The sequence below is a fragment of the Anthonomus grandis genome, chromosome 10 (genome assembly GCF_022605725.1).
Source record: "Anthonomus grandis grandis chromosome 10, icAntGran1.3, whole genome shotgun sequence".
NCBI lineage: Eukaryota > Metazoa > Arthropoda > Insecta > Coleoptera > Curculionidae > Anthonomus > Anthonomus grandis.
The window spans coordinates 21,959,670-22,011,632 of record NC_065555.1 but is presented as its reverse complement, the minus strand read 5'-3'; the positions used below and the strand labels follow the sequence as shown (position 1 = coordinate 22,011,632).

At 29.1% G+C, this 51,963-nt stretch overlaps 4 non-coding genes across 4 annotated transcripts; all 4 read right to left on the bottom strand.

Moving 5' to 3' along the window:
- Positions 1 to 21,390: 21,390 nt before the first annotated feature.
- On the bottom strand, positions 21,391 to 21,511 carry LOC126741800 (5S ribosomal RNA). Its single transcript, XR_007662366.1, has one exon. It is a non-coding gene; the product is annotated as a 5S ribosomal RNA (ribosomal RNA).
- A 212-nt stretch (positions 21,512 to 21,723) lies between these two features.
- Positions 21,724 to 21,841, bottom strand: LOC126741798 (5S ribosomal RNA). Its single transcript, XR_007662364.1, has one exon. It is a non-coding gene; the product is annotated as a 5S ribosomal RNA (ribosomal RNA).
- A 201-nt stretch (positions 21,842 to 22,042) lies between these two features.
- On the bottom strand, positions 22,043 to 22,160 carry LOC126741797 (5S ribosomal RNA). The gene has a single exon (XR_007662363.1). It is a non-coding gene; the product is annotated as a 5S ribosomal RNA (ribosomal RNA).
- Positions 22,161 to 43,294: 21,134 nt separating this feature from the next.
- LOC126741796 (5S ribosomal RNA) lies at positions 43,295 to 43,412 on the bottom strand. Its single transcript, XR_007662362.1, has one exon. It is a non-coding gene; the product is annotated as a 5S ribosomal RNA (ribosomal RNA).
- Positions 43,413 to 51,963: the final 8,551 nt, after the last annotated feature.

Here is a 51,963-nt window from a genome sequence, read left to right as displayed (position 1 = left end):
CTATGTAAATGATTTGAGTTTATTAAAACTGCAGTGCAAAGTGGTTCAGTTTGCTGATGATACCACCATTTTATGGAACCATAGAGATTCTGATAATGTTAGAGCCCAGGTTTTTAAGGATCTTAAAATTTTATCGGAGTGGTGTGCTGCAAACAGGCTTGTATTTAATGTGGGCAAAACCTTTATTATGGGATTTAAGTGTGACGTTCAGGGCCTTATGTTTAGTGAAAACTCCCCCTTGCAAAACAAAGAAAGCTGTAAGTTCCTTGGTATTACCATTGATGGTCGCCTTCGCTTCGAAGATCATATCCTAAATCTTGCATCAAAATTATCCTCTGGATGCTTTGCAGTAAGAATGGCGGGGCATGAGCTGGGAGGGGTAGTTGCACGTTCAGTGTACTTTTCTCTTATTGAGTCCCACCTTCGTTATGGCTTGCCTTTTTGGGGTTTAAGCAACAAGGGATTATTAAACATAATTTTTGTGATTCAAAAAAAGGCAAGATACCTATGTTCCGCTGGGTTAAGAGATTCTTATAAACCTCTCTTTATATCTCAAAAAATCCTAACTCTTTTTTCTCTTTTTATCTTAGAAACAGCTACTCCATAGAGTAATTAAAAGTATGTAGTTATTTAATATTCATTTCTCTATGAGCTACTCTTATTCATAAATGTCCTAAACCTCCCTCTAACACTGGTCATATGACTCGCCAGGTTAACGATTTTCCCTTACCAATCCCTACATCCTCCCTCACCAAGAACTCACTTATTTAGCAAAAAAATTTACAACCATGTTCCTCTATGTATCAGACAAATTTTAGAAGTTAAGAGATTCAAAAAGGAATTAAAATCACTTTTATTATCCAGGGCATATTATAGCCTTGACGATTTTTTTAATGATACCTTTTAACCTGTGCTCTGACATCATTTTAGTGTTTTAGTTTTGTTTCCTGTTAAATAATTTAATTTACTTCTTCTAAATTCTGTTTTATTGACAGCTTTACTTATTTTTTAATGAAATTTATCAAAAAGATGCTTTTTTTTCTCAATCTGTTTTGTTATGATTAATTTTGGTAATGTGTGTAAATTTTATGGTAAAGTGTTTTAGATGTTATGTTTGTTTGAAATTTGAAATTTAAAGTGAATTTGGCATTTTTTAGTTTTTAGGATGCTTGTACACAAGATTTTGTTGTCTTACGTAATATAGCACATTTTCTTTCTTTCTATTTTAAAGAAAAATAATTGAACAGCAAAAATTATAAAAGAATGTTTACTCCGCGATCAAAAGCTGAATGTTGCCATACCGGGTTTCACTCGTTGCCCGGCGAGCGAAGCGACGGTGGCGTTATTCTGGGGGGGGAAAATTTGTGGTTCGCGTTTTGCATGAAATATTGACAACACGGCCAATCCTCGTGGATCTCGTCCTCGAGGTCCGATGGAGACGGAGAATGATTAATTTGATGTATGTAGGTGCAAGACCCGGAGAAAATAAAATAAACATTAGTAATTTTGTTTATCAATTCAGTATGTTTACAAGCTCGGGCTACTCCTCTTAAGAGGCCGTAATGTAAACATTTGTGTGTTTTGCCACTATTTTTTTTTTGCTTGCTCTTTACGGCTGTTTTGACTTAGCAGGAACATTTAATATTATTTCGAACACCCGTATCATTAATCAGGAAAAGAAATAAAAGATATGATTAACTGTGTCATCTTTGATATCTTAGTACCAACGTGACATCAAAATAATAAGTCATGTTTCTTGTGCCAGCTTTGATATCTTAGTACCAATGTGACATTAAACAAAAATGTTAGATTTCTTGTGTCATCTTTGATATCTCAGTACCAACGTGACATTTAACTTAACATTAATAAATATATCAAATTTTAACAAATTATGACAAACAACCAGTGTGACAATCAATGTGACATCATAAAAATGTGCCAACTTTGACAACTTAATTTAACCAGTCAATAAAATATTTATCATACCACACAGACTTATAGCCAATGGCTAATCCTCATAAGTAGCATTATCATCGTCGCCATTAATCCATGGCTTCACAGAGTTCGGGAAACCATTCCTTGGACCAAATCTTAAGATGCTCAGCCGCTGCCGTCGTGTCTCGTAGCAGTGATGAGACACCCTTTAACAGGTACCTTCCCTGTGATTTTTCGCCAACAATTTCGTAAGGTCCCTTGCAGGGTGGAGAAAGCTTGTGACGCTCGTTAGCTGTTCTTTTGAGGACCACTACATGATCGATTTTAAATGTTGGTAGCGCCTTTTTGTTGCCAGATTCTTGTTTCTCGGCATTCGTTGCAAGAGCTCTAGCTGCTCGCTCTCTTAAAATTTTCCTGTTGAGGGGAACTTGGTTGATTGCCAGATCATTCAGAAGGGCCGCAACTACTGGGACAGCTGTCTCTCGACCAAGTAATACTTGCAATGGGCTAAATCCGGTGGATTTCTGTTTCGTGGTGTTAACAACCAACTGAATTTTCCATATCTTTTCACTCCAAGAACTGGGATTATTTCGACATTCTATGCGCAACATATCTGCAATGGTTGACATATACCGTTCAACCTGTCCATTTGCACGATGTACGTGTGGTGTTATTAGATGGAAGTTAATTCTCCATTCCTCGAGAAATTGTTTACTTGCGCCATTAAAGAATGTACCATTATCTGTGATTAGCCTCTTAGGTGTCCCGAACAGCGAGATGGTCTTAACTAAATTTTCTCTAAATAGTGCTGAGGTTATTTCAATATTTGGTATTAATAAGCAGAACTTTGAGAAGGTATCTATTAAAACAAATATATATCGAAAATTATTTGATGACTTAAGAGGTCCAAAATAATCGCAATGTATCGTCTCAAACGGGGTATTTCCTTTAGGTATTGAGTGTAGAGGAACGTGAGTAAGTAAACAAGGTTGTTTCTGTATTAAGCAGGTTAAACATCTTTTACAGTATTTATTTACAAAATTTCTCATTTTTGGAAACCAACAATTTTGAGACAGTAACTCAAAAGTTTTCTCAGCCCCTACATGACAGTTTTCATCATGGTAAAGCTGTAATAATGGTAGACGATAGGCAGATGGCACTAAAAACCGCTGTATTGAAGATCCATCGGGGTTATTTACGACTTTATATAAGTGCTCCCCATGAATTTTATATAATTTTTCATCTAATTCCCCTCTTTTAACGCGTTCAATTAAGTCTTTAGTTTGCTCATCTGCCCGTTGCGCCACTGCGAGCCATGAGTGTTTTTGATCTATAACTAATGCAATTCTAGGTATATTGCGACTCAGATAATCCGCGTGTGCCATGTTAGTACCTTTTCTATAACAAATTTCAAAGTCGAAGTCTTGCATGTAAATCCACCACCGAGCGACTCGGGGGTTAAGATCTTTTTTTGAAAAAGTTCCTTTTAGAGCATTGCAATCAGTAACTATAGTAAACTTTATGCCTATTAAATAATGCCTAAAATGTTTTAACGAGTTAACAACGGCCAGAGTTTCCAACTCGTATGAATGAGATTTACATTCATACCCTTGAGTTAAACGGCTAAAATATGCAATAGGTTTAAGGTTATTATCATGTTTTTGAAATAATACTGCACCATAGCCAATGTGACTGGCATCTGTGTGTAGCTCCATATGTAAATTTGGATTAAATAAACATAACACAGGATAAGTTGACAACAAAGCGATAAGTCCAAGACGAATTTCCTCTCTTTCGTCGGTCCACTCAAAGACAACCTCGTTTTTCAACAAATCTGAAATAGGCTTTACTTTTCGAGAATAATCTTTAATAAATTTTCGGAAATACCCAGTTAACCCTAGGAACTGGCGCACCTCTTTTTGCGTGGTAGGAGCACTAGTGTTTAGTAGTGCATCGACTTTATAGGGACTCGGTTGTACACCTTTTTCGGAAATTAAACGACCTAAATACTCGATTTGTGTTTGAAGAAATTTGCACTTTTTAAAATTTAAAATTTATTTAAAAACCACTTTTTTGTAATAACTCAAATGTTTGCTGTAAAATACAAAAATGATCGTTTAAATCAGATGAAGGAATGAGGACGTCATCAAGATATACTAACACCAGGCCGGAGGTAAGAAGAGGATAAAGTGCCTTATTAATTGCCCTTTGGTAAACAGCTGGAGCGTTGGCTAGACCGAATGGCATTTTTAAATATTCGAACTGAGAGTCGGGAGTGACAAATGCCGTTTTCTCTATGGACTCCTTTTCAATAGGGATTTGATGAAATCCACTTGCCATATCCAATGAAGTAAACCATTTATGACCTTGAAGCCTATCAATTTGGTCATCTATCCTCGGCAAAGGGTACCTATCCTTTACAGTAATTCGATTTAGTGATCGAAAGTCTACACACATTCGAAAAGACCGGTCTTTCTATGTAACCAATAGGATAGGACTTGCATATGGAGAGCATGAAGGCTGAATTATGTTTTTTGAAGCAATTCATCAGTTATCTCCCGAACCTTTTGTCTTTCTGTTCCATATCCGTTGTTTATTTACATTACACCGCATAGCTGTATTATCATTTGTTACCTTTTTTTGCCAGCTCGAAACCGACGGCATTTACGGCATTTATTGTATCTCCCAGTCAGTCGAAAATATACTCTCATAAATTAAGGTTGTGTATTATTTCAAATTAAATACATACACATCATTGGCGCAGTCGATCTTACGGACCTAAATTGTTAAAAGTAGTCGGTGAAAATGTCATCTTTTCTCGGAAATTTAAGTACGTTTGATCCGGAAAAGTCGGATTACGCGATATTTTCCGAGCGGCTAAAACAGTTTTTCGTGGCAAATGGTATAACGGAGGACCATAAAATGCGTGCGACTCTTCTAAATACATTAAATGAAGATTGTTACGTGTTGTTACGAAATTTGTGTGTACCGAAAACGCCACCGGAAATGAAATTCCAGGATTTGGATAAATTGTTATTAAAGCATTTTGCTCCAGTGCGGTCCTATTTTTCGGAGAGAAGTAAATTTTACTCTGCTCAAAGAGAGCCCGGTGAAAAAGTGTGTGATTGGGCAGCTCGTGTGAAAAATTTAGTGAGTAATTGCGGATTTGAGGCTACAATAACTCTCAGTACGCTAATGAGAGATATTTTTGTGATCGGTATTAATGACGTGCGTTTTTCCGATCGCTTGTTTGAAGAAAATGCCATCAGTAGGGACTGTACGTTTCAGTTTATGGAAAAATTGCTTTGGCAAAGGAGTCTGCGGTCGCTGATCATGAAAAGCGCGCATCCAAGGAATCTCAGGCCCCGATTAAAACAGAACTAGAGGAAATATATTATAATCAAAATCCAGGTACCTCTCGTCAAAATCGGGGTAAGTCAAAATCTAAATATACTTTTAAAAGAGACCACCAAGAAAAAGGGGCTCTACCAAAATGTTCGGTGTGTGGGCGTGCAAATCACGTTTTTTCTAACTGTGCTTATCGTAGCTGTTTCTGTCACAAATGTGGAATCAAAGGCCATTTGGCACCTATGTGCAAGAAGGTATCAGGTCATAATTTTTTGCAAGAAAACCTTTTGCAAGACTCATCTGATGAGAATGACGAGATGTGCTTTAACATTAAGAGTAATTCTTTATCATATTATAATAAGTTGCGTTATAATTCTGAAGGTAACGAAAGGCCTATAATTATTAAGCTATTAATTGACGGCTTACAATTTGATTTTGAAATTGATTCTGGATTTGCTCATGCAGCTATTTCTGAAAATTTGTATAAACATTATTTTACAAAATATGATTTGATTTGTAATGATCTGTCTCTTAAAGATTATGTGGGTGTATCATTTAACCCCTTAGGTTATCTTAACCTAAATATTATCTATGACGATAACAATTACATTTTAAAAACATATGTCATTAAAAATGGAGGACCTCCATTAATAGGGCGTAACGGCTTAAAAATGTTGAACATTGGTTTATGTAAAATAGATAGTAACAATAGTAATAGGTTGTTATACGTAAATTCGGAGACCAAGCTTCAATATTTATTAAAACATTTTGGTCAAATTTTTGATGGTACTCTGGGCACTTTCAACAAGTTTAAAGTAACCCTTAAGTTAAAGGAAAATGCTATTCCGCGATTTTTTAAACCACGTCCTGTTCCAATCGCGCTTAAGCCAAAAATTGACGAAGAATTAGATCGTTTAATTAAAAATAAGGTATTAATTCCGACAGAATTTTTCAAATGGGCCACCCCTATTGTTCCCATATTGAAGAAAAATGGTGGTCTAAGAATTTGTGGAGATTTTAAGGTAACCTTGAATCCACAACTGGAATTTCAACAGTTTCCGCTTCCGCGAATAGAATATTTATTTAGTCGGCTGGAAGGGGGTTTAAAATTTTCAAAAATCGATTTGTCAGAGGCATACCAGCAAATTCTTCTGGATGAAAATTCTACAGAGTTGGTGACAATCTCTACACATAGAGGTTTATTTTTTTATCAGAGGCTACCCTTTGGCATTCATTGTGCACCCTCCATATTTCAAGTTATTATGGAACAACTATTTAACGGTATACCGGGCGTTATAGCGTTTCTTGATGATATTTTAATAACGGGAAAAAATGACCTTGAACATTTAGAGAGGTTAGAACGGGTTTTTACAAAATTAAGTGAATGCGGCCTTAAAGTAAAAAAAAAACAAATGCAGCTTTATGCAAGACTCCTTGACGTACATGGGCCATCGAATCGATAAATTTGGGCTACATAAAACCCAAGAAAGAGTAGAAGCCGTCATTAAAACTAAAAATCCTTCAAATATTACAGAACTGAAATCATTTTTAGGGGGGGTAAATTATTATGTTAAATTTTTACCAAATGCATCAACAATACTCTTCCCCTTATATAATTTGTTAAAAAAAAACGTTCCTTGGGAATGGAGTACAGAATGTCAAAATAGTTTTACTAAAATCAAGAAAATGTTAATTTCTCCATCGGTTCTGGCTCATTTTGATCCCAAAATACCCATTAAACTCTTGGTGGATGCTAGCAGTGTAGAGCTTGGAGCGATTATTAGTCATTTTTATCCAGACGGTTCTGAGAGGCCAATTGCTTTTGCTTCCAGATTATTAAGTAAAAGCGAATTAGGTTTTTCACAAATTGAGAAGGAGGCTCTAGCCATCATTTTTGGAGTAAAAAAATTTTTTCAATTTTTGTATGGGACAAAATTTACCTTGTATACCGATCACAAGCCCCTTTTAGCCATTTTTGGAGATAAAAAGGGGCTACCGGTTTTTGCAGCTAATCGCCTACAAAGGTGGGCGTATATTTTATCATCATTTAACTTTGAAATTAAATACGTCAACACAAAAAATAATTACTCGGATTTTTTATCTCGACTATGAACTAGTGTTGAAAATAGTCACTATTATTATAATAGTAGTTCCATTGTGTTTTCATCAAGTGACAATGATAAAGTGTCATATTTAAATTATATTCAAAATTCCGATTTTCCAGTAAATTTTTTGAAAATTAAAGAGCAAACTGGTAAAGATCCAATCCTTAGCAAAGTTTTTTTTATGTTAAAAATGGCTGGCCTAAAACTTGTCCTTCTGTAGACCTTAAGCCATTTTTTATAAGAAAAAACGAAGTATCTATTGAACACGGTTGTTTAATGTGGGGGTATCGTTTAATTGTACCTTCAAGTTTTCAAACGAGTATTTTGGAAGAGCTACACTTAACCCACATTGGCATTGTCAAAATGAAGGCTTTGGCTCGCTCATACGTATGGTGGCCAAAAATCGACGAGGCTATAGAAAATATTGCTCGGCGATGTAAAATTTGTTCAATGTATGCGGATAAGTCACCTAAGCCTTCTTTGATAATGTGGGATTGCCCTCAAAATGCCTGGACTCGTTTGCATGTAGATTTTTTTGGCCCATTGTTTAATAAAACATTTTTAGTTGTTGAAGACGCCACATCCAAATGGTTGGAATGTTTTATTGTGCAAAATATGTCTTCTTCTAAAACAATACAAATTCTAAGGAAGTTATTTTCTCAGTTTGGATTGCCCAAAGAAATAGCTACAGATAATGCACAAACTTTTATGTCTGTTGAATTTAGTTCTTTTCTAGAGAGTTTGGGTATTATCCACAAGACGGGTGCTCCTTTTCATCCAGAGACTAATGGATTGGCGGAGTCCGGTGTTAAAATTTTAAAAAGAGCGCTTATTAAAGGTTACAAAGATCATAAAACTGATCTGCAACTTATTTTAGATACGTTTCTTTTTCAATATCGCAATACGCCTCAAACAACCACTCAAGAATGTCCATCCAAAATTATTTTTGGTCGCTCTTTACGCACTAGATTTGACTTATTGCTTCCTTCCACCGAAAATGTAGTTAAAAATAAACAGCATAAAATGGAGAAAAATTTTAAAAAGGTTCGAGACATATCATTTTGTATTGGAGAAAAAGTGTGGGCTCAAGATTATCGTCCAAATGCAGACAAAAGTAGGTGGTGTCAAGGGGTTGTTCAAGATATTCTTGGTCGAAGAACTTACGTAATAGAGGTAGATGATGGAATAAAATGGAAGAGGCACCTCAGTCAGTTAAAAAAAAATTATGTAACATTTCAGCCTGAACATAATAAGACAAATACAACCATAATTCCAAGATCTACCTCGATTGATAATAATAGTTTTAGCTCTAGTGAAGATGAAGTGGTGGTTTTATCAGATAGTGATAAATCTGATTTAGAAAGTGATTCGGGTACACGTGTGTTGCGTAGACGTAGCAAAATTAAAATGCCGGATCGTTTGCAAGTGTCTTAGTTTAGAAGACAGTTAGGTTTGATGTTTGACTGGTTGATTTTTTTTTCTTTTTGTTATTGGGGGAGGGTGTTCCATATCCGTTGTTTATTTACATTACACCGCATAGCTGTATTATCATTTGTTACCTTTTTTTGTCGGCTCGAAACCGACGGCATTTACGGCATTTATTGTATCTCCCAGTCAGTCGAAAATATACTCTCATAAATTAAGGTTGTGTATTATTTCAAATTAAATACATACACATCACTTTCAAAATATAAAAGGCGATAAGGACGATACCTTATTGGAACGTCAGTTTCTAAACGAATTTTTAATTCACCAGTTAAAACTGTTGAACAGGAAACAACGGTGGTAAAAAGTGAACGAAATTTAAAAATTAATTCCTTAAGCTCTTTAGGACTAACGTCTAATAAATGATTTTAAATAGAATCAGATCTAGTTATTTGCCTAAGCAAAGCTGGTTCCCTGCGAGATAACATCATTTGTCCGCATGGTTCACGCCTAAGAGTAATAAATTCTTTATCTAATATATCGGTGCCAACTATTAATGGGGGTCATTCATACTCGAGATAACATAAAAATCTGACTCAATTGTTAGATCTGGGAACTCAACTAATAATGTCACTTTTTCAGTAATTTTAACCTCTGAGTTTACTGTTTTTGCGGGCACAAAACAAATACGTGGTTGCAACTGTAATTTGTTAATCAAAACATTACTAATAAGCGATAACTGCGATCCCGTATCTATTAAGGCGTCAGCAGGAATTCCTCCGACAATAACTGTCACACAATCCGAACAATTTGTTGACGATACAAATTTAATCGACTTTTTTCCTCGACCCTGACTACGTTGTTTTGCAAAACAGTTATTCTCGGAACGCTCTACCTTTTTACAGAACCCACAATTCTCAACTTTATTTATTTTTCTTAGCGGTTCGTCTTTGGCTATTGAAGTCTGAGGTAATTGAGAAGAAAAACAACCTCGCTTTAAGTGGCCGCGGCGCCCGCAACCATAACAACGCTTATCAGGCGTTCTTTCAAGTTGACGAGGGCCACCTAAACTTTTTGAAAGCTCACGATTAATATGACTACGTTTAGTGTTATTTGGAATTCTGCCCGAGTCATCAAATTCACATAACAAAGAAATTAATTCTAAATCATTCTCATCCCGCACCCTTTCATACTCAATACCCCTGGAAATTATGCTAACAAGCTCAATATCAGTAAAGTTTTTATTTAAACGGTGCAAATACGAAAGCTTGGTTCTTGCATAACTGGCATAAGATGGAAAATTATTAGACTTACATTCAGCTGCCTTCTCAAACCTCATTCCAAAATCAATCCTTCTTGGAAAAGAACACCTTAATTCGATACTAAAGCTAGACCATCGTCTGTCAGGAACCTTCCATTGTTTAAACCATTGGAATGCTTCTCCCACAAGATAAGGTGGAATTCGGTGCATCGTTTCATAGTCATCCCAGCCATACATTTCTCGTGCCCTTTCCACATCGGTGATCCAGTCTCGGACATCATCTTCTTTAGGATCAAACGTAGAGAGTTTGATCTCTTCAGATCTTCTACCGAAGTGAAAGTTCCCCTGGGGTTCGTCCGAAGGGGTAGATGTTTTCAACCGAGTAACCACTGAAGATGCCACTTGTTGCATTGAATCCATGTACCGCCGCATGGAATCTAGTACCCCGTCCAAAACTCCATAAGTTGACGCGTTTGGCTCGACTTGAACAGGAGGTGGATCCTGTCTTCGCGAACGGCCCGAACTTGCACTTTTTTTCATTTTTAAATTATTAATAAGCACTCAAAGTCCTCTTCCTTATCCCACTTCTGATATTAGAAATAGGAAAATGTAAATAATCACAAATGACGATTTAACTACAAAAATCCAATTTAATTTAAAGAAAAATAATTGAACAGCAAAAATTATAAAAGAATGTTTTTACGCCGCGATCAAAAGCTGAATGTTGCCATACCGGGTTTCACTCGTTGCCCGGCGAGCGAAGCGACGGTAGCGCTATTCTGGTGGTCAAGACGGGAAATTTTGTGGTTCGCGTTTTACATGAAATATTGACAACAATATATAAATTATATTTTTTTGTAATTAACTTAAATAAAATAATTTGAGTTATCTGCACAAAATAATAATTTATGAAGTGTAAATGTGTATCAGGGCCTCAGGGCGAAAATTCCCATTATTGATTGGCTGGTGCTGGTCTACAGGTGTACTCTGGTGTAATAATCGCAAAGCAAAGCGGGGAATCACCGGCCGCATATTTGTAAACGACGTCCATGATCGCGATTCGGTTAGTTATGTACACAATCATGCCACCCTATATATCATATTTGCTTATGTATATGCTTACTCAGTTATATTGTATTTCACGCTTTATTTGCATTATTTAGTCTATATAATCACTTGTAATATTAAGTTAAGGGAATCTTCGTTCTTGCTTAGAGTACACTGTATCGCGGCTTGTCAAAATAAAAGTTTTTTAAAACGTTATTAACGTGACAGAAAACATAACTGGCGCAGTCGGTAGGATCAGGGCAGTTTTCGATTGAGATTTGCACGTCATCGAGACGATCAATCGTAAAAACGTGAGTTTTAACTCTTCGGTCCTGATACGAACGTGGAAGCTGAGATCAAACCTTATCAGAATCGTTCTGAGACGAGGGATCAGTGGAAACACCATTTGGCAGCACGACCACAGCACCTTAGCAACGCGGGGATTCATCTGATTGGAAAAAGGTAAGTGCCAATTTCCTTTCAAACCCTTTCCCTTACTTTGGATTGAGCGAGTGGAAAGTTAGTTTTAAGATTATTGTTATTTTAAAAATTTTTATTGAAACACATATTTGAAAAACTTATTTTGAATTTATCTTTATCAATTGAATATTATTGAAATTACCATTGAACTTTCTTTTGAGCAAATCCTATTGGAATATACTCTCTCTTTATCGTAAAGGAAGAAAGATTCAAATAATTAGTAGTAAAATTAATTTTAGAATTGAGTTTATGTTATTTAATTAATAACATTATTTTTATTTTACTCTATGAGTGAACCAAACGTTGACGCATTAGCTGAAGAATTTTTCAGAACTCTCAAATTACAACAACAAAATTCGCATTTAGAAACAATCACTGAACAATCCGAGTTATCTAACACAATGACTACTACAAGATCAAATTCTATAAATTACACTCTTTTAAAAATGTATGTTGATACAATTCACCCTTACAATGGTGATTCTAATACCCTTAACAATTTCATTTCTGCCGCAGATTTTCTATTTGAAACATATGATAACCAAGAAGATCCTATTTTAAAAAATTACCTTATTAGAACTATTAGAATGAAATTAATTGACCGTGCACTAATATTAGTAGGTTGCCGCATGGAATTATTATCCTGGGCACATATTAGAACTGCTTTATTAGATTGTTTTGGCGATAAGCGTAGTATAGAATGCCTTGAACAAGATTTCTTTGTAGCTATCCCAAATAAGAATGAACAACCATTAGATTTTGCAAAAAGACTACAAGTATTGCGCAGTGCTTTAGCTCAAAAAATTAATAGTTTTGATGATAATTTTATGACAGCTGAAACAAAACTTATTCATCTTAGACAATATGATACTATATGTTTAAGAACATTTATAAGAGGATTAAACAACCCCTTACAAAGTATTATTCGATTAAAAAACCCCGATTGCATAGAAACCGCAATGACAATGATATCAGAGGAAGAAAACTTCCATTATACAAAAAATTTATACAAACCATTTATACCAATAAACCATAACAAACAACCAACATTAATGCACAAACCACCAGCATATTCACAGAATAACTCGCAACACAAAAATCATAATAATAATATACAATATCCAAATCAAAATAATTTTAGAACCCCAAATAATAATTTTTATCAACATAACTATAGACAGAATTTTATTCCACCTAGTTATCAGAATTTAAATCAAAATTCAAATTTCCCACGAGGTCCAGTTCCAATACAACCTAGACCAATGCCTCAGAGACCTCTTCCAACCAATCGACAAGTTTTCGGTACCCCAAAGAATGTTTTCAAACCCACAGGTCGAACACCCCTTGATAAACCTGAGCCAATGTCAACCAGAACATCTTACACAATGCCAACAAATTCTAACATTCACCCCAATAATCATTTTAAGCCATCCGGCCCAAGAAATTTCATTTCGCAAGAACTTTTCCAAATGGAAAATAAAAATCTAGAAGAAAATGTCACAACCAATTACCACCCCAGTGAAGATAATGATGATTATTATGGAAATAATACTGAAAATCCTTATCAGTTAAATTCTTACCAAACAAATAGAAATGACCCCTGTACATTAACAGATTACAACGATTTTGAATATGAACCAGAATATTCTTATGATGAGAATACATTCCCTATTCCAGACCAACAAATAGAAAATGAAAATTTTCCTATTACCAACCCTTCGAAAACCCTAACATAACATACGAAGTAAATACACAAGTCACTAATAGCCTCCCTTATATCGAAATTCAAAACCCACCAATTAAACTGTTAATAGATACTGGCTGTTATCCATCAATATTACGACCCTCCATAGCTGAAAAATATTTTCCTGACAAAATATATCAATTTTCATCGATATTAAAAACCGGAGTTGGAGAAAAAGAAGTTCTCTACAAAGCCAATATTCCAGCTTTTGCAGAACTGCAAACAAACGATTCGATTGATTTTATACTCTATGATTTTCATAACTATTATGACGGTTTTTTGGGCCTTCGAGAATTAACTAAATTTATGTTTAACATTGACCTATATCATAAAAGGCTGATAAAGTCAGACGGTATTACAACCTTGTCATTCAGATATCGCGAGCCTGACTCAACATTTAAAATCACAGTCAACGCCCACGAAATTCTAAGCACAAAGGTACCCGTGACAACACATGATACTATTGACATAATTATACCTGAAGGAACAATAAATGACTCTTTATATATACCAGAAACGCTCTGCACAGCAGAAAATGGTTTTGCACGTGTTGATATTCAGAATAACACAGATGAAAATATTACTGTTGAATTAATGAGTCCAATTGACTGTAAAATTTTACCAGATTATCATAAAGATAATTTCGAATTTTTTCATTTAGACAATTTAATTAATTCAAACCCAGAAATATCTCATAATAACTACACTACATCTAATAAGAATCTCGATATTACCCAATTTATAAGACATGATCATCTTAATAAAGAGGAAAAGTCAAAAGTTTTTAAATTAATCAGAGAATTCTCAGACATTTTTCATAAAGAAACTGAAAAACTATCATTTACAAACAAAATCAAACACGAAATTAAAACACATGATGAAATCCCAATACACTCAAAATCATACAGATACCCTTTCATACACAAGGAAGAAGTCCAAAAGCAAATCAACAAAATGCTGAAAGATGGAATTATAAGACCCAGCCAAAGCCCATGGAGTAGTCCAATATGGATAGTAAGTAAAAAACCTGACGCAAGTGGAAAACAAAAATGGCGAATTGTCAATGACTACAGAGGAGTCAACTCTAAAACAATTGATGACAGATACCCTCTGCCAAACATCAATGATATACTAGACAAACTAGGAAGGTGTACATACTTTTCCACAATTGATTTATCATCAGGATTCTACCAAATAGAAATGGCACCAAACTCTATTGAGAAAACAGCGTTCACAGTGGAAAATGGCCATTATGAATACGTAAGAATGCCATTCGAATTAAAAAACGCACCAGCCACCTTTTAGAGAATCATGGACAATGTACTGAAAGATATTCAAGGAAAAACCTGTTTAGTCTACATGGATGACATTATTGTCTTTTCAGCAAGCCTAGAGCACCTAAAAAACTTGCACCATGTTTTCCAAAGATTACGAACAGCAAGATTGAAAATTCAACTTGATAAATCTGAATTCCTAAGAACAGAAGTTGAATTCCTGGGACATGTGATAACAAAAGACGGAGTTAAGCCGAACCCTAGAAAAATAGAAGCGATCCAGAAATTCCCGATCCCGAGAACACCAAAAGAAATAAAATCATTCCTAGGACTCTTAGGTTACTACAGACGCTTTATAAACGGATTTGCGAAATTAACAAAACATTTGCTGTCGCACTGGAGAAGAGCACCAGGACTAAGACAGGCAAAAAAGTTTATAACCACTTCTAGAAAAGGAGCTGAACAGCTCCTAGACATGAACAGATCAGACATCAGAACAGCAGTCGGACTCCTAACGGTCCCCGGGAGTCGGACTCCCCGGTCATTGCCCAGTGAAATATCACCTAAAGGCAATAGGTATAACAGAGGACGACCAATGTAGATTCTGCAGCAATGCCACAGAAACAGCAGAACACCTGCTCTGTGAATGCCCGACCCAACTCTGCAAGAGGCTCAAGTACCTGGAAGGGGTACAACCAACACCTTCACGAAATGCCTAAAGAAAGGAGCAGTAATAAAACACACCCCTGAATACATACAAGCCTTTGAAACATGTAAAAATTTGCTATGTAACGATCCTATACTACAATACCCAGACTTTAGAAAACCCTTGGTTTTAACCACAGATGCCTCAAATATAGCAATAGGAGCCATATTAAGTCAAGGAAAAAATAGGACAAGATCTTCCAATTGCATATGCATCTAGAACGTTAAACCAAGCTGAATGTAATTATTCGACCATAGAAAAGGAACTTTTAGCCATAGTATGGGCTACAAAACATTTCAGACCTTATCTATTTGGCAGAAAATTTATAATCGTCACAGACCATAAACCCCTGCAATACCTCTTCAACCTAAAAGAGCCCAACTCTAGATTGGTACGATGGAGACTAAAATTGGAAGAATTCGACTATGAAGTCCAATACAAAAAAGGAACCCAGAATACAAATGCTGATGCTCTATCCAGAATAGAGATTAACATGATGGAAAATGATTCTATACTTGGAAGCCCTGGAGACATCACTGAAGAAACTGATCAATACATTGCAAATGAAAACGCTACTTTAGATGATTTTAGATCAATTACCAGATCTATTTAACCCTGCTTTAGACCTAGAACCAAAATCGAATAAAATCAAAATTCTTTCTGATATACAAATATTACCCCCTCGTGACCAACGTCCACAAAATGGAGATACAATTCACTCAGCAATAGATGACCCAATATTAAATATACCTATACCAGAAAATTGTTTAAATACTTACAATCATCAAGTTCTAATTACCCACAATACAAATAAACAATATTGTGCCTTTAAAACAAAACATTTTGAGAACAAAATTAGATATCACTTAACTTTGACTAGCAACTATGTAAACGAAATCGTATACTTTTTCCGAGAATATATCGATCCTAAAGTTGTACACTGCATGTATATTCAACAATCTGAAATTGACAATTTAGGAAATAAAATAGGAGTAATCTTATCCAAAACATTTAAACATAACTCTTACAAATTAGTAATCTCCAATACATTCTTAAACGATATAGTAAATGTAGAAATGCAAACGAATTTAATAAAGAACCATCACGAGAAAACTTGCCACCGAGGTATTAATGAATGTATGATGTCACTGAAAAAATTATATTACTGGCCCAATATGAAATTAGACCTCACACAGTATATAAACAATTGTGACATATGTCAACAAGCCAAGTATGACCGCCATCCTCCAAAAATAGAATTTTCATTAACACCTACACCTCGAGAACCTCTAGAATCCATCCACATGGACACTTTCCAAATTTCTAACGTAAAGTTCCTAACTATAATAGATGTTTTTTCACGTTACGCTCAAGCTTACCCCTTAGAACCTAGTTGCAACGCAATTACAGTTCTAGATAATTTAGCAATTTTATAAGTCATCATGGACTACCTCATCAGATTACCTGTGATAATGGCACAGAATTTAAAACTTCCCTATTAATTGATTTTTGTAAACTTCACAAAATAAAAATTCATTTCACTACTACCGGAAATTCAAATAGCAATAGTCCTATCGAAAGAGTCCATTCAACCTTAATTGATCACATTAGAGTTTTAAAACTTAAATTCCCAAATGCGACAATGAAACAACTAATGATTTATGCGATTACAGGTTACAACCTCTCTGTCCATAGTGTTACTAAACAAAAACCCTTTGATGTCTTAAATGGACGTCCAAACGCTTTAGACCCTTTTGACCTTACAGATGAGATCATATTAAATAAATATGTTAATGATCGTAAAGACCGATTAAAAATTATCTATGACGAAATCTATAATCAATCTCTTAATACTAAATTACGTTTAAATGAAAAACAAAATAAAAATAGAGAAGCCCCTATAGATATCCCATCAGGATCAAAAATCTATGTAACAGATAAATCCGCTTCGAGAACTAAAGATAAAGCGCGTAAGAAAATAGAATACGTTCAAGAAGATATCGGCAATAAAATCATTACTAAAAACAAGAAAGTTGTACATAAATCTATGATACAAAAACCTAAGAAACACTTTCTTTTCCCTAGAAATAATGAACCTCCTGACACTTCAGAAGAGCTTCGCAGTTCTCCTACAAGTATTATCGACAACAGTGATAGCGACTAATCCTATCATAACCCCAATCAAATCCCCTTTATTCCCATTTCATTTAGGAAATGCGAGAATCATTGAAAGGAAACATACTTTCCTCCATTATGTAGAAATTAAACCATTAGTTATAGAGCTTACTAAACTAGAAGAAAATTTTAGAATTTTAATTGCTGCTTGTAATGAAACAAATATAATTAACGCTTTGCTTTTACACCATATTAACACATTAGATATGCTTAAACATGCTAGCTACTTTATTAATGAAATTAAAACTAAACTTAATAATATTAAACCGCATAGCCGTGAAAAACGAGGCTTAGTAAATATATTAGGTAAAACGTCAAAATGGCTTTTTGGTACATTAGACTCCGATGATGGAGAAAGATATGACAAAGCAATTGAAGAATTACGCTATAGTCAAAATACATATAAAAAAGAAATAAATATGGAAATTTCATTAACAAAAGATCTAATTAATAGTTACAATAACACTATATATACACTAAGTAAAAATCAAAACTCTTTAAAAAATCATGTTGACCTTTTCAAAAAGCAAATGAATAAAACAATTAATGATCTTTCTAGATCTTTCTATATATTTAAAACTTCAAAATACTATAAGTCAACTAATTATAAATTGCCAGAGTTTTATTACTTTTCTAGATAATTTAGAAGATGCGATAATGTTTGCTAAACTCAATACCTTACATAGTACCGTAGTTTCAGCTATCCAACTAGAACAAATAATTTTAAATTTAACTACCCTTTATGGTGAGGAAAGACTAATATCATTTAGCGACTTAAATTATTATTATCAATTAACAGGACTTCAAGTAAGTTTTTCAAATGATAAAATAATTTTTGCTATTCATTTTCCTATATTTATAAAAGAAACTTTCGAACTTTTCCACCTGTTTGCTATTCCAACAAACCAAACCATTATAATTCCCAAACTTCCTTACCTTATAATTGGCACTGATCTACACCAATATCAAGAAGAGGCCTGCCCATTGATTGAAGACCTATACGTCTGTCAAAATGCCCTAGGACCCCAAGTGGATGACTGTACTACGTCCCTCATAAGAAAAGCAGAAAATCTAAACTGCAAGCTGCTTAAAGTTAACGGAACTACCCCTATTATCCATCCCATAAATCAGCAATACGTTTTAGCTATTCCTGCTAGCACCAAAATAAAAGCACAACAAATGTGCGAAAACAAACAAATATTCTTTATTGATACACCTAGTTTAATAGAAATACCATATAAATGCGGAATAAGCTTGCTAGGATCACAATTCTGGAATCAAGAGGATATCCTGAGATCCAACCCTTTTCATCTACCGGATGTAACATTTAATGACTTGTAAATGCAGCTGCCAGAGGAAACAATCCAACTAGATTCAATCGACTTCAACCACATCAGATCATTAGCAGAACGCTCCAATATCTTGAAACCCCTTCCAGAAGAAGAAGAAAGAATTCACCCTGCAGCCTGGAGCTTTAGTATAACTCTTGGAACCATACTAGCCATATGCTGTATAGTCTTCGCTATCTACACACTTATCCAAAAGAAAAGGTCTACCGAAGAGGAACTAGAACTTCAAGACAAAGAAGAAGTTGAAGAAAAAGATGCTACCCCTGGTACCTCGAAAAACAACACACCATCCCTGTTGTTTTCGACTTAGGCGGGAGGAGTTATGTACACAATTATGCCACCCTATATATAATATTTGCTTATGTATATGCTTACTCAGTTATATTGTATTTCATGCCTTATTTGCATTATTTAGTCTATATAATCACTTGTAATATTAAGTTAAGGTAATCTTCGTTCTTGCTTAGAGTACACTGTATCGCGGCTTGTCAAAATAAAAGTTTTTTAAAACGTTATTAACGTGACAGAAAACATAACTAGGTAGCTAAAAGGTGGAATTCAACATTCCATAGTATGGAAAGATTTAGCGAACTGAAAAATTCAATAAAGTCTACATTGGGGTTATTAAATGAGCGACTTCCTCAGTTATCTCCGGATGAATGGTTAGTTGTTAAAGAACTGTGTGATGTACTAAAACATTCTGATGAGGCTACACGATCTGTCAGTGGTGAAAATTATATATCGGCTTCATTAGTAATAGTTTTACAACGTGAACTTCTCAATGTCTGCGAAACTTAAAACGAAACGTTAACGAAAAATTAAAACTTGCGGGACTTACGGTCGAAACAATTACGGTTGTGGAATGTTTGAAAGATGGTTTGAGACAACGCGTAGGAAATATTGAATACAGTAATACCATGGCTTTGTGTACTCTGTTAGATCCAAGAATTAAGACTTTCGCATTTAGACACCAGGACGCTGTCGAAAATATTAAGAAGTGTTTAACTAATGCGGTTGCCGATATAATTGGTAGAAATATTGACAAAGAACAAGTTCAAGCTCAACAATCTAAGGATATTGTTCTTAATAATGTTGAAATTGATGTACCGCCAAAAAGCCTAACCTTATGGGATTGCCTTGACGAGAGAGTTTCTAGTCATAAACCTAAATGTACTGCTTCAAGCAGATATGGAGATTCAAAGATACTTTGAAGATGAAATGTTACCTCACCAAGGCAATCCATTTGAATGGTGGCAAAAGAATTATTATAAATATCCTAGCTTAAGTAAAGTTTTTAAACAAAAATGTTGCGCTCTTGGTTCCTCTGTGCCTTGCGAAAGATTGTTTTCGAATTTCATGACAAATTAAGTATGCTTTTATTTCTCAATACACACGTTTTAAGCATTAATAATTTGTTTGTTGATTTAAAAGCATTAACAATTTAAAGAGTAATGTTTAGGTTTTTTTCGTGTTAGAGCTTATCTGTACTCTTTACGGCTTTCAGCATCTCTGTTGAAGTTGTTCATTTATAACAATTTCAATAAGTTAGATAAAAAGAATTTATTTTTTTGTTGTATATTTATTTTTGAGGATTTATTTATTTTTTGTTATATTTTATTTCTTTATCAGCATGTTTGTCATATTTTTTTAAGTTACATGTTACATATTTATATGTTCCTATATTTAAGACTGATTGATACTGACAAATTAGAAGTGTCGGGTTTATGTTTTTTTTAAGCAAAATATAATTTAAATTTAAATTTTTGTTATTTCTGTGGTTTTGTTTCAAAAACAGTATTTATATAGGTTATAAAAATACACAATTGTAGTTACGTATATTTCTTTTAACGTTTTATTTAATTTTTGTAATGCGGTCTATTTCATTTCATTTAAATGTGAACGCGCTAACCCGCTAAGTAACTCTTGCACATCATAAAAAAAACGCGTATAAAAAATCAAATAGTTCAATCGAACTGTTAAAATAAATACCTAATACTTTTTATAGGTACAAAACAATCAGTTACGATTTTTAGTAAGTACCACCATCAAACAAATTCAAAATTCGAATCAGTTCATTCGAATCGAATCAGTTTTACTTTTAACTTTTACTTTTAAAGCGGATTTAGTCGGAACTGTTTTATATTTCGATGCGGATCAGTCCCACGAGTCTGACACCAGGGATCAGTTATTCGGATCAGTTTGGGTATTAGACAGCCATCCCTACTAACGTGGTACTAACCACGCCCGACGCTGCGTGACTTCGGTGATCGGACGAGAACCGGTATATCAGCGTGGTATGGCCGTTGCCCATTATATATTTCCCGGAGTGGCATTCATGTACTGTATAAGTATATAAGTATTTAGCAATACTTAAAATTATTAAAATTGATGAGAGCACTCTTAATGATCTCATATTATGCACTGAATATTTTAATAAAAAAATATTGAAAAAATAAAAAATATTGGTATGTAAAATAACTGTAGGGGTGTGTTTAGAAGCAATAAAAATGAAAGAGAAAAAAAAAAAAAAAAAAAAAAAAAAGACAACAGCAGCACGTGGTGTTCCCAAGCGGTCACCCATCCAAGTACTAACCACGCCCGACGCTGCTTGACTTCGGTGATCGGACGAGAACCGGTATATCAGCGTGGTATGGCCGTTGCCTATTAAATATTTCCCGGAGTGACATTCATGTACTCTATAAGTATATAAGTATTTAGCAATACTTAAAATTATTAAAATTGATGAGAGCACTCTTAATGATGTCATATTATGCACTGAATATTTTAATAAAAAAAATATTGAAAAAATATTGGTATGTAAAATAACTGTAGGGGTGTGTTTAGAAGCATTAAAAAAAAAAAAAAAAAAAAAAAAGACAACAGCACGTGGTGTTCCCAAGCGGTCACCCATCCAAGTACTAACCACGCCCGACGCTGCTTGACTTCGGTGATCGGACGAGAACCGGTATATCAGCGTGGTATGGCCGTTGCCCATTATATATTTCCCGGAGTGGCATTCATGTACTCTTGAGTATATAAGTATTTAGCAATACTTAAAATTATTAAAATTGATGAGAGCACTCTTAATGATCTCATATTATGCACTGAATACTTTATTAAAAAAAATATTGGTATGTAAAATAATTGTAGGGGTGTGTTTAGAAGCATTAAAAAAAAAAAAAAAAAAAAAAAAAGACAACAGCACGTGGTGTTCCCAAGCGGTCACCCATCCAAGTACTAACCACGCCCGACGCTGCTTGACTTCGGTGATCGGACGAGAACCGGTATATCAGCGTGGTATGGCCGTTGCCTATTATATATTTCCCGGAGTGGCATTCATGTACTCTATAAGTATATAAGTATATAAGTATTTAGCAATACTTAAAATTATTAAAATTGATGAGAGCACTCTTAATGATCTCATATTATGCACTGAATATTTTAATTAAAAAAAATATTGGTATATATACTTAAAATTATTAAAATTGATGAGAGCACTCTTAATGATCTCATATTATGCACTGAATATTTTAATTAAAAAAAATATTGGTATGTAAAATAATTGTAGGGGTGTGTTTAGAAGCATGGCCGTTGCCCATTATATATTTCCCGGAGTGGCATTCATGTACTCTTGAGTATATAAGTATTTAGCAATACTTAAAATTATTAAAATTGATGAGAGCACTCTTAATGATCTCATATTATGCACTGAATATTTTAATAAAAAAAAATATTGGTATATATACTTAAAATTATTAAAATTGATGAGAGCACTCTTAATGATCTCATATTATGCACTGAATATTTTAATTAAAAAAAATATTGGTATGTAAAATAATTGTAGGGGTGTGTTTAGAAGCATGGCCGTTGCCCATTATATATTTCCCGGAGTGGCATTCATGTACTCTATAAGTATATAAGTATATAAGTATTTAGCAATACTTAAAATTATTAAAATTGATGAGAGCACTCTTAATGATCTCATATTATGCACTAAATATTTTAATTAAAAAAAATATTGGTATATATACTTAAAATTATTAAAATTGATGAGAGCACTCTTAATGATCTCATATTATGCACTGAATATTTTAATTAAAAAAAATATTGGTATGTAAAATAATTGTAGGGGTGTGTTTAGAAGCATGGCCGTTGCCCATTATATATTTCCCGGAGTGGCATTCATGTACTCTTGAGTATATAAGTATTTAGCAATACTTAAAATTATTAAAATTGATGAGAGCACTCTTAATGATCTCATATTATGCACTGAATATTTTAATTAAAAAAAATATTGGTATGTAAAATAATTGTAGGGGTGTGTTTAGAAGCATGGCCGTTGCCCATTATATATTTCCCGGAGTGGCATTCATGTACTCTATAAGTATATAAGTATATAAGTATTTAGCAATACTTAAAATTATTAAAATTGATGAGAGCACTCTTAATGATCTCATATTATGCACTGAATATTTTAATTAAAAAAAATATTGGTATATATACTTAAAATTATTAAAATTGATGAGAGCACTCTTAATGATCTCATATTATGCACTGAATATTTTAATTAAAAAAAATATTGGTATATATACTTAAAATTATTAAAATTGATGAGAGCACTCTTAATGATCTCATATTATGCACTGAATATTTTAATTAAAAAAAATATTGGTATGTAAAATAATTGTAGGGGTGTGTTTAGAAGCATGGCCGTTGCCCATTATATATTTCCCGGAGTGGCATTCATGTACTCTTGAGTATATAAGTATTTAGCAATACTTAAAATTATTAAAATTGATGAGAGCACTCTTAATGATCTCATATTATGCACTGAATATTTTAATAAAAAAAAATATTGGTATATATACTTAAAATTATTAAAATTGATGAGAGCACTCTTAATGATCTCATATTATGCACTGAATATTTTAATTAAAAAAAATATTGGTATATATACTTAAAATTATTAAAATTGATGAGAGCACTCTTAATGATCTCATATTATGCACTGAATATTTTAATTAAAAAAAATATTGGTATGTAAAATAATTGTAGGGGTGTGTTTAGAAGCATGGCCGTTGCCCATTATATATTTCCCGGAGTGGCATTCATGTACTCTTGAGTATATAAGTATTTAGCAATACTTAAAATTATTAAAATTGATGAGAGCACTCTTAATGATCTCATATTATGCACTGAATATTTTAATAAAAAAAAATATTGGTATATATACTTAAAATTATTAAAATTGATGAGAGCACTCTTAATGATCTCATATTATGCACTGAATATTTTAATTAAAAAAAATATTGGTATATATACTTAAAATTATTAAAATTGATGAGAGCACTCTTAATGATCTCATATTATGCACTGAATATTTTAATTAAAAAAAATATTGGTATGTAAAATAATTGTAGGGGTGTGTTTAGAAGCATGGCCGTTGCCCATTATATATTTCCCGGAGTGGCATTCATGTACTCTATAAGTATATAAGTATATAAGTATTTAGCAATACTTAAAATTATTAAAATTGATGAGAGCACTCTTAATGATCTCATATTATGCACTGAATATTTTAATTAAAAAAAATATTGGTATATATACTTAAAATTATTAAAATTGATGAGAGCACTCTTAATGATCTCATATTATGCACTGAATATTTTAATAAAAAAAAATATTGAAAAAATATTGGTATGTTGGTATGTAAAATAATTGTAGGGGTGTGTTTAGAAGCATGGCCGTTGCCCATTATATATTTCCCGGAGTGGCATTCATGTACTCTATAAGTATATAAGTATATAAGTATTTAGCAATACTTAAAATTATTAAAATTGATGAGAGCACTCTTAATGATCTCATATTATGCACTGAATATTTTAATTAAAAAAAATATTGGTATATATACTTAAAATTATTAAAATTGATGAGAGCACTCTTAATGATCTCATATTATGCACTGAATATTTTAATAAAAAAAAATATTGGTATATATACTTAAAATTATTAAAATTGATGAGAGCACTCTTAATGATCTCATATTATGCACTGAATATTTTAATTAAAAAAAATATTGGTATATATACTTAAAATTATTAAAATTGATGAGAGCACTCTTAATGATCTCATATTATGCACTGAATATTTTAATTAAAAAAAATATTGGTATGTAAAATAATTGTAGGGGTGTGTTTAGAAGCATGGCCGTTGCCCATTATATATTTCCCGGAGTGGCATTCATGTACTCTTGAGTATATAAGTATTTAGCAATACTTAAAATTATTAAAATTGATGAGAGCACTCTTAATGATCTCATATTATGCACTGAATATTTTAATAAAAAAAAATATTGGTATATATACTTAAAATTATTAAAATTGATGAGAGCACTCTTAATGATCTCATATTATGCACTGAATATTTTAATTAAAAAAAATATTGGTATGTAAAATAATTGTAGGGGTGTGTTTAGAAGCATGGCCGTTGCCCATTATATATTTCCCGGAGTGGCATTCATGTACTCTATAAGTATATAAGTATATAAGTATTTAGCAATACTTAAAATTATTAAAATTGATGAGAGCACTCTTAATGATCTCATATTATGCACTGAATATTTTAATTAAAAAAAATATTGGTATATATACTTAAAATTATTAAAATTGATGAGAGCACTCTTAATGATCTCATATTATGCACTGAATATTTTAATTAAAAAAAATATTGGTATGTAAAATAATTGTAGGGGTGTGTTTAGAAGCATGGCCGTTGCCCATTATATATTTCCCGGAGTGGCATTCATGTACTCTTGAGTATATAAGTATTTAGCAATACTTAAAATTATTAAAATTGATGAGAGCACTCTTAATGATCTCATATTATGCACTGAATATTTTAATAAAAAAAAATATTGGTATATATACTTAAAATTATTAAAATTGATGAGAGCACTCTTAATGATCTCATATTATGCACTGAATATTTTAATTAAAAAAAATATTGGTATGTAAAATAATTGTAGGGGTGTGTTTAGAAGCATGGCCGTTGCCCATTATATATTTCCCGGAGTGGCATTCATGTACTCTATAAGTATATAAGTATATAAGTATTTAGCAATACTTAAAATTATTAAAATTGATGAGAGCACTCTTAATGATCTCATATTATGCACTGAATATTTTAATTAAAAAAAATATTGGTATATATACTTAAAATTATTAAAATTGATGAGAGCACTCTTAATGATCTCATATTATGCACTGAATATTTTAATTAAAAAAAATATTGGTATGTAAAATAATTGTAGGGGTGTGTTTAGAAGCATGGCCGTTGCCCATTATATATTTCCCGGAGTGGCATTCATGTACTCTTGAGTATATAAGTATTTAGCAATACTTAAAATTATTAAAATTGATGAGAGCACTCTTAATGATCTCATATTATGCACTGAATATTTTAATTAAAAAAAATATTGGTATGTAAAATAATTGTAGGGGTGTGTTTAGAAGCATGGCCGTTGCCCATTATATATTTCCCGGAGTGGCATTCATGTACTCTATAAGTATATAAGTATATAAGTATTTAGCAATACTTAAAATTATTAAAATTGATGAGAGCACTCTTAATGATCTCATATTATGCACTGAATATTTTAATTAAAAAAAATATTGGTATATATACTTAAAATTATTAAAATTGATGAGAGCACTCTTAATGATCTCATATTATGCACTGAATATTTTAATTAAAAAAAATATTGGTATGTAAAATAATTGTAGGGGTGTGTTTAGAAGCATGGCCGTTGCCCATTATATATTTCCCGGAGTGGCATTCATGTACTCTTGAGTATATAAGTATTTAGCAATACTTAAAATTATTAAAATTGATGAGAGCACTCTTAATGATCTCATATTATGCACTGAATATTTTAATAAAAAAAAATATTGGTATATATACTTAAAATTATTAAAATTGATGAGAGCACTCTTAATGATCTCATATTATGCACTGAATATTTTAATTAAAAAAAATATTGGTATATATACTTAAAATTATTAAAATTGATGAGAGCACTCTTAATGATCTCATATTATGCACTGAATATTTTAATTAAAAAAAATATTGGTATGTAAAATAATTGTAGGGGTGTGTTTAGAAGCATGGCCGTTGCCCATTATATATTTCCCGGAGTGGCATTCATGTACTCTATAAGTATATAAGTATATAAGTATTTAGCAATACTTAAAATTATTAAAATTGATGAGAGCACTCTTAATGATCTCATATTATGCACTGAATATTTTAATTAAAAAAAATATTGGTATATATACTTAAAATTATTAAAATTGATGAGAGCACTCTTAATGATCTCATATTATGCACTGAATATTTTAATTAAAAAAAATATTGGTATGTAAAATAATTGTAGGGGTGTGTTTAGAAGCATGGCCGTTGCCCATTATATATTTCCCGGAGTGGCATTCATGTACTCTTGAGTATATAAGTATTTAGCAATACTTAAAATTATTAAAATTGATGAGAGCACTCTTAATGATCTCATATTATGCACTGAATATTTTAATAAAAAAAAATATTGGTATATATACTTAAAATTATTAAAATTGATGAGAGCACTCTTAATGATCTCATATTATGCACTGAATATTTTAATTAAAAAAAATATTGGTATGTAAAATAATTGTAGGGGTGTGTTTAGAAGCATGGCCGTTGCCCATTATATATTTCCCGGAGTGGCATTCATGTACTCTATAAGTATATAAGTATATAAGTATTTAGCAATACTTAAAATTATTAAAATTGATGAGAGCACTCTTAATGATCTCATATTATGCACTGAATATTTTAATTAAAAAAAATATTGGTATATATACTTAAAATTATTAAAATTGATGAGAGCACTCTTAATGATCTCATATTATGCACTGAATATTTTAATTAAAAAAAATATTGGTATGTAAAATAATTGTAGGGGTGTGTTTAGAAGCATGGCCGTTGCCCATTATATATTTCCCGGAGTGGCATTCATGTACTCTATAAGTATATAAGTATATAAGTATTTAGCAATACTTAAAATTATTAAAATTGATGAGAGCACTCTTAATGATCTCATATTATGCACTGAATATTTTAATTAAAAAAAATATTGGTATATATACTTAAAATTATTAAAATTGATGAGAGCACTCTTAATGATCTCATATTATGCACTGAATATTTTAATTAAAAAAAATATTGGTATATATACTTAAAATTATTAAAATTGATGAGAGCACTCTTAATGATCTCATATTATGCACTGAATATTTTAATTAAAAAAAATATTGGTATGTAAAATAATTGTAGGGGTGTGTTTAGAAGCATGGCCGTTGCCCATTATATATTTCCCGGAGTGGCATTCATGTACTCTATAAGTATATAAGTATATAAGTATTTAGCAATACTTAAAATTATTAAAATTGATGAGAGCACTCTTAATGATCTCATATTATGCACTGAATATTTTAATTAAAAAAAATATTGGTATATATACTTAAAATTATTAAAATTGATGAGAGCACTCTTAATGATCTCATATTATGCACTGAATATTTTAATTAAAAAAAATATTGGTATGTAAAATAATTGTAGGGGTGTGTTTAGAAGCATGGCCGTTGCCCATTATATATTTCCCGGAGTGGCATTCATGTACTCTTGAGTATATAAGTATTTAGCAATACTTAAAATTATTAAAATTGATGAGAGCACTCTTAATGATCTCATATTATGCACTGAATATTTTAATAAAAAAAAATATTGGTATATATACTTAAAATTATTAAAATTGATGAGAGCACTCTTAATGATCTCATATTATGCACTGAATATTTTAATTAAAAAAAATATTGGTATATATACTTAAAATTATTAAAATTGATGAGAGCACTCTTAATGATCTCATATTATGCACTGAATATTTTAATTAAAAAAAATATTGGTATGTAAAATAATTGTAGGGGTGTGTTTAGAAGCTTGGCCGTTGCCCATTATATATTTCCCGGAGTGGCATTCATGTACTCTTGAGTATATAAGTATTTAGCAATACTTAAAATTATTAAAATTGATGAGAGCACTCTTAATGATCTCATATTATGCACTGAATATTTTAATAAAAAAAAATATTGGTATATATACTTAAAATTATTAAAATTGATGAGAGCACTCTTAATGATCTCATATTATGCACTGAATATTTTAATTAAAAAAAATATTGGTATGTAAAATAATTGTAGGGGTGTGTTTAGAAGCATGGCCGTTGCCCATTATATATTTCCCGGAGTGGCATTCATGTACTCTATAAGTATATAAGTATATAAGTATTTAGCAATACTTAAAATTATTAAAATTGATGAGAGCACTCTTAATGATCTCATATTATGCACTGAATATTTTAATTAAAAAAAATATTGGTATATATACTTAAAATTATTAAAATTGATGAGAGCACTCTTAATGATCTCATATTATGCACTGAATATTTTAATTAAAAAAAATATTGGTATATATACTTAAAATTATTAAAATTGATGAGAGCACTCTTAATGATCTCATATTATGCACTGAATATTTTAATTAAAAAAAATATTGGTATGTAAAATAATTGTAGGGGTGTGTTTAGAAGCATGGCCGTTGCCCATTATATATTTCCCGGAGTGGCATTCATGTACTCTTGAGTATATAAGTATTTAGCAATACTTAAAATTATTAAAATTGATGAGAGCACTCTTAATGATCTCATATTATGCACTGAATATTTTAATTAAAAAAAATATTGGTATATATACTTAAAATTATTAAAATTGATGAGAGCACTCTTAATGATCTCATATTATGCACTGAATATTTTAATTAAAAAAAATATTGGTATGTAAAATAATTGTAGGGGTGTGTTTAGAAGCATGGCCGTTGCCCATTATATATTTCCCGGAGTGGCATTCATGTACTCTATAAGTATATAAGTATATAAGTATTTAGCAATACTTAAAATTATTAAAATTGATGAGAGCACTCTTAATGATCTCATATTATGCACTGAATATTTTAATTAAAAAAAATATTGGTATATATACTTAAAATTATTAAAATTGATGAGAGCACTCTTAATGATCTCATATTATGCACTGAATATTTTAATTAAAAAAAATATTGGTATATATACTTAAAATTATTAAAATTGATGAGAGCACTCTTAATGATCTCATATTATGCACTGAATATTTTAATTAAAAAAAATATTGGTATGTAAAATAATTGTAGGGGTGTGTTTAGAAGCATGGCCGTTGCCCATTATATATTTCCCGGAGTGGCATTCATGTACTCTTGAGTATATAAGTATTTAGCAATACTTAAAATTATTAAAATTGATGAGAGCACTCTTAATGATCTCATATTATGCACTGAATATTTTAATAAAAAAAAATATTGGTATATATACTTAAAATTATTAAAATTGATGAGAGCACTCTTAATGATCTCATATTATGCACTGAATATTTTAATTAAAAAAAATATTGGTATATATACTTAAAATTATTAAAATTGATGAGAGCACTCTTAATGATCTCATATTATGCACTGAATATTTTAATTAAAAAAAATATTGGTATGTAAAATAATTGTAGGGGTGTGTTTAGAAGCATGGCCGTTGCCCATTATATATTTCCCGGAGTGGCATTCATGTACTCTATAAGTATATAAGTATATAAGTATTTAGCAATACTTAAAATTATTAAAATTGATGAGAGCACTCTTAATGATCTCATATTATGCACTGAATATTTTAATTAAAAAAAATATTGGTATATATACTTAAAATTATTAAAATTGATGAGAGCACTCTTAATGATCTCATATTATGCACTGAATATTTTAATAAAAAAAAATATTGAAAAAATATTGGTATGTTGGTATGTAAAATAATTGTAGGGGTGTGTTTAGAAGCATGGCCGTTGCCCATTATATATTTCCCGGAGTGGCATTCATGTACTCTATAAGTATATAAGTATATAAGTATTTAGCAATACTTAAAATTATTAAAATTGATGAGAGCACTCTTAATGATCTCATATTATGCACTGAATATTTTAATTAAAAAAAATATTGGTATATATACTTAAAATTATTAAAATTGATGAGAGCACTCTTAATGATCTCATATTATGCACTGAATATTTTAATAAAAAAAAATATTGGTATATATACTTAAAATTATTAAAATTGATGAGAGCACTCTTAATGATCTCATATTATGCACTGAATATTTTAATTAAAAAAAATATTGGTATATATACTTAAAATTATTAAAATTGATGAGAGCACTCTTAATGATCTCATATTATGCACTGAATATTTTAATTAAAAAAAATATTGGTATGTAAAATAATTGTAGGGGTGTGTTTAGAAGCATGGCCGTTGCCCATTATATATTTCCCGGAGTGGCATTCATGTACTCTTGAGTATATAAGTATTTAGCAATACTTAAAATTATTAAAATTGATGAGAGCACTCTTAATGATCTCATATTATGCACTGAATATTTTAATAAAAAAAAATATTGGTATATATACTTAAAATTATTAAAATTGATGAGAGCACTCTTAATGATCTCATATTATGCACTGAATATTTTAATTAAAAAAAATATTGGTATATATACTTAAAATTATTAAAATTGATGAGAGCACTCTTAATGATCTCATATTATGCACTGAATATTTTAATTAAAAAAAATATTGGTATGTAAAATAATTGTAGGGGTGTGTTTAGAAGCTTGGCCGTTGCCCATTATATATTTCCCGGAGTGGCATTCATGTACTCTTGAGTATATAAGTATTTAGCAATACTTAAAATTATTAAAATTGATGAGAGCACTCTTAATGATCTCATATTATGCACTGAATATTTTAATAAAAAAAAATATTGGTATATATACTTAAAATTATTAAAATTGATGAGAGCACTCTTAATGATCTCATATTATGCACTGAATATTTTAATTAAAAAAAATATTGGTATGTAAAATAATTGTAGGGGTGTGTTTAGAAGCATGGCCGTTGCCCATTATATATTTCCCGGAGTGGCATTCATGTACTCTATAAGTATATAAGTATATAAGTATTTAGCAATACTTAAAATTATTAAAATTGATGAGAGCACTCTTAATGATCTCATATTATGCACTGAATATTTTAATTAAAAAAAATATTGGTATATATACTTAAAATTATTAAAATTGATGAGAGCACTCTTAATGATCTCATATTATGCACTGAATATTTTAATTAAAAAAAATATTGGTATATATACTTAAAATTATTAAAATTGATGAGAGCACTCTTAATGATCTCATATTATGCACTGAATATTTTAATTAAAAAAAATATTGGTATGTAAAATAATTGTAGGGGTGTGTTTAGAAGCATGGCCGTTGCCCATTATATATTTCCCGGAGTGGCATTCATGTACTCTTGAGTATATAAGTATTTAGCAATACTTAAAATTATTAAAATTGATGAGAGCACTCTTAATGATCTCATATTATGCACTGAATATTTTAATTAAAAAAAATATTGGTATGTAAAATAATTGTAGGGGTGTGTTTAGAAGCATGGCCGTTGCCCATTATATATTTCCCGGAGTGGCATTCATGTACTCTATAAGTATATAAGTATATAAGTATTTAGCAATACTTAAAATTATTAAAATTGATGAGAGCACTCTTAATGATCTCATATTATGCACTGAATATTTTAATTAAAAAAAATATTGGTATATATACTTAAAATTATTAAAATTGATGAGAGCACTCTTAATGATCTCATATTATGCACTGAATATTTTAATTAAAAAAAATATTGGTATGTAAAATAATTGTAGGGGTGTGTTTAGAAGCATGGCCGTTGCCCATTATATATTTCCCGGAGTGGCATTCATGTACTCTTGAGTATATAAGTATTTAGCAATACTTAAAATTATTAAAATTGATGAGAGCACTCTTAATGATCTCATATTATGCACTGAATATTTTAATAAAAAAAAATATTGGTATATATACTTAAAATTATTAAAATTGATGAGAGCACTCTTAATGATCTCATATTATGCACTGAATATTTTAATTAAAAAAAATATTGGTATGTAAAATAATTGTAGGGGTGTGTTTAGAAGCATGGCCGTTGCCCATTATATATTTCCCGGAGTGGCATTCATGTACTCTATAAGTATATAAGTATATAAGTATTTAGCAATACTTAAAATTATTAAAATTGATGAGAGCACTCTTAATGATCTCATATTATGCACTGAATATTTTAATTAAAAAAAATATTGGTATATATACTTAAAATTATTAAAATTGATGAGAGCACTCTTAATGATCTCATATTATGCACTGAATATTTTAATTAAAAAAAATATTGGTATGTAAAATAATTGTAGGGGTGTGTTTAGAAGCATGGCCGTTGCCCATTATATATTTCCCGGAGTGGCATTCATGTACTCTTGAGTATATAAGTATTTAGCAATACTTAAAATTATTAAAATTGATAAGAGCACTCTTAATGATCTCATATTATGCACTGAATATTTTAATAAAAAAAAATATTGGTATATATACTTAAAATTATTAAAATTGATGAGAGCACTCTTAATGATCTCATATTATGCACTGAATATTTTAATTAAAAAAAATATTGGTATGTAAAATAATTGTAGGGGTGTGTTTAGAAGCATGGCCGTTGCCCATTATATATTTCCCGGAGTGGCATTCATGTACTCTATAAGTATATAAGTATATAAGTATTTAGCAATACTTAAAATTATTAAAATTGATGAGAGCACTCTTAATGATCTCATATTATGCACTGAATATTTTAATTAAAAAAAATATTGGTATATATACTTAAAATTATTAAAATTGATGAGAGCACTCTTAATGATCTCATATTATGCACTGAATATTTTAATTAAAAAAAATATTGGTATGTAAAATAATTGTAGGGGTGTGTTTAGAAGCATGGCCGTTGCCCATTATATATTTCCCGGAGTGGCATTCATGTACTCTATAAGTATATAAGTATATAAGTATTTAGCAATACTTAAAATTATTAAAATTGATGAGAGCACTCTTAATGATCTCATATTATGCACTGAATATTTTAATTAAAAAAAATATTGGTATATATACTTAAAATTATTAAAATTGATGAGAGCACTCTTAATGATCTCATATTATGCACTGAATATTTTAATTAAAAAAAATATTGGTATGTAAAATAATTGTAGGGGTGTGTTTAGAAGCATGGCCGTTGCCCATTATATATTTCCCGGAGTGGCATTCATGTACTCTTGAGTATATAAGTATTTAGCAATACTTAAAATTATTAAAATTGATGAGAGCACTCTTAATGATCTCATATTATGCACTGAATATTTTAATTAAAAAAAATATTGGTATATATACTTAAAATTATTAAAATTGATGAGAGCACTCTTAATGATCTCATATTATGCACTGAATATTTTAATTAAAAAAAATATTGGTATGTAAAATAATTGTAGGGGTGTGTTTAGAAGCATGGCCGTTGCCCATTATATATTTCCCGGAGTGGCATTCATGTACTCTATAAGTATATAAGTATATAAGTATTTAGCAATACTTAAAATTATTAAAATTGATGAGAGCACTCTTAATGATCTCATATTATGCACTGAATATTTTAATTAAAAAAAATATTGGTATATATACTTAAAATTATTAAAATTGATGAGAGCACTCTTAATGATCTCATATTATGCACTGAATATTTTAATTAAAAAAAATATTGGTATGTAAAATAATTGTAGGGGTGTGTTTAGAAGCATGGCCGTTGCCCATTATATATTTCCCGGAGTGGCATTCATGTACTCTTGAGTATATAAGTATTTAGCAATACTTAAAATTATTAAAATTGATGAGAGCACTCTTAATGATCTCATATTATGCACTGAATATTTTAATAAAAAAAAATATTGGTATATATACTTAAAATTATTAAAATTGATGAGAGCACTCTTAATGATCTCATATTATGCACTGAATATTTTAATTAAAAAAAATATTGGTATGTAAAATAATTGTAGGGGTGTGTTTAGAAGCATGGCCGTTGCCCATTATATATTTCCCGGAGTGGCATTCATGTACTCTATAAGTATATAAGTATATAAGTATTTAGCAATACTTAAAATTATTAAAATTGATGAGAGCACTCTTAATGATCTCATATTATGCACTGAATATTTTAATTAAAAAAAATATTGGTATATATACTTAAAATTATTAAAATTGATGAGAGCACTCTTAATGATCTCATATTATGCACTGAATATTTTAATTAAAAAAAATATTGGTATGTAAAATAATTGTAGGGGTGTGTTTAGAAGCATGGCCGTTGCCCATTATATATTTCCCGGAGTGGCATTCATGTACTCTATAAGTATATAAGTATATAAGTATTTAGCAATACTTAAAATTATTAAAATTGATGAGAGCACTCTTAATGATCTCATATTATGCACTGAATATTTTAATAAAAAAAAATATTGGTATATATACTTAAAATTATTAAAATTGATGAGAGCACTCTTAATGATCTCATATTATGCACTGAATATTTTAATTAAAAAAAATATTGGTATATATACTTAAAATTATTAAAATTGATGAGAGCACTCTTAATGATCTCATATTATGCACTGAATATTTTAATTAAAAAAAATATTGGTATGTAAAATAATTGTAGGGGTGTGTTTAGAAGCATGGCCGTTGCCCATTATATATTTCCCGGAGTGGCATTCATGTACTCTTGAGTATATAAGTATTTAGCAATACTTAAAATTATTAAAATTGATGAGAGCACTCTTAATGATCTCATATTATGCACTGAATATTTTAATAAAAAAAAATATTGGTATATATACTTAAAATTATTAAAATTGATGAGAGCACTCTTAATGATCTCATATTATGCACTGAATATTTTAATTAAAAAAAATATTGGTATATATACTTAAAATTATTAAAATTGATGAGAGCACTCTTAATGATCTCATATTATGCACTGAATATTTTAATTAAAAAAAATATTGGTATGTAAAATAATTGTAGGGGTGTGTTTAGAAGCATGGCCGTTGCCCATTATATATTTCCCGGAGTGGCATTCATGTACTCTTGAGTATATAAGTATTTAGCAATACTTAAAATTATTAAAATTGATGAGAGCACTCTTAATGATCTCATATTATGCACTGAATATTTTAATAAAAAAAAATATTGGTATATATACTTAAAATTATTAAAATTGATGAGAGCACTCTTAATGATCTCATATTATGCACTGAATATTTTAATTAAAAAAAATATTGGTATATATACTTAAAATTATTAAAATTGATGAGAGCACTCTTAATGATCTCATATTATGCACTGAATATTTTAATTAAAAAAAATATTGGTATGTAAAATAATTGTAGGGGTGTGTTTAGAAGCATGGCCGTTGCCCATTATATATTTCCCGGAGTGGCATTCATGTACTCTTGAGTATATAAGTATTTAGCAATACTTAAAATTATTAAAATTGATGAGAGCACTCTTAATGATCTCATATTATGCACTGAATATTTTAATAAAAAAAAATATTGGTATATATACTTAAAATTATTAAAATTGATGAGAGCACTCTTAATGATCTCATATTATGCACTGAATATTTTAATTAAAAAAAATATTGGTATGTAAAATAATTGTAGGGGTGTGTTTAGAAGCATGGCCGTTGCCCATTATATATTTCCCGGAGTGGCATTCATGTACTCTATAAGTATATAAGTATATAAGTATTTAGCAATACTTAAAATTATTAAAATTGATGAGAGCACTCTTAATGATCTCATATTATGCACTGAATATTTTAATAAAAAAAAATATTGGTATATATACTTAAAATTATTAAAATTGATGAGAGCACTCTTAATGATCTCATATTATGCACTGAATATTTTAATTAAAAAAAATATTGGTATATATACTTAAAATTATTAAAATTGATGAGAGCACTCTTAATGATCTCATATTATGCACTGAATATTTTAATTAAAAAAAATATTGGTATGTAAAATAATTGTAGGGGTGTGTTTAGAAGCATGGCCGTTGCCCATTATATATTTCCCGGAGTGGCATTCATGTACTCTTGAGTATATAAGTATTTAGCAATACTTAAAATTATTAAAATTGATGAGAGCACTCTTAATGATCTCATATTATGCACTGAATATTTTAATAAAAAAAAATATTGGTATATATACTTAAAATTATTAAAATTGATGAGAGCACTCTTAATGATCTCATATTATGCACTGAATATTTTAATTAAAAAAAATATTGGTATGTAAAATAATTGTAGGGGTGTGTTTAGAAGCATGGCCGTTGCCCATTATATATTTCCCGGAGTGGCATTCATGTACTCTATAAGTATATAAGTATATAAGTATTTAGCAATACTTAAAATTATTAAAATTGATGAGAGCACTCTTAATGATCTCATATTATGCACTGAATATTTTAATTAAAAAAAATATTGGTATATATACTTAAAATTATTAAAATTGATGAGAGCACTCTTAATGATCTCATATTATGCACTGAATATTTTAATTAAAAAAAATATTGGTATATATACTTAAAATTATTAAAATTGATGAGAGCACTCTTAATGATCTCATATTATGCACTGAATATTTTAATTAAAAAAAATATTGGTATGTAAAATAATTGTAGGGGTGTGTTTAGAAGCATGGCCGTTGCCCATTATATATTTCCCGGAGTGGCATTCATGTACTCTTGAGTATATAAGTATTTAGCAATACTTAAAATTATTAAAATTGATGAGAGCACTCTTAATGATCTCATATTATGCACTGAATATTTTAATAAAAAAAAATATTGGTATATATACTTAAAATTATTAAAATTGATGAGAGCACTCTTAATGATCTCATATTATGCACTGAATATTTTAATTAAAAAAAATATTGGTATATATACTTAAAATTATTAAAATTGATGAGAGCACTCTTAATGATCTCATATTATGCACTGAATATTTTAATTAAAAAAAATATTGGTATGTAAAATAATTGTAGGGGTGTGTTTAGAAGCATGGCCGTTGCCCATTATATATTTCCCGGAGTGGCATTCATGTACTCTTGAGTATATAAGTATTTAGCAATACTTAAAATTATTAAAATTGATGAGAGCACTCTTAATGATCTCATATTATGCACTGAATATTTTAATAAAAAAAAATATTGGTATATATACTTAAAATTATTAAAATTGATGAGAGCACTCTTAATGATCTCATATTATGCACTGAATATTTTAATTAAAAAAAATATTGGTATGTAAAATAATTGTAGGGGTGTGTTTAGAAGCATGGCCGTTGCCCATTATATATTTCCCGGAGTGGCATTCATGTACTCTATAAGTATATAAGTATATAAGTATTTAGCAATACTTAAAATTATTAAAATTGATGAGAGCACTCTTAATGATCTCATATTATGCACTGAATATTTTAATTAAAAAAAATATTGGTATATATACTTAAAATTATTAAAATTGATGAGAGCACTCTTAATGATCTCATATTATGCACTGAATATTTTAATTAAAAAAAATATTGGTATATATACTTAAAATTATTAAAATTGATGAGAGCACTCTTAATGATCTCATATTATGCACTGAATATTTTAATTAAAAAAAATATTGGTATGTAAAATAATTGTAGGGGTGTGTTTAGAAGCATGGCCGTTGCCCATTATATATTTCCCGGAGTGGCATTCATGTACTCTTGAGTATATAAGTATTTAGCAATACTTAAAATTATTAAAATTGATGAGAGCACTCTTAATGATCTCATATTATGCACTGAATATTTTAATAAAAAAAAATATTGGTATATATACTTAAAATTATTAAAATTGATGAGAGCACTCTTAATGATCTCATATTATGCACTGAATATTTTAATTAAAAAAAATATTGGTATATATACTTAAAATTATTAAAATTGATGAGAGCACTCTTAATGATCTCATATTATGCACTGAATATTTTAATTAAAAAAAATATTGGTATGTAAAATAATTGTAGGGGTGTGTTTAGAAGCATGGCCGTTGCCCATTATATATTTCCCGGAGTGGCATTCATGTACTCTTGAGTATATAAGTATTTAGCAATACTTAAAATTATTAAAATTGATGAGAGCACTCTTAATGATCTCATATTATGCACTGAATATTTTAATAAAAAAAAATATTGGTATATATACTTAAAATTATTAAAATTGATGAGAGCACTCTTAATGATCTCATATTATGCACTGAATATTTTAATTAAAAAAAATATTGGTATATATACTTAAAATTATTAAAATTGATGAGAGCACTCTTAATGATCTCATATTATGCACTGAATATTTTAATAAAAAAAAATATTGGTATATATACTTAAAATTATTAAAATTGATGAGAGCACTCTTAATGATCTCATATTATGCACTGAATATTTTAATTAAAAAAAATATTGGTATATATACTTAAAATTATTAAAATTGATGAGAGCACTCTTAATGATCTCATATTATGCACTGAATATTTTAATTAAAAAAAATATTGGTATGTAAAATAATTGTAGGGGTGTGTTTAGAAGCATGGCCGTTGCCCATTATATATTTCCCGGAGTGGCATTCATGTACTCTTGAGTATATAAGTATTTAGCAATACTTAAAATTATTAAAATTGATGAGAGCACTCTTAATGATCTCATATTATGCACTGAATATTTTAATAAAAAAAAATATTGGTATATATACTTAAAATTATTAAAATTGATGAGAGCACTCTTAATGATCTCATATTATGCACTGAATATTTTAATTAAAAAAAATATTGGTATATATACTTAAAATTATTAAAATTGATGAGAGCACTCTTAATGATCTCATATTATGCACTGAATATTTTAATAAAAAAAAATATTGGTATATATACTTAAAATTATTAAAATTGATGAGAGCACTCTTAATGATCTCATATTATGCACTGAATATTTTAATTAAAAAAAATATTGGTATATATACTTAAAATTATTAAAATTGATGAGAGCACTCTTAATGATCTCATATTATGCACTGAATATTTTAATTAAAAAAAATATTGGTATGTAAAATAATTGTAGGGGTGTGTTTAGAAGCATGGCCGTTGCCCATTATATATTTCCCGGAGTGGCATTCATGTACTCTTGAGTATATAAGTATTTAGCAATACTTAAAATTATTAAAATTGATGAGAGCACTCTTAATGATCTCATATTATGCACTGAATATTTTAATAAAAAAAAATATTGGTATATATACTTAAAATTATTAAAATTGATGAGAGCACTCTTAATGATCTCATATTATGCACTGAATATTTTAATTAAAAAAAATATTGGTATATATACTTAAAATTATTAAAATTGATGAGAGCACTCTTAATGATCTCATATTATGCACTGAATATTTTAATTAAAAAAAATATTGGTATGTAAAATAATTGTAGGGGTGTGTTTAGAAGCATGGCCGTTGCCCATTATATATTTCCCGGAGTGGCATTCATGTACTCTTGAGTATATAAGTATTTAGCAATACTTAAAATTATTAAAATTGATGAGAGCACTCTTAATGATCTCATATTATGCACTGAATATTTTAATAAAAAAAAATATTGGTATATATACTTAAAATTATTAAAATTGATGAGAGCACTCTTAATGATCTCATATTATGCACTGAATATTTTAATTAAAAAAAATATTGGTATGTAAAATAATTGTAGGGGTGTGTTTAGAAGCATGGCCGTTGCCCATTATATATTTCCCGGAGTGGCATTCATGTACTCTATAAGTATATAAGTATATAAGTATTTAGCAATACTTAAAATTATTAAAATTGATGAGAGCACTCTTAATGATCTCATATTATGCACTGAATATTTTAATTAAAAAAAATATTGGTATGTAAAATAATTGTAGGGGTGTGTTTAGAAGCATGGCCGTTGCCCATTATATATTTCCCGGAGTGGCATTCATGTACTCTTGAGTATATAAGTATTTAGCAATACTTAAAATTATTAAAATTGATGAGAGCACTCTTAATGATCTCATATTATGCACTGAATATTTTAATAAAAAAAAATATTGGTATATATACTTAAAATTATTAAAATTGATGAGAGCACTCTTAATGATCTCATATTATGCACTGAATATTTTAATTAAAAAAAATATTGGTATGTAAAATAATTGTAGGGGTGTGTTTAGAAGCATGGCCGTTGCCCATTATATATTTCCCGGAGTGGCATTCATGTACTCTATAAGTATATAAGTATATAAGTATTTAGCAATACTTAAAATTATTAAAATTGATGAGAGCACTCTTAATGATCTCATATTATGCACTGAATATTTTAATTAAAAAAAATATTGGTATATATACTTAAAATTATTAAAATTGATGAGAGCACTCTTAATGATCTCATATTATGCACTGAATATTTTAATTAAAAAAAATATTGGTATATATACTTAAAATTATTAAAATTGATGAGAGCACTCTTAATGATCTCATATTATGCACTGAATATTTTAATTAAAAAAAATATTGGTATGTAAAATAATTGTAGGGGTGTGTTTAGAAGCATGGCCGTTGCCCATTATATATTTCCCGGAGTGGCATTCATGTACTCTTGAGTATATAAGTATTTAGCAATACTTAAAATTATTAAAATTGATGAGAGCACTCTTAATGATCTCATATTATGCACTGAATATTTTAATAAAAAAAAATATTGGTATATATACTTAAAATTATTAAAATTGATGAGAGCACTCTTAATGATCTCATATTATGCACTGAATATTTTAATTAAAAAAAATATTGGTATATATACTTAAAATTATTAAAATTGATGAGAGCACTCTTAATGATCTCATATTATGCACTGAATATTTTAATTAAAAAAAATATTGGTATGTAAAATAATTGTAGGGGTGTGTTTAGAAGCATGGCCGTTGCCCATTATATATTTCCCGGAGTGGCATTCATGTACTCTTGAGTATATAAGTATTTAGCAATACTTAAAATTATTAAAATTGATGAGAGCACTCTTAATGATCTCATATTATGCACTGAATATTTTAATAAAAAAAAATATTGGTATATATACTTAAAATTATTAAAATTGATGAGAGCACTCTTAATGATCTCATATTATGCACTGAATATTTTAATTAAAAAAAATATTGGTATGTAAAATAATTGTAGGGGTGTGTTTAGAAGCATGGCCGTTGCCCATTATATATTTCCCGGAGTGGCATTCATGTACTCTTGAGTATATAAGTATTTAGCAATACTTAAAATTATTAAAATTGATGAGAGCACTCTTAATGATCTCATATTATGCACTGAATATTTTAATAAAAAAAAATATTGGTATATATACTTAAAATTATTAAAATTGATGAGAGCACTCTTAATGATCTCATATTATGCACTGAATATTTTAATTAAAAAAAATATTGGTATATATACTTAAAATTATTAAAATTGATGAGAGCACTCTTAATGATCTCATATTATGCACTGAATATTTTAATTAAAAAAAATATTGGTATGTAAAATAATTGTAGGGGTGTGTTTAGAAGCATGGCCGTTGCCCATTATATATTTCCCGGAGTGGCATTCATGTACTCTTGAGTATATAAGTATTTAGCAATACTTAAAATTATTAAAATTGATGAGAGCACTCTTAATGATCTCATATTATGCACTGAATATTTTAATAAAAAAAAATATTGGTATATATACTTAAAATTATTAAAATTGATGAGAGCACTCTTAATGATCTCATATTATGCACTGAATATTTTAATTAAAAAAAATATTGGTATGTAAAATAATTGTAGGGGTGTGTTTAGAAGCATGGCCGTTGCCCATTATATATTTCCCGGAGTGGCATTCATGTACTCTATAAGTATATAAGTATATAAGTATTTAGCAATACTTAAAATTATTAAAATTGATGAGAGCACTCTTAATGATCTCATATTATGCACTGAATATTTTAATTAAAAAAAATATTGGTATATATACTTAAAATTATTAAAATTGATGAGAGCACTCTTAATGATCTCATATTATGCACTGAATATTTTAATAAAAAAAAATATTGAAAAAATATTGGTATGTAAAATAATTGTAGGGGTGTGTTTAGAAGCATTAAAAAAAAAAAAAAAAAAAAAAATAAAAGACAACAGCACGTGGTGTTCCCAAGCGGTCACCCATCCAAGTACTAACCACGCCCGACGCTGCTTGACTTCGGTGATCGGACGAGAACCGGTATATCAGCGTGGTATGGCCGTTGCCCATTATATATTTCCCGGAGTGGCATTCATGTACTCTTGAGTATATAAGTATTTAGCAATACTTAAAATTATTAAAATTGATGAGAGCACTCTTAATGATCTCATATTATGCACTGAATATTTTAATTAAAAAAAATATTGGTATATATACTTAAAATTATTAAAATTGATGAGAGCACTCTTAATGATCTCATATTATGCACTGAATATTTTAATTAAAAAAAATATTGGTATATATACTTAAAATTATTAAAATTGATGAGAGCACTCTTAATGATCTCATATTATGCACTGAATATTTTAATTAAAAAAAATATTGGTATGTAAAATAATTGTAGGGGTGTGTTTAGAAGCATGGCCGTTGCCCATTATATATTTCCCGGAGTGGCATTCATGTACTCTTGAGTATATAAGTATTTAGCAATACTTAAAATTATTAAAATTGATGAGAGCACTCTTAATGATCTCATATTATGCACTGAATATTTTAATAAAAAAAAATATTGGTATATATACTTAAAATTATTAAAATTGATGAGAGCACTCTTAATGATCTCATATTATGCACTGAATATTTTAATTAAAAAAAATATTGGTATATATACTTAAAATTATTAAAATTGATGAGAGCACTCTTAATGATCTCATATTATGCACTGAATATTTTAATTAAAAAAAATATTGGTATGTAAAATAATTGTAGGGGTGTGTTTAGAAGCATGGCCGTTGCCCATTATATATTTCCCGGAGTGGCATTCATGTACTCTTGAGTATATAAGTATTTAGCAATACTTAAAATTATTAAAATTGATGAGAGCACTCTTAATGATCTCATATTATGCACTGAATATTTTAATAAAAAAAAATATTGGTATATATACTTAAAATTATTAAAATTGATGAGAGCACTCTTAATGATCTCATATTATGCACTGAATATTTTAATTAAAAAAAATATTGGTATGTAAAATAATTGTAGGGGTGTGTTTAGAAGCATGGCCGTTGCCCATTATATATTTCCCGGAGTGGCATTCATGTACTCTATAAGTATATAAGTATATAAGTATTTAGCAATACTTAAAATTATTAAAATTGATGAGAGCACTCTTAATGATCTCATATTATGCACTGAATATTTTAATTAAAAAAAATATTGGTATATATACTTAAAATTATTAAAATTGATGAGAGCACTCTTAATGATCTCATATTATGCACTGAATATTTTAATTAAAAAAAATATTGGTATGTAAAATAATTGTAGGGGTGTGTTTAGAAGCATGGCCGTTGCCCATTATATATTTCCCGGAGTGGCATTCATGTACTCTTGAGTATATAAGTATTTAGCAATACTTAAAATTATTAAAATTGATGAGAGCACTCTTAATGATCTCATATTATGCACTGAATATTTTAATAAAAAAAAATATTGGTATATATACTTAAAATTATTAAAATTGATGAGAGCACTCTTAATGATCTCATATTATGCACTGAATATTTTAATTAAAAAAAATATTGGTATATATACTTAAAATTATTAAAATTGATGAGAGCACTCTTAATGATCTCATATTATGCACTGAATATTTTAATTAAAAAAAATATTGGTATGTAAAATAATTGTAGGGGTGTGTTTAGAAGCATGGCCGTTGCCCATTATATATTTCCCGGAGTGGCATTCATGTACTCTTGAGTATATAAGTATTTAGCAATACTTAAAATTATTAAAATTGATGAGAGCACTCTTAATGATCTCATATTATGCACTGAATATTTTAATTAAAAAAAATATTGGTATATATACTTAAAATTATTAAAATTGATGAGAGCACTCTTAATGATCTCATATTATGCACTGAATATTTTAATTAAAAAAAATATTGGTATGTAAAATAATTGTAGGGGTGTGTTTAGAAGCATGGCCGTTGCCCATTATATATTTCCCGGAGTGGCATTCATGTACTCTTGAGTATATAAGTATTTAGCAATACTTAAAATTATTAAAATTGATGAGAGCACTCTTAATGATCTCATATTATGCACTGAATATTTTAATAAAAAAAAATATTGGTATATATACTTAAAATTATTAAAATTGATGAGAGCACTCTTAATGATCTCATATTATGCACTGAATATTTTAATTAAAAAAAATATTGGTATATATACTTAAAATTATTAAAATTGATGAGAGCACTCTTAATGATCTCATATTATGCACTGAATATTTTAATTAAAAAAAATATTGGTATGTAAAATAATTGTAGGGGTGTGTTTAGAAGCATGGCCGTTGCCCATTATATATTTCCCGGAGTGGCATTCATGTACTCTTGAGTATATAAGTATTTAGCAATACTTAAAATTATTAAAATTGATGAGAGCACTCTTAATGATCTCATATTATGCACTGAATATTTTAATAAAAAAAAATATTGGTATATATACTTAAAATTATTAAAATTGATGAGAGCACTCTTAATGATCTCATATTATGCACTGAATATTTTAATTAAAAAAAATATTGGTATGTAAAATAATTGTAGGGGTGTGTTTAGAAGCATGGCCGTTGCCCATTATATATTTCCCGGAGTGGCATTCATGTACTCTATAAGTATATAAGTATATAAGTATTTAGCAATACTTAAAATTATTAAAATTGATGAGAGCACTCTTAATGATCTCATATTATGCACTGAATATTTTAATTAAAAAAAATATTGGTATGTAAAATAATTGTAGGGGTGTGTTTAGAAGCATGGCCGTTGCCCATTATATATTTCCCGGAGTGGCATTCATGTACTCTTGAGTATATAAGTATTTAGCAATACTTAAAATTATTAAAATTGATGAGAGCACTCTTAATGATCTCATATTATGCACTGAATATTTTAATAAAAAAAAATATTGGTATATATACTTAAAATTATTAAAATTGATGAGAGCACTCTTAATGATCTCATATTATGCACTGAATATTTTAATTAAAAAAAATATTGGTATGTAAAATAATTGTAGGGGTGTGTTTAGAAGCATGGCCGTTGCCCATTATATATTTCCCGGAGTGGCATTCATGTACTCTATAAGTATATAAGTATATAAGTATTTAGCAATACTTAAAATTATTAAAATTGATGAGAGCACTCTTAATGATCTCATATTATGCACTGAATATTTTAATTAAAAAAAATATTGGTATATATACTTAAAATTATTAAAATTGATGAGAGCACTCTTAATGATCTCATATTATGCACTGAATATTTTAATTAAAAAAAATATTGGTATATATACTTAAAATTATTAAAATTGATGAGAGCACTCTTAATGATCTCATATTATGCACTGAATATTTTAATTAAAAAAAATATTGGTATGTAAAATAATTGTAGGGGTGTGTTTAGAAGCATGGCCGTTGCCCATTATATATTTCCCGGAGTGGCATTCATGTACTCTTGAGTATATAAGTATTTAGCAATACTTAAAATTATTAAAATTGATGAGAGCACTCTTAATGATCTCATATTATGCACTGAATATTTTAATAAAAAAAAATATTGGTATATATACTTAAAATTATTAAAATTGATGAGAGCACTCTTAATGATCTCATATTATGCACTGAATATTTTAATTAAAAAAAATATTGGTATATATACTTAAAATTATTAAAATTGATGAGAGCACTCTTAATGATCTCATATTATGCACTGAATATTTTAATTAAAAAAAATATTGGTATGTAAAATAATTGTAGGGGTGTGTTTAGAAGCATGGCCGTTGCCCATTATATATTTCCCGGAGTGGCATTCATGTACTCTTGAGTATATAAGTATTTAGCAATACTTAAAATTATTAAAATTGATGAGAGCACTCTTAATGATCTCATATTATGCACTGAATATTTTAATAAAAAAAAATATTGGTATATATACTTAAAATTATTAAAATTGATGAGAGCACTCTTAATGATCTCATATTATGCACTGAATATTTTAATTAAAAAAAATATTGGTATATATACTTAAAATTATTAAAATTGATGAGAGCACTCTTAATGATCTCATATTATGCACTGAATATTTTAATTAAAAAAAATATTGGTATGTAAAATAATTGTAGGGGGTGTGTTTAGAAGCATGGCCGTTGCCCATTATATATTTCCCGGAGTGGCATTCATGTACTCTTGAGTATATAAGTATTTAGCAATACTTAAAATTATTAAAATTGATGAGAGCACTCTTAATGATCTCATATTATGCACTGAATATTTTTAATAAAAAAAAATATTGGTATATATACTTAAAATTATTAAAATTGATGAGAGCACTCTTAAAGATCTCATATTATGCACTGAATATTTTTAATTAAAAAAAATATTGGTATATATACTTAAAATTATTAAAATTGATGAGAGCACTCTTAATGATCTCATATTATGCACTGAATATTTTAATTAAAAAAAATATTGGTATATATACTTAAAAATTATTAAAATTGATGAGAGCACTCTTAATGATCTCATATTATGCACTGAATATTTTAATTAAAAAAAATATTGGTATATATACTTAAAATTATTAAATTGATGAGAGCACTCTTAATGATCTCATATTATGCACTGAATATTTTAATTAAAAAAATATTGGTATGTAAAATAATTGTAGGGGGTGTGTTTAGAAGCATGGCCGTTGCCCATTATATATTTCCCGGAGTGGCATTCATGTACTCTTGAGTATATAAGTATTTAGCAATACTTAAAATTATTAAAATTGATGAGAGCACTCTTAATGATCTCATATTATGCACTGAATATTTTAATAAAAAAAAATATTGGTATATATACTTAAAATTATTAAAATTGATGAGAGCACTCTTAATGATCTCATATTATGCACTGAATATTTTAATTAAAAAAATATTGGTATATATACTTAAAAATTATTAAAATTGATGAGAGCACTCTTAATGATCTCATATTATGCACTGAATATTTTAATTAAAAAAAATATTGGTATGTAAAATAATTGTAGGGGTGTGTTTAGAAGCATGGCCGTTGCCCATTATATATTTCCCGGAGTGGCATTCATGTACTCTTGAGTATATAAGTATTTAGCAATACTTAAAAATTATTAAAATTGATGAGAGCACTCTTAATGATCTCATATTATGCACTGAATATTTTAATAAAAAAAAATATTGGTATATATACTTAAAATTATTAAAATTGATGAGAGCACTCTTAATGATCTCATATTATGCACTGAATATTTAATTAAAAAAAATATTGGTATGTAAAATAATTGTAGGGGTGTGTTTAGAAGCATGGCCGTTGCCCATTATATATTTCCCGGAGTGGCATTCATGTACTCTATAAGTATATAAGTATATAAGTATTTAGCAATACTTAAAATTATTAAAATTGATGAGAGCACTCTTAATGATCTCATATTATGCACTGAATATTTTAATTAAAAAAAATATTGGTATATATACTTAAAATTATTAAAATTGATGAGAGCACTCTTAATGATCTCATATTATGCACTGAATATTTTAATTAAAAAAAATATTGGTATATATACTTAAAATTATTAAAATTGATGAGAGCACTCTTATGATCTCATATTATGCACTGAATATTTTAATTAAAAAAAATATTGGTATGTAAAATAATTGTAGGGGGTGTGTTTAGAAGCATGGCCGTTGCCCATTATATATTTCCCGGAGTGGCATTCATGTACTCTTGAGTATATAAGTATTTAGCAATACTTAAAATTATTAAAATTGATGAGAGCACTCTTAATGATCTCATTATTATGCACTGAATATTTTAATAAAAAAAAATATTGGTATATATACTTAAAATTATTAAAATTGATGAGAGCACTCTTAATGATCTCATATTATGCACTGAATATTTTTAATTAAAAAAAATATTGGTATGTAAAATAATTGTAGGGGTGTGTTTAGAAGCATGGCCGTTGCCCATTATATATTTCCCGGAGTGGCATTCATGTACTCTATAAGTATATAAGTATATAAGTATTTAGCAATACTTAAAATTATTAAAATTGATGAGAGCACTCTTAATGATCTCATATTATGCACTGAATATTTTAATTAAAAAAAAATATTGGTATATATACTTAAAATTATTAAAATTGATGAGAGCACTCTTAATGATCTCATATTATGCACTGAATATTTTAATTAAAAAAAATATTGGTATATATACTTAAATTATTAAAATTGATGAGAGCACTCTTAATGATCTCATATTATGCACTGAATATTTTAATTAAAAAAAATATTGGTATGTTAAAATAATTGTAGGGGTGTGTTTAGAAGCATGGCCGTTGCCCATTATATATTTCCCGGAGTGGCATTCATGTACTCTTGAGTATATAAGTATTTAGCAATACTTAAAATTATTAAAATTGATGAGAGCACTCTTAATGATCTCATATTATGCACTGAATATTTTAATAAAAAAAAATATTGGTATATATACTTAAAATTATTAAAATTGATGAGAGCACTCTTAATGATCTCATATTATGCACTGAATATTTTAATTAAAAAAAATATTGGTATATATACTTAAAATTATTAAAATTGATGAGAGCACTCTTAATGATCTCATATTATGCACTGAATATTTTAATTAAAAAAAAATATTGGTATGTAAAATAATTGTAGGGGTGTGTTTAGAAGCATGGCCGTTGCCCATTATATATTCCCGGAGTGGCATTCATGTACTCTTGAGTATATAAGTATTTAGCAATACTTAAAATTATTAAAATTGATGAGAGCACTCTTAATGATCTCATATTATGCACTGAATATTTTAATTAAAAAAAATATTGGTATATATACTTAAAATTATTAAAATTGATGAGAGCACTCTTAATGATCTCATATTATGCACTGAATATTTTAATTAAAAAAAATATTGGTATGTAAAATAATTGTAGGGGGTGTGTTTAGAAGCATGGCCGTTGCCCATTATATATTTCCCGGAGTGGCATTCATGTACTCTTGAGTATATAAGTATTTAGCAATACTTAAAATTATTAAAATTGATGAGAGCACTCTTAATGATCTCATATTATGCACTGAATATTTTAATAAAAAAAAATATTGGTATATATACTTAAAATTATTAAAATTGATGAGAGCACTCTTAATGATCTCATATTATGCACTGAATATTTTTAATAAAAAAAATATTGGTATGTAAAATAATTGTAGGGGTGTGTTTAGAAGCATGGCCGTTGCCCATTATATATTTCCCGGAGTGGCATTCATGTACTCTTGAGTATAAAAGTATTTAGCAATACTTAAAATTATTAAAATTGATGAGAGCACTCTTAATGATCTCATATTATGCACTGAATATTTTAATAAAAAAAAATATTGGTATATATACTTAAAATTATTAAAATTGATGAGAGCACTCTTAATGATCTCATATTATGCACTGAATATTTTAATTAAAAAAAATATTGGTATGTAAAATAATTGTAGGGGTGTGTTTAGAAGCATGGCCGTTGCCCATTATATATTTCCCGGAGTGGAAAAAATATGATTAATTATTTTAAAAGGCACTACTTTTCAACTATTATAATTTGTTACTGTGTACTATTGATATACATGGAGTTATGTTCTATTATTGCCGGTTTTTTTTCGGTGTGTTTTTTTTTTTATGTCTCTAGTTTTGAATAATTTATTGTTCCTTACACATCTTAGATAGATTTTTTTAATTGATTTTCAGTTCCTTTTTGTGTTATTCTAATTCTAAGTTTATTAATTATTATTGTAACTCTTTATATTGAATTATTGTAAATAAACTTTATTATATTTATTATTACTTACTTACTATTATTATTATTATTAAATACAGGAATTTTGAGTAATTTATCTATTTTAATCTTAAAGCCGTTAATTTTATTTTATAAAAAGGTGCGTAATACAAAAAATACAAAAATAACCCCTAAAATATATTAATTAGTCTAGTTACTGTAATTTTTAATTTTTTTTTATATTACTAAATGCCTAAAAGTGACTAATGCCTTTTTTAATAATGGCAGAATGTTGAAATTCTAAGAAGATTACTCGATTCGCATTCATAATAAATTTTAAAAAAAAAACAAGGAATAAACTGCCAGTGGAAAGTAGATATCAGTCAAATCAGACGAACTAGCTGGCCATTCCATTAAGGCCTACCTCCTTCCAATCCAACGATCACGAAATATCTCATTCAGATATTGCCTCGCATTAGCAGCATACTGTAGAGGTACTATTTGCAGTCTCCAAAGATTACCACCCAAACATTTAACTTCTTAGGGAAACTGGGTATGAACTTCTCGAAACTGTCCAGGAATGGCATCTGACAGTATCGGCACTTATACGTAAGTAAAAAACGTATATTTATCTGAGTAAAAACGTACATTAATCCATCAAAAACTGTGTGGATCATTATTAACAAACATAGGGGTGTTTTCAGTTCATCATTGTCGAAACATAACATCACACTCTCACGAGATGTG